Source organism: Pseudorca crassidens, chromosome 8 (assembly GCF_039906515.1).
Source record: "Pseudorca crassidens isolate mPseCra1 chromosome 8, mPseCra1.hap1, whole genome shotgun sequence".
In the NCBI taxonomy this organism is placed as follows: domain Eukaryota; kingdom Metazoa; phylum Chordata; class Mammalia; order Artiodactyla; family Delphinidae; genus Pseudorca; species Pseudorca crassidens.
Genome location: NC_090303.1, coordinates 13465164 through 13537252, shown reverse-complemented (window position 1 = coordinate 13537252; position 72089 = coordinate 13465164). Strand labels below are relative to the sequence as shown.

The following is a 72089-nucleotide window of genomic DNA, read 5'->3' as shown; positions in this document are numbered from 1 at the left end:
TTAGGTAGCTGCTGCCAGCAGGATTTTGAACATCCATCCCCAAGAGTTTTCATGAGGCAGTATTCAGAATTCAAGATTTAAATACTTATTTCTTAATCAAAACATGTCGGCAGAATATAGATTTATTCAATGACCTTACAATAGAGTATTAACAACACAGTTCTTCCTTTTAAATAGAATGGTATCAAAGCACATTAAAATTTCATGGCTCCAGCTGCCTCCAGGGAACGAATGTGATACTCACAATTTCAAAAGAAATGCAAAAGAAGAATCCCAAATTCATTAGTGCTGTATTTAGCCTCATACCATAACATAATACTCACTATATGTTATACATAATCTGCATTATATATGAATTATAGATTCAGCCAGGTCAGTCTTCCTCTGTTGCAATGATGTCACCTTTATTTGACCCAAAACAAAAGAGTTAGCATGACCTGTTGATTAAGAGCATGAACTCTGGACCCGATCTGTTGCCATTCAGTTCCCAACTTTGACCTTTCCTACTCTACTCGTAGGAACCCATCAAGTTACTCAATGTCTCTGTCCCTCCTCCTTGTTGTTCTTAAAGATGATGGTGGTGATAAGGCGGCTGCTGCTGCTGATACCTACCTTATAAGGTTGTTATATGATAGATGTTAAGATGGAACAATCATTAAATTACACAAGGGAACAAGGGACACCTAACCCACTGGAGGTTTTCTAGAGAAGCCTCCCTATGCAAGCAATGTAGGAACTAGATCTTGAAGGAAATGTAGCTGAGGGCAAGGGTGATCCAAGTACCAAAGCAGCAGCTCTTGGGGAAACTGCTAGGAAAAAAGTGTGAGAAGGTGAGTACTGACAGGTCATGTGCTGAAGGAGATTGCCCCAGCAAGGTCTTAACAACCCTGGTCAGTCATATTATGAACTGTTCATAGTTTTCCAAAGACAGTGGATTCATTGGAGTGTGCTAAGCCACACACACCACCATGGTAACCTGTTTGTAATCCATGACTGTGAACCTCAAGTGGGAAGCCTTAATTCTCTATGACTATCGTACCCTGTTCCCAAGTACACTTACTCTCCCACTTACTGGATTATTACTTTGTATTTTCTCCTCACTCCAAAGTGCCACGCCCTCCTCCTCCATCCTCACTCTCTACTGACAACCTTGCTTTCTGCTTTACTGGGAAAATGGAAGCAACGGGAAGAGGACTTTTACAAACCCCTCTGCATCCACTCCCCTCCGCTATTTGTATTCCGGTTCTCCATTTCCACTTCCCTTCTGTTTCCAGAGATGAACTGTCCACACTCCATCCATGTGTAACCTCTCCATATGTGCACTAGATACTACCCTCTCTCATTCACTCAGAGACATTCCTCCAGCCTTTTCTCCTGTCTCTCCTCCATCAGCAATCTTTCCCTCGGATACAAGCAAGCTGCTATTCCTTTATATCTTAAAGAAAACGCTCTCTTGGCTCTGCCTCACACTCCATCTGCTGCCGATTTCTTTCCTTCCTTTCACAGAGACATTCCTGTGATAGTTGTCTCTTGCTGGGTCCAATTTCTCTCCCATTTTGTTTTGAACCTGGTCCACTTGGGCTCTCACCATAGCCACTCCTCTGAAACATCTCTTGTCTGGGCGACCAATAAGTTCCACTTTGTTAAATTCAATCACTTGTCCTCTACCATCCTTATCTTAGGTGACCTATAAGCAGAATTTGACACAGTTGATGGCTGTCTCATCCTTAAAGCTCTGTCTCTGCTTGGCTTCCAGGACGCTCTGTTTGCCTGGTTTTCTTCTTCCCTCTCCAGCCCCTTCTTCCCATTCTCTTTTGTCGGTTCCTCCTTATCTTCTGACATCTTCATGTTGAGTTCCCAGAGTTTTGAACTTCTCTGTGTATGACTCCACTCTGTGGCGAGTACTCGAAACTTGATATCTTCAGTCCACACTTCTGTCCTGAATTCTGGACTCATATATGCAACCACCTCCTTGATATCTTCTTTGGTTATTTAATGACATTTCAAATTCACCATGCCCCAAAGGGCACTCCTGACCCATTCCCAAACCCGTTTTTTTCTGAGACCTCTCCAACTCAAGAAAAGACAACTCCATTCTTCAGCAGCTTAGTCCAAAAAGTTTAGTCATCTCTCATGCCTCTCTTCTTTCACACCCTACATCAGAAGCATCAGCACATCCCTTTGATTCTACTTTTAAAAGAATTCCCAGAATCTGACCTCTTTGGACCCTGCCCTTTCTTTTATTCCTTTCCCTTTCCTTGCTTTATTTTTCTGCTAAGGACTAATTACCTTATCATAGACCTTACAACCTACAGGTGGCCCTCCGTATCCACGGGTTCCACATCCGCAGATTCAACAAACCAACGATCGAAAATATTTGAAAAAAGAAATCCAGAAAGTTCCAAGAGCAAAACTTGAATTTGCCACCCACTGGCAACTTTATACTAGCATTTGCATTGTATTAGGTTTTTTTTTTTTTTTTAGGATTTTAGTGGAGGTATTTATTCCTTCTTTTCTTTTTTTAAAAAAATTAATTTAATTTTTGAAATTGGAGTATAGTTGCTTTACAATGTTGTGTTAGTTTCCGATGTACAGCAAAGTGAATCAGTTATATGTATACATATATCCACTCATTTTAGATTTCCTTCCCATTTAGGTCACCACAGATCATTGAGTAGTTCCCTGTGCTATACCGTAGGCTCTCAGCAGTTGTCTATTTTATACATAGTAGTGTATATATGTCGATCTCAGTCTCCCAATTCATCCCAACCCCTCTTTCCTCCCTTGGTAACCATAAGTTTGTTCTCTACATCTGTCTAGAGATGAGTTAAGGTATACAAGAGGATGTGCATAGGTTACATGCAAATGCTCTGCCATTTCATATAAGGGACTTGAGCATCCTTGGATTTTGCTACCTGTGGAGGTCCCACACTGAGGAACCACTGTACTTGTTTTATGTACTGACTTTCTCCCTAACTAGTCCTAACTTGTTACAGTCTCTCCTCGTATCCAAGGGTGTTCTTTTGCCTCTTTTATTACACTTGTTACTCCAGTGACCTGCCCTTATTGAGGGCCACCTTGCACACTATAGTCAGTCACTAGATGTTTGCTGAATGCCCATGTGGCAAATGTGGAACTTCCACTGATTTTCTCGTGCCCTTCCCAGCGAAGCCCACAATCATGCTGACCTGTGTGTGTGGCTTCAATACACAAGTCAGTGAATTTAGGAAAAATTCCATTTTTCTTAACATTCTTTCTCCAGTTTATAGCCGATACTTTGGTATTCATTATCTTATGAGTCAAGTTTAGATGACTTTTCCCTAAATTCATTTCTTTCCATTTGCCCACAGTGAAGTATATCTAGCTCTCTCCTTACCACCCACATAGTTTTCTGGTGTGGCCCTTGCTGGCTTGGAACAATGAGTGAGCTTAATATTACTTTCAGAACTGGAAATTCCATTGTGCGTTCCATCATCAAGATCTCATACCAAAAAGACAATGATTTCAACTCTGGAGAACACACATATTGTGGTGTTCAGAAAATCTTCGTATTTTCTTACCATTTGTTTTCTCCAAATAAGAGAGTTCCCTGTACATACTAAAACATGTCTCTCTTTATTTACTAAAGTTTCAAACATATGTGTCCTTCATATATCTTAAGTTTAGGCCTTGGTGTTCTGTATGCTTTGTTACAATTGCAAACAACTGTGTCTTCACTACATTGTTGACTGGTCAAGGAATTGGGGAGAAACTTATAGACTGGCCAGCAACCTATGAGGAGGCAACCATTGGAAGAGCCATTGAGTCACTAGAGTGGCTTTTGAACCACTAAACTATTGTTGTAGCTACTAAACAAAGTGACCATTGTGGTTAGGACTGACTAATCTTCAGTATACACCAATAGAGCTTCACAAAAAACCCTAGAGTTGACGTACACTGAGGCTGTTTCTTTTCCTCAAAGAACCTACCAGATAAAATGACTGGCCTTTTCATCTACCTATCTTATTCATGCTAATGGTTTGTTTGTTTTTCACATTATTCTATTAGATTTCCTGCGTAGACAACCATACCATCTGTGATAAATAATACATTTATCTTCTTTCTAGGACTTATAATTTTATTTGGGTATGTTGTCAGATCAAAGTGTGGTGAATTATATTTTCTCCCCTGACTTTGATGGTAGCATCTTGAAAATTTCATCACTAATTTTTTAAATTGGATATAGGTTTGAGGTATATATTCTTTTTAAAAAAATTTTTATACAATTTTTAAAGGTTAAGCTCCATTTACAGTTATTACAAAATATTGGCAATATTGCCCGTGCTGTACACTACATCCTTGTAGCCTATCTTACACCCAGTAGTTTGTACCTCCCACTCTCCTACCTCTATATTGCCCCTCCCCCCTTCCAGCTCTCCACTGGTAACCAGTAGTTTGTTCTCTATATCTGTGAGTCTGTTTCTTTTTTGTTATTTAACTAGTTTTGTTTAGTTTGTTGTGTTTGTAGATTCTACATATAAGTGATATCATACAGTATTTGTCCTTCTCTGTCTGACTTATTTCACTTAGCATAATGCCCTCCAAGTCCATCCATGTTGCTGCTGATGGCAAAATTTCATTATTTTTTATCTTTTATCATGCTATAGATGTATTCTTTTTTTTTTTTTTTTCTTTTTTTTTTGCGGTACACGGGCCTCTCACTGCTGTGGCCTCTCCCGTTGCGGAGCACAGGCTCCAACGCGCAGGCTCAGCGGCCATGGCTCAGGGGCCCAGCCGCTCCGCGGCACGTGGGATCCTCCCGGACTGGGGCACGAACCCACGTCCCCCGCATTGGCAGGCAGACTCTCAACCACTGCGCCACCAGGGAAGCCCTATAGATGTATTCTTATATTCCTAGTTGACAATTTACAAAAAAATTGATGTTAAGTTTAACCAAGTGCCTACTCAGTATCAACTAAGATAGTCCTATGGTTTTTCTCCATTGACTAATATGATTAACTAAATTAATCAAGTTCTCATTATTAAATTCTCTTGCCTTCTTGCTTAAATCCTACTTGATTTGGGGGTATTATTCTTTTAATAAATTAATGGGTTTTGATTTTTAATAATAAAGTTAATATCTGTTCATAAGTGAGATTATCTTCAGTTTTCTTTCTTTGTTCATGTTACATCTTGCAGGTATTTGTATCATGTCTCTGCTACTATAGAGCATGAGTTGTGGTGTGACTTCTGCCTCAAATTTTGTGCTCTTACACAATTGATACAGCATTAGAATAATTTTTCCCTTGAACATTGAAAAGAACTTGCTTATGGCTCTGTCCAGTATGGGTAAACAGAGTACTTTTTGAGAGCAGAAGGGAAAATGGAGTAGTTTAAAGAATTTTAAACTTGTATTTATGTGGTTGGTCTCTTAGGCTTTCTACTTCTTTTTGCATGACATCTGTTCTCATATATATTGTGATTTTCAACTTCACTAATGATAAATGAATTGGAAATTATAGCACACATCTACAAACTTAGCAAATTTTTAATATGATAATGCCTTTTGTAGATGAAGAATATATTCAAGGGATACCTATGAAAGGTTGTATGCAGTGCTGTGGCAGTGTTAATTTTTACAATTTTTCTGGAAAAAATTGTTTTGCAATTTAGTCAAAAACCTTACAACGTATTCTCTGACCAAGTAATTTTATCTTTAAAAAAATACCAAGGAAATTATTCACAAATAGCAGACGAAGATCAACGTATGATTATTTTCATCACAGTGTCATTACATTAATGACTGAAAACAACTCAAATGCCTAATGCAGGAATAATGAAGTGAATTATCCACATAACACAATATTACGGTGGTTTTAAATTATGTTTATGAAGAGTATTCAATGACATGAGGAAAGGAGAACAATATATTGTTAAGTATCAAAATAGGACAGAAAATTGCATACACAATATGATCTTAACTTAAAAAAAATATGCATAGCATGAAAGTGGAATTTCCACTGATCTTGTGCCCTTCCCGGCGAAGCCCATAATCATGATGACCTTTGTGTGTGGCTTCAATACACAAGTCAGTGAATTTAGGAAAAATTTCATTTTTCTTAACATAAGTCCCTTCCAGAAATCCTCTATGATTGGTCAAATGGACTCCAGTATCTCACTCACTTTACTCATTACCCATGGGCCAGGCTGTGCATGCCCCCCACTTTTGGCCATCATTAGATAGATGCAATTCTGGTCCTTTCCTTGGGCCTCAGACAGCTCATTTGCAAAATAAGCATGCTGACCTCTAAAGTGTTCTCCTGCTACTTATAACTTTCCCTGAGGCTCTCACGTTGCTTCTGACACCCACACCCTCCATTTCCCTGGATACGCCTGGGGCATCACATCAGCCTCTAGATTCATCTTTCCTTCCAGTCTGTGTGATCTCTGCTGCTTCCATGGAGGAGACCATTATTCTACTGGTGCAAGCTTTATTCCTGGTGACTTCAGAGAGCAGAACTGGGATTTGTCATTTTTCACATTAACAGAAGGGAGAACTTTCTAGAAATTAAAGCTGTGGAAAATGAAAAGAAGGATTCAGCACACAGGAGTTGGAAGGGAGGGGCAGGAGAGGAGAGCATTTCTGAGACGGATGGGAAAATGGAATCCACACACCCTGAAGGTCATTCTCCAAGTGGACTCCCTCCCCTGCCTACCTCAGAGACTCAAAGGGGATCAGGTTAGGTGATCTATAAGGAAAGGGCTTTGTCAGCATGTGGCCAATCGTTGTTGTTACCAAGTAGGGGGGGAAAGCCTGAGGGGATCCTGCAGAGATGGAGGAGGTGGGGAGAGTGAATTCTTATTTTCATGGTCAATCCAGAAGGACAGGATGAACAATGAGGTTCTGAGGAGAGAGGATTTGCAAAGGGAATCCAGTGACCAGAAGCACAGATGTTAATCAGACTTTCTAAGGTTACAAAGAAGAGAGTCAGGCTTTTCTAATTAGCAGGATCCTATTGTAAGAAGTGGAGAGAAATGAGGAAGATCAGAATCCACCAAACAAGGGATTTTCAGTGGTAAAACCGGGAATACCCTGGGGAACTAGGATGGTTGATCATGTACTCAGGACTTGGGTAGGTATAGTAGCTACTACCCAGACTATGAGATATGACTGAGGAACCTGCAGAGTGTTCTGGATCTACTGACTGAGATAATCTGGTCACTTAATCTCCAGCCAGTTTCCACTGACGGCACATCAATATCAACATATGCATATACATTCACACACATATACATACATACATATGCATGTATTCCATTGCAGGGCAGTGGGGTGTAATGGTAAGAGCTTGGACTTTAAAACCAGACTCTCTGCGCTTATAGCTCAGCTATGCCACTTTCCATCAGCGTCACCTTGGGCAAGTCAATTCACCTCTCTCTTCCTCCATTGCCTCATCTGGAAAATAGAGAAAATAATTCTACCCCTGAGAGATACTGTGAGTTTTAAGCGAGCTAATTGATGTGAAGTGCACTTAGCAGAGTGCCTGACATATAATACTCAGTACATTTCAGCTACCATTATGCTTAGTCTTGATTCCTTTCTCATGTTCTCCCATCTTACCGACCCAGCTAATCTCTGCCTTCTGCTTCTCCCTTTCTGTCAACAGACAGCCCTCTCTACAGGTTAAATTCCTCTCTAGATAATCATCACCATCTCTGCTGGCCAGAGCTTGGACGCCAGACCACCTTACCGGGCTACTGCCTAGTCCATAGATGGGGCACACTTTCTGCCCAATCATCACTGTTAATAATAATTGATAAGACTTATAAAGCATGCTCACAAGAGTAGCAGGGTCAGGCAGTACCAGCTGGGTGACCTCAAGTTTCCTACAGTGAACCTGTATGTCATTCCGTTTGTCATTAAGGGAAAAGTTGTTTTAAAAATAGGTTATTTTAAAAATAGTGTGAGTATACCATGACCCTGCCTATTCTGAAAGCTCTGGGTTCCGGAGCTTCACAAGTCATGTCCTCTGTCCCTAGAAAAGGCCGGTGATCAGAAGGGAGTCTGTTGTTGGAGGACCACCCCCTTGTGGCTGAACTGCTCGGTGCTGAGCTGGGGCCTTGGGAGCTGCTCTGGAGCTCTGTCTCTCTCTTCCATTATGGCCCCCAACATCCAGCATTAGAGCCACCGATGTGTCTTTTGCCCTCCAGTGGTAGTTAGCATCTCAGTGAGTTAGATGAATCAAAGACAGCTCCTGTATTTATATCCACAGTGCTCAGAACAGAGCCTGGCATGCAGGAGGTATGGTGATAGGAGATACCCACGTGCTCAGTAAAGAGACAAATGCAAGGTCCCAGGAGGCTTTCCTCAAGGTGGGCTTTCCAATCCTTTGACTCATCCATTCTTTGTTATTCATTCAAATGCCATTGCTTGGTGCCCATTCCTGGGCGTGCAAAAGAGTCCTGGACTTTGTTCTCAAGGGGTTTATTGTCTATATGCCTGGAAATGTAATGCAGAAGGAAAACAAAAAGATCAAAATCCAACGAACTGCCCTCACCAACCAACCACCCCCAAGTACTCACGTCTAAATAACCATCACAAGTTGTAGACTTGATAGCAAATTTACAATGCTGAGACCTCAAAGTAAAATAAGCAAAATGAGTCTGCTTATCCTTCCTTAACTGAAACCTAGAAAAAAATTACTGACTGAAACTCAGAGGCGGCTGGAGAAAGGAGCTGGAGTGAGTGGGCGATGGGCAGTGTCAGGACCCAGATTCTCCATTAGAGTTTTAGCCTAGTAAATAACCTTTAGCGCATCAGAACCCAGTAGGAGTTTCACCAGTGCTAACATCTGATTGGCTAAGGCAAAGTCTCAACTCTACCATTTAATTAGAGCAGAGTCTCCCTAATAAGTTTTAGAGTAATTGTCACTTTCTCTGGTAACTGCTTGGCCATTGAAACAACTGTGCTAAGAAGAGCAAGAAACTATTAATAAAAAAAGTGGGGGGGAGTGTCACTGCCCTTATCAAGGCTTTGACACAAATATTTACACTACATTTTACACTTTTTTTTACTTCCATTATCCTGAAAGGGATTTTATAGTTTTTCTGACATATGCCAAAGCAGGTTTTTACATTTTGCAAGTATGCAAATAGCAAATGGAATAAGAAATTCATGCAGATACTTTCCCAGATTTTCAAATGCAGAACATCGTGTTATGCTGGTTCCAGAAGTTATAATTGCACTTAAAAGTCCTGCCTTGGTGTGGCATTTAGGACTTGGGGGACTCTGTACACTTAATTCATGTCTGGCTTTTACGGCTTTGTAATCAGCCCTATTCACGAGAACTGGCTTATGGAAAACACATTTCCACTTCGGAAAGAGAAGCCATGATTAATGATGATTTCGACAGTGCCTTCTGGGTCCTGGAGAAGCCCAGCAAATAGATGACACTTTAGCCATTCTCTGGAATCTTTACCTCAGTCCCCAGTTCCCCCTCTTTCTGAGAACTCTGTCCTGTGTTGATGTGCAGAAGACAACATCCCCTCTGGACCAGCATCTATTGTCCTTGCCTCTGTGCCTCCTCTCCCTGGAATCTCTTAGTAATCTATCCGAAGTGGCAAACTTTCAGGAATGCCCCCTTTAGGAGTCTGACAAAATGTGTAAGTTTGTATCATTCCTTTCTTCTTAGGAATAAAGGCAAGCTCTTTATAGAACTGGAAACATTTCCTTTCAAACAAAGGCAATCAAGTACTCCCCCGGGCTGGCCCAGAGAGATTCATTCCTCATCCTCCTGGGACCAAAATGGTGAAAGGCATGAGTGTCTCCCCTTCAAACAGTTCCAAGATCCTTGCTCTGAAGGACACTCCCTCCTGAATGTCTGCACACAACCGGGCAGACAGTAGCTCCGGCTCCTGTGTCATTCTGGTTAATCCAGGACATCTGGTCACCCATGTGGGAACTGGATTCTGCGTGTTAGCAGGAGGGCATGTCCTGTGCGTGGTAGATCTGGCTGCCGTGGAAAGAACGCCAATTAGAAAATACCAGGGTGATAAATCTCCTTCACGGGCTGTGTTCGCCTTAGAAAAGAATGGCCGGCAAACAATCTTCAGTCTCTATACAATAATTTTCAAGACAGAAGAGCATTCAACCTGAACTTTTAGATGTTTCTTGCTCGCTTTCTTATTATGAATTTAATGTAGCAGTTTTTCATCTAGCCATTCTGGACAACGTGCTGTGCTGATTTACAGTTACTGTAGCAATAGTTTGGAGAGGCAAGACATGTTCCCTTGAAGCCCCAGAGAGAGCAGTGGGCTCCCGGAATCATCACTGGGGCTGTGGCCCAAGGGCAGTGAGGGTGTTGTCAACCCATAGCCTCATGTGGTAGTTTTTAAGCGTCTGTAACCTTAACCCTAGAGACAGGAGACCTGGATTTTCATTCTTCTTCACACTAACTGGCTCTAAAAGTTTAAGTCAGCTACCTACCTTCTCCATTTTCTTACCCTTAACATAAAATCATAGAATTTTAGAAGCTAGAAGGAACCTTTTTGGGGGGTCCAGGTGGTAACCTAGCTCAGCTTCTGCGACTTCATTTCACAGATGAAAAAGCGAATACCCACATTACCTAACTCCAAAACTGGCTGAGAAGTTCAACCGAAATTCCAGCATGCTTTGAAACTATTGAGGTTGTACAGACTGTTCTGCAACTGAAAGAAATCATAATGATGACTCACAATTTCAATGAGAAAATCCTTCAAGCTTCAGTCCGAATACTATTATATTATTATTGTTCATAATACCCATGGTTAGCTACAGGTGGATATTCCTATTGCTCCCAAATTGCCAAAGGTTCGGCAAAAAAAAAGAGAAAAAAACGATTTTCTTTTCTCTCTGCCCAGTAAATCTGTTACATGTCTTCTCAAATCAACAGTGGATTTCATAACCAGTGCTCTAAACTTGTACACAGAATTACTTGTAAAGTTTTCAAACCACTTCAGTAAGAGGATACCAACCATGTAGTTAAGGGACAAGCAGTCATATCTACCTCTATCCACATGTCTCTATAGTTTGGCTTTGCAACGCACATGGGTCTTCCAGACCTATGGAAGCAAAACCCTCACCTCTCAATACCACTGTATGCCTTGAGCTATAACTTAACCTGGATTCCCCCGAAAGCTGAGACAAGTAGTTTATTTAATGGTATTTGATTTGAGAATGTGATCACAGGGAGCGAGAGTGAGGGTCCAGAGATTGTGATGGAGGAAGAGAAATCCAACTCAGGGACGCACGATCAAGTCAGCCTCCAGAGGCTGGCGCTCAGGTCCAGGGAATGTTCTGAGGAGTCTTACAAAGGCGTGCCCAAGGACGAGAGGAGGCAGCATTGATCTGTTGGTCTCTGAACTTCAGAGTAGTAAAGGCATGAGTACAGAATGAGATCTTGCAGGTCCCCCTTCCATGGTGTCAGCAAAGCACCAGGGCAAGGGGGACCTGGTCTGGTCGGATTGGACCTAAAAAGCTGGCTGAAGCTTGCACCAAATTGGTTACTGCAGCAGTGGCTGGATTAAGAAGTGGGCCCGAGAGGCTTTAAGGTGCATCCGCCGTGAGGTATCTGATACAGGTTCATTCCCATGCAAAGCTGTGCACACACTCATTTATTCACTGAGACTAGTCTTCGGGTGTCTCAGGTTCATATGTTGACCCAGCTCCAACTCAAGTAACACATAGTTAGCACTGGGTACCTCTTAGCACAACCTGAGAGGTAGGGAAAGTATGTGTTTAATCAGGCTTGGCCAAAGGAGTGTTTCAATGCCATTTGACATGCAGGAGGTTTAGGGAGCTTTTGCATAAAGTAGGTGACTGTCACTTAGGCGTATATCTTAGGCAAGAGAAGAGCCTCGTCATATGGGTATCCGGTGTCACACTGTAGGGTCAAGCCACCTTTGCACAGCTTCATTTAGTTCGAATCTGAAGCATCTCCAAGCTTTAGGGCTGACTTAATATGCATAAGGCCGAGGTGAATGGAGAATGAGAATGATTTACCAAAGAAGGTTCCTAGGGCAACGGGTACTCCTTGGACCAGCAGCCTCAGCACTACCTGAGAAGTTGTTAAAAATGCAGGTTCTTAGTTCTCACCCTTGACCGACTGAATCAGAAACTCTAGGGGTGAAGTACAGCTTTCTGCCTTTTAACAGGCCTTCCAGGTAACTCTGATGCATGCTAACATTTGAGAACCGTAGGATCCTCAACATGGGACCAGTTGAATCTCTTCCAGAACATTTGATGGCTTCAGGGAAACAAACCAAAAACCAATGGTCAGATATGCACCGTACTGGAGCACGTTTTTCAAACACTTACTAGGAGCTAGTTACCGTCATGGATCCTGGGGATACAAAGGTGAACAAGTCAGAGCCCCTGATCCCAAAGATTGTTTACAATCCAGACAGGTAGACTGACAATAATAACACATTGGCCAGAGGAACACCTAAGTGGGACCCAATCCAAACCTGGGGAGGGAGTCAGAAAAAGGAGTGACTTCCAACTTAACCTGTGAAAAAACCAAGGGTGTCCTGGAGTGGAATGGAAGGACATGTACAACAGACCAGACAGGTCAGTCAGAGTCCTAGGGGAAAACTGAGCCAACCTAGTCAAGGGCTTGCAGGGGGTCAAAGTGTCTAGAATTCAAGTTCCAGGAAGGAAGGAAGAGAAGAGAGGTTGGAAAGACACCAGGGACAGATCGTGAATTGTTTAATACGTAAAGAAGCTTGGATTTTATTCTGAGAGCCAGGCGGCACCGTTAAAGTATTTCAGAAGGAACCACATCTTGATCTGTCTGTCGGATCCTCCTTCACACCCTGGACACAAATGTGGGTGAGCATTGAGAACTCAGCCTAGCTATCTCATCCAACTATCCGACTCAGAGGCTTGAAATGCTGACCTAGTACTGATGAGCTCCAAATCCATCTATTCAAACCTGCCTCTTCCCCGGATTTCCAAATTGGCATCTCCACTGGAACGTCTAAAAGACGTTTCTAACTTAACTTGACAAGAGCAGAACACTTGATTTCCCCCCAACCACTTGATCTTGTGTCTCTTTCAATCTTTCCTCAGTTCAGTAAATGGCAACACCATTTACCCAGTTTTTCAGCAGAAAATCTAACATTCAGGAGTATTGCCTTCTCTCATCACCTACATCCAAGTCATAAGAATACCCTGTCAACTCAGCAAGTTTTGTTGGCTCTGCCTCTGAAAAATACCCAGAAACTTTCTGCTTCTTTCGAGTTCTTCTACTTTCTTCTTGATGGCAAGATGGTTTCTTGGCAGCTCAAAGCCCATAATATGGTCGACGCTCTCAACATCTCTTAGTCTTTCCCACAGAAGCCCTGTGCTGGGTTTGATTTGCTTGGACTGGGTTTCGTGTTCATCCATGAACCAATGGCTATGGCCAGTGAGATAAACACTGTTTTTGCTCAATGCTGGGTCACAAGCTCATCTTGGCAGGCAGAGCTGTAGACAGTTTCCCTCAAACCACATGGTGGCGAGGGGTGGAAGGAGCTCTAGGGAGAGCAGTGAGGCAGGGATCATGGTGGTAGAGTCCCCTAAGGAGGTTGTGAGGTGTTACGAAAAGAAGGGTAATGGATGCTGGGCAGGAGGACAAGAGATTTCCACTCGAGTGGCAAACCAAGAAACCACTGAATGATGAAAAGTAGAGGAGTTTCTTCTTGAAATGTACTTGAATATCGCTTTTTCTTTAAGTACTGGCATTTCATTTCTAAGAGTTTAAATTTAAGTCAAAATTATTTTACATGCCCTCGGAAGTCATTCACCAGCATTATAATTAGTGCCCGGCCGCTTGTGACATTGGGTTTGCTAGTGCTACACCAATGGCTGCAATTTCCATCTTCTAGTAAAATCTAAGGCTCATACAAAGTGTGTAAATATCTGAACTCATACTGATCCAGTTCATACACTAAAGGATTTCTTTGCTCTTCCACATAGGACCATACACGGCATATAATGACTGTACAGGGCATATATAATGATAATAATTAGAAGCAGTTTTGGAGGGTTGTGTCCATGGCACAAAGGCAAAGCCAGAGACTTAAAAGTATAGTCCAGACAGAGGTGGCCATAAACAGTATAGAAAAACAGAATTCCATTTTTTTCTCTTTAATGTTTTTGAAGGTCCTCAGGGAAAGACAAATATAGTGCTGACATGGAGTAAGAATGTCAGTGGGCCATTTGTGTTGTCCTGTAGTATATGCAGCCACATGGACTGTCTACGTGGAAGAATCTGGCATATCTCCCTTTCTTAGAAGCAGAAAAAAAGTTCTTTCCCTGAAGGACTCCCTTCTTTCTTCATAACCCTCAACCTTGTCCCCAAATAAGAACTTTTGATTTGGAGGTTTCTCCTTAACCCTAGTTGTTGGTGTCATGGGATTTGATCCCTGCTGTTCTGAGCTGGCATCTTGCTCTATTTTGGTGTGCCCGCGGCAACTGGTTGCTGTGTTCCCAACTTGAAATACTTTTGGGGGCAAATTAAAAAGATACAGACTGAGGAGACAGTTAAAGGAAGATAATAGGTATTCTCTTCCTTGCTGATCTTATCTGTTGAAATGTGTAGAAACTATAACTGTTTCCTTTGCTTAAATAATGGGGAAATGGCTATATTTATGGGAAAAAAGCTAGAGTCCCACAGCTAAAAAGGGCACCTTAAAAACTGAAGGTACAAATTAATCTAAAAGCAAACAAATTGACATCTCGTCAACCACAAAGCACTTCATACGGAAGCTTTTGACAGCTTTATTGGATTTTCCTACAAAGATCACAATAGTTACCCTTGCAGTTAGCTTTTGAAATTAACTTGGAGGGCCCTACAGTTAGAAGTTGGCTTAGTAAGCAAGTATCATGTTTTTCTTTTTGTTACCCCACTCTCTTTGCCTCTCCCTTGTTTGGATTTCTACTTTTTTCTTCTTTTTTTCTTTTTGAAGATTTCAAACGCACTGCTTTATCATATCTCAGGGCCTCAGAATCCAAAACACTGTGGAAGATTCTACTGACAACGGAGCTCACTAATGTGACAGAGGCACCAATAGAAGTATGTTGTCGAGGATTGGAAAGAATTCCACTAGATAAATGCTTAAGCTCCTTTTGTTCTGTTTTGTTACTTTTCCAAGGCAAGATGCCTGGGCTCTTCTTTCACAAAAAGTGCAAGGAAAGCAGACTTGACCTTTGCAGACTGTCTTAAATTTTAGGCTGTTTGTCAGCTGCTAGAGACCTCACCAAAGCAGTGAACTGAGAAACAAAGAGAGTGAAACTACTCATGCCGCCGGAGAAGGAAGCATTTATCCTATCACAATAGTTCTTTGTCTTTCCCAAATTTGGATTGGGTATCTGGGTTAGTGTCCAGATACACTAACCATGGACACCTGATTTTCTCAAGGACAAAATGGGGGGAAAAATGCAAAGGTGTTTTAGCCTCCAAGCATGGTCGGATGGAATTGCTATGATGAATTTTTGCCATAGAAATCTGGGCAAGCAAGGACTGCAATTCTTCATCCAGAAAGCTTCAGTCTTCCACTCACAGGATGACTTGATCTCCCCTTTCAATTCCACACAAATGATTCTTTAACCTACATACATACAGCAATAGGTATTCCAAAGGAGACTTATAAAATGATGTATTGTTTTGGGCAAGGGACTTGAAAAAAAATGTTTGCATTCAAGATTTATGGTAAAAGCCATAGGAGTTGTTCTCATGTTTCTTTTTCATTTACGACCCCCTGAAACTACAGAATTGGAACAATTGAAACAATGAGCTGCCTCCTGTTTATCATTAGACAAGCATCATCAGAATCCTTTGGCCACGCCATGACTGTTTTCTAGAGCAGTCTATCCCTGAGTGAGGACCAACTATTGTACAGAAGGACTGAAATCTGAAAACGACTTAGAATAACATTTCAGGGCTTCACTGCTGCTTGATCTGTTTCTTTTTAGCTTGTCCTAGAAACAGCGAGGCTCTGCCACATTTTTAAGGTGGGGTGGGATGGAGGATAACATCTAAATTCCTCGTGTATCTCAGAAATCTAAATTAAAACATTGAGGAAGCAGTTACTAGGTTGTTCTGACAAAGATAACAAGGCTGTGAGGATTGGATTTAGAAATGAACATTGCAGGGCTCTCTCGGTTGTATCCAATCTGGAATGTCACACTCAGACTTACAAGTAGTTAGGACGAACTTAAATAGCCCGACCCCATAAAAGAAAAAAGTAGCGTTGCACATGATTATGAGCTGTAGGGCTTGGGACCATTATTATAGAATGCTGTACCATTTTGTTTCAATTAAGGAACACAAATAAATCACAATAAAAAAATTGTTCAGTAGGCTTGGCATCACTCTGTATAGTCATAACAAAGCTACCACACTGCTTAAATCGCCCGTTGAGAACCATTTGGTAATGACTAACAGAGCAAGGGGACTGAGGGCCTCTTTCCCACTGTTCTGAAAATCACTGGGAGTCCCATTCTCCTCTGATCCACCCGCCCCCCAACAGTTATGAGGATGGATGAGAAGAAACAGAAAGATCCCAGGGTCACAGAGAGAGACTTGCAGCAGATAGCAGGAGACCAAGGCCATGGAATCCGTCCCATTGCTACTTGGGAGAACCAGTGTCAAGATAAGCCAGGCTCAGTCCCCCTGTCCTTGTGGCTCGAGCCCACCTCCCTATCTTACTGTGATATCCCTCTTTCACTGTCTGACCAGGGGGAGAGTGTCTACAGGGCCCTGTCATCCCAGCAGGTGGATTAGCACAAGGAGACCTTGAGGGTTGAAAGATCCCTTGGTTTGGGAAACACTACTCAGGGTGTCCCCCACCAAAGCCATCCGACTCTGTTTGGGCAGCGCTGATCAGGCCTATCCTGAAATTTCCATTACATCAATATTGCAGTTGTCAGAACAAAGCATGGAGCTCTCATCTGCTTTACAGAATTTATTTGCACTGCTCATTCTGACTTTGTTAAGCCGCTGCATGGAACTGGTGAGCATATTCCCAGGAAATAGTTCCCTGATAACTCCGGAGCCTGCAAGTCTGCAGGGTGTTGTTCTAGTTTCCTTAACAAAGAAGTGAGTGTTGGTGCTTCAAATAAAAGTTATTTTTTGCCCTTCTATGGTTGAGGTTGGGTGAGTTTCCAATATCTATCTCCCCCCTTTTTTAAAAAGAAGGTGTTTATTCATCTTCTTCTCTCGATTTTGCCTGTAGATCATTTCTTGTGGGATTCCTCTTGTTCGCTTTTCTTTCTGCCTTCCCAGGCTCAGGATTATACCATCCCTCAAATTTGTTTTACTACTGTGAGCATAAAAAGCAGCACGTTTGCATTTTGAACAGAGCAGAGATTAAGGCACTGGCAGCCTTGAAATAGTTCTTTTCTCAACTTCCATTCCCATGAGGTTATCCACAGCAAGTCGCTGTTAGTACAGGGTCAGTGTGATGAAATGTATTTGTTGAGTGTCTTTGGTGCCAGAGTTTTTGCCAACAATCTGATCTACCTGATAGTGGTACTATTTCAGAAATGTCCAGTCAGTAGAGCAAATACAGTGCCTGTAGACCTTCAAGCACAGCAGTGATAACTGAAACTCCAGCAAGCAAGAACTTTAATGTTCTCTTTAGTGATAGGCAGGCAGGAATGGGGAAATAAACAGAGTTTATAAAGTGAGAATTTTAATTTTAGTACAAAGCTCTAGTGAAACCTCAATTGAAGGTCCCACTAGGGTTATGATATTCCTTTAGGGTTATGACAGTCCTTTAGCCTTCTCTCAGCTCCATATATCAGGGCTTGCTTGAAGGAACCTTTAACATGAATATAATATGCAAAAAGGTATCAAAAGGGGCTGCTTTAGGAAATGGGTCTTTGGTATATTTTGAATTTATATGTGAATCTTTTAATCAGCGAGTTTTAAGCTGGGGACAGAAAAGGTAAAAAAAAAAAAAAACCAATTTCTCTGTTTCCTAAAGCAGCAAAGAGTATTCAGGTAAATTATGATTACCTCCCTCACGTTTGCACTTTGGCCACTTTATTATTGCTGTTTTTCTTTTTTTTTCCATGCTCTAACATGGTACATTTTTTCTGAAGCCCTGTTTTAAAAAAAAACTTTAAAAATACAATAACCGCTTTTTATCCCTTTCTGCATATTGTAATTATATATATTATATCGTGTTAGAGGCCCCTCAAGCAAGCCCTGACACACGGAACTTGTGGGGTTGAAAAGCTGACGATGGTACTTCTTGACCTTAGAGATTCGAAGTGAGAAAGCAGAAAATATAGGGTCCTGAAGGTGTGTGTGTAAGGGAGTGGGGGCAAGAGGAGGGGACTGGAATACGGAGGGGAGGACAAGTGGACCAGGTCTTTTTTTTTTTTTGCGGGCCTCTCACTGTTGTGGCCCCTCCCATTGCGGAGCACAGGCTCTGGACGCGCAGGCTCAGCGGCCATGGCTCACGGGCCCAGCCGCTCCGCGGCATGTGGGATCTTCCCGGACCGGGGCATGAACCCGTGTCCCCTGCATCGGCAGGCGGACTCCCAACCACTGCGCCACCAGGGAAGCCCCTGGACCAGGTCTTAATATTGGCTACATCACCTTGCCCAGCTAGAAACTATGAATTCCAATGTAAAGCCTTAAAAGAATTCATAAATGCCGATACAAACCATGTCCCTCTACGATTTTTCCTCCTGTCTCAAATATAAAATCAGTCTTAAAATAATTCACACAAGCCTCTAGATTCTGGAACAAAGGAAAGTCTTGGCCTTGATCATGACTTCTGCTTACCAGTCTGAAATCTGGGGCAAACAAATTACCGAGCGCAGAATTCCACCCAACTGCATGGAACCCTGGGGGAGTCCCACGGTGTTTTGGTCTGTCAGCTCATCTCCCATCCTACTGAGCGTGGGGGAAAATATCAATGGGTTAAAAGAAAGGCTTGCTAAGAAGGATAATGTAGAGAAACAGGTGTAGAAGATGGAAAAAGCCATTCAGGTCACAGAGGAAATAAGAAGTCAGTTACCAGGTAGCTCTGAAGAGGGAAATAATAATAACAATGTCTACAGAACATGTTTTTTTTTAATTTATTTATTTTATTTATTTATTTCTGGCTGCATTGGGTCTTCGTTGCTGCGCACGGGCTTTTCTCTGATCGTGGCGAGCGGTGGATACTCTTCATTGACGGTGCACGAGCTTCTCATTGCAGTGGCTTCTCTTGTTGCGGAGCACGGGCTGTAGGTGTGTGGGCTCAGTAGTTGTGGCTCATGGGCTCTAGAGCGCAGGCTTAGTAGTTGTGGCTCACGGGCTTAGTTGTTCCGTGGCATGTGACATCTTCCCCGACCAGGGCTCGAACCGGTGTCCCCAGCATTGGCAAGCGGATTCCCAACCACTGAGCCAGCAGAGTAGCCCCTACAGAACATGTTTATTTGCCAGGCACTGTTGAGAGTTTTACATGGAGTCTTAATTCTATTTTTAAGACTGGAAAGTGAGGCTAAGAGAGCAAATTGCTTAAGTCCACACACTTGTAGGTAAAAACTATGGAACTCGGAACTTAAATTAGGTCTGAATGCAATTCCGCCTGTCATATTACCTACCGCGGTAATATGAGAGCGACCCCGACGGGCAGTGCTGGTTTACACGATCTCGTGGCTGGTGGTAAAGGGAAAAAGAACTCTCAGGTATTGAATAGCCATGTCTTTCTGGTCGCTTTACCGACCATCTCATTTTATTTCCAGTGCAACTCTACGGACCTAGGACTATCATCTGTATTCTAGACATTGATTATTTGGGACTTCAAAAAGTTTCACTAAGAAGTGTAAGTGATCCAAGTAGTGTATACAATAAGAAATAAAGTCCTGAATTTTAAAAAAAGTTTCATTAATATGTGTATTCATTCACTGAACAAAATGTTATTGAATACCTACGATTTTACACTGCCAGGTGGTAGACAGAGAATAAAGGGCAAAGAAGTTAATGTCTTAATTCTCAAGGAGTTTGTATTTTGTAGGCAAATGAGGAACATTAATCTAATACTCTCACCGATGAGTGTTCAATTGCAAATTCAGAGGACTTTCTAAAGGAAAGAACACATTCCTGGAAGAGCAGTTAACAGATGAAGGTGACCTCAGTGGACAGGGTTAGGGCTGGGTGGGTGGTAGTCAGGGGAGTCCTCGCTGAATCTAAGAGATGGGAAGGGCCTAAGGGATTTGCGTGTGTGCGTTTGTGCGTGCGTACGTGTGTGGTACGGGGTGTTACAAAGAGGGTTTCAAGCAGAAGAAAACACAGATGCAAAGGCCCATATGCTCCCGGGTAGCTGGAATGTAGAAGTCAGAAGTCTTGGGGGATGACACTGGAAACATGGTGGCTTTGTGGACACCTTACAGATGTGTCTTGGTTGTGGTTTCTGTGCTGTATTTCATCATCTTCCCAGTCCAGGTTTCATATCTCTTTCTGAGAGTGGGTTTCTAAACCCGCTCCCCCTCTCACCCAGCCCTATACACATTCTTCTTGCTTCTCTGATGATGTAATCCAGGTAGAACACCACTTTCCCCAAGCGCACGTCGGTGGAGTACAGTGGCTAGTTGGTTTTGGAGTCAGACAACTTGAGAATGAAATCGTGGCTTGGCTGTTTAATAGGTCTGTGAATTTGAGTATGTCTCTTGACCTTTTAAAGCTTTGGTTACTGGTATATAAAAGGTTTGATGTGAAGAATGGAGATGATTTCTGTAAAAGACTGAGCCCACTGCCTTGCACGTATTGGGGTGCTCAAGAAATGCCACCCTTACTGTGTGTGTCAATGGGCAGTCAGCACGTCCTGACCCAAGACCTGGGCTGGGGCTTCGTAGACCTCTGCCCCCCCAAGAATGAGGCCCCTCACAGTTTTCCCTCTGATTCAACTATAAAAGCAGCCTCCTTCCTCTCCTCGGCTTGCTAAGATATGTACTTGTTTTATACAAAATCCATTCATCCAGAAATGTAGTTGTTATATCCAAAATGCGTTAATCCAGAAACATACTTGTTTTGTCCAAAATCCTCTGGGATGAAGGCATTGGCAAACTCGCTAGGATTTAGCAATACTGAATCAATGAACCAATCAATTTACAAAAAAACAAACCGAGTTTCCAGCCCTGTGCCCAAAGGCCCGAAATGCAATACAAAAGGAACACAAACTTTGCTTGTGCCTCAGGGGATTCCCAGTCTCGATGAAGAGTTTTAAAAACCTGGAAATTTTGGAACATAAGGGAAATATTCAAGAAAATTCCAAACAGGTTATTTTCGATGATCAAAATGTGTAAGTAAAACATGCTATAAAATTTCTGAGAGTCTAATATAGAGATGGCCCCTTGGAAAAGATGAGGTTTCCAGAGATGGTTAAGAGCCAATATAGGGAACAAATACGTAGCATTATAATCAAGGCAGAGCTGGGTTGTCTTAACTCTGCCACGCACTAGTGGTTTGACCTCACGTAAATTACTTAAATGATCTGAGTTTCCTTATTCGTAGAATGGAGGAAAGTAACGATTTAATAAAAAGAATGTAGGAATATCTGGCACATTAATAAGTGGATACTATTATTTTATTTTATGAGACGCACAGTTTCAACATCTAGATTAAGATGAACTAGGGCAGCAAATCTATGTTCAGATCCTAACTCACCCACCAGCCACTGCATGACGTCAGCAAGTTACTTAGCCAACCTGAGCTTCAGATTCTTCACCTCCAAATCTGATAGAATCACACCCACCTCTCTTGGCTGTTAAGAGATAATGTATGTTAAGTGCATAGTAAACACCCAGTCATGGTAGCTGTTCTATTGTTTTTATTATTATTGTTGTTGTTGTTATTACCATTATTATTTGTTACTTTTGAATGGGTGGAAGGAAAGCAAAGAGAGAGAGCAGAAGACAAATACAAGCAAAAGCCAAAACCCTAGAATGCAATTAATGAAGAGGCAGCTTTCATCCAAAGAGTTTGGATCTGAAAACTGAAAAAAGTCGAAGAGATAGGAAGAAGTCAGATAAAAAATTGAACTCAGGGAGCCATCCTAGCCCCAACACGTCCATATAATCTTAGAACCTTCCTAGAGATTTTTAGGAAAGAGAAATCTACCGCCTTTCCTAGTAACTCATCTCATTTCTTATAACACCTGGGATTTTTCAATTTCCTTGTCTTGTTGTCATAGTCTCTTTTTTCCTCCAGTTTCACTGAGATAAACTGACACATAACCTTGGATAAGTTTAAGGTATACAACATATGATTTTATATACATACATACTGTGAAATAATTACTGCACTAATTGGATGGATGTTTAGTTAACATCTATCACCTCATAGAGTCCAATTCTTCATTCTGCTTCAGTGCACGTGGAGAAGAGTCAATAAACACTCCTTGGGGAATACATTGTATATTTTCAAATATCATATTTATTTATATTATTGTCCGTATTTAATAGCTATTTTACTGCTCCACTGGGCAAGGTGAACTGACCTTGTTGAATAATGTTGCTTCAATGATAATCACCACGGCACTGAGCACCACTAGGTGTTGGGCTCTCCGCAAACAGTAAGGCTGATTTTGGTGTTTTCATTTGCATATGAGAACCTGATTTTTAAAAGGTGAAATGTGGGCTTCCCTGGTGGCGCAGTGGTTGAGAGTCCGCCTGCCGATGCAGGGGACGCGGGTTTGTGTCCCGGTCCGGGAGGATCCCACATGCCGCGGAGCGGCTGGGCCCGTGAGCCATGGCCGCTGAGCCTGCGCGTCCGGAGCCTGTGCTCCGCAACGGGAGAGGCCACAGCAGTGAGAGGCCCGCGTACCACAAAAAAAAAAAAAAAAAAGAAAAAGAAAAAGGTGAAATGTCTTCTCACTATACATGGCCATGAGGGGGGCAAAGCCAATGAGTGACCCCAGTTTATCTGTATCACCAGCAAAGTTCTGGAATTTTCTGTTGGGCTCCTGTGGTTGTCCGTCAACCTCTCCTTTGAAGAGGGCTGCTGAAGGTGTGTACACAGGGATATAAACTCATTTACTTCGGATCTTTCTTCATCTGGTCATTTTCGTTTCTCACTCTCCCTGATTATTAGTATTTCCTAGATGCTTACCACATACTGGTCTCAATCAGACCCAACTAGACTTGAAGAAAAAAAGAAATCAGGATATTAATGGAACACAGACTGAAATAATGAAATCAGTCCCATTCCCAAATGCAATGTATGCCATAGACTGTTAATTTGTAAGAAAATCTATCAACCATTTACACATATGTTCACATCAAAGTCCATTTTCAGGTTATCATTAAGAAGAAATAAAACAAGTAGTTTTCAGTCTCCAAGAAGCTCTCCCATAAGGAGCAAAGTTTCTGCAAAATGATAGGCAACTCTGCGCATCTAAGGGAAAGTCTGCATTGGGGCTGGAAGATGAAAAAGCCTGCAAAGACAGGTCACCAAAAGCAATGAGCAAAGCAGAAGGCATGATGCTTCAGACACCAGCAAACTCAGCTCCACACATGGAACATACACTTCCTCTTCATTTCCACACAGAAATGTGTTCTCACCTTTTTTTCTTGAAACATATTCTTGAATCAGTTTTGGTTTCCTTTTTGACTTTCGCTAAAGACACAGCTACAGAGAATTCTCTCTTGCCGTGAGGTAAACAGTTGAGCAGAGAGTAGTGTGAGCTGGAACGAATGGGTGCACACATGATCCCCTGACTCCACCAAGAAGCTGCATCTGAGATTTCTATTTGTACAAACCCAGAATAAAAGCGCTAGAGCAGAGGAAGGGTTGTAACTATGCTTTTCGTGTTCCTCCAACGCATCTTCTCTCTGTCCCGAACACCCTGACAAACATAATCCCAGCTCCAATCACACAGTTTTCATTACGATCTTTCATCTAAAATATTCTCCTCCTTCCAGGAGAAGGCACTAGGGATACGTTGAAAAGAAGACCCAAGATGGCAGATAGAATGATCCTTGGAACCTAAAGCTTCCAATACAAACAAACACAAATAATTGACTATGTTTTAAAAGAAATCCTATGGACCAGGACCAGAGATCAAACCCACAGAAGGAAGCAGGGAAACCAGAGCATTGCTCTCGGTGCTGGGTCTTCCATGGGAACCTGGCCTGAACAGCTCTATGTCATGGGCACTCTGCATGAAGCCAAGAGCTGGGACCAAGCTGCCTCTTATGAATGAGGGCTGGAGGAGTTCCCATAGCCAGGAATAGAAGCAGACTTACCACTTGAAGCTAAGACCCACCATGCATAATAAGACGCCTGAATTTTGGTCATCTTTGTGGCAGGAGAGTGTAACATCCAGTTTAGAGCCAAAGACCTTAAAGGGCTAGGGTGAAAGCAGAATTAAAGCCTTCTTACAAGCTGGGGAAAATTCCCACAGATAAACAAGAATTACCAAGCAAGTGAAAAAGTCTAGCAACAAAGTTCAACAGATCCATTAAACAAAAATTCCCACATAAACATAAATATCATAGAACAATTTTCATTCATAAAATGAATATAATATTCTCAAAGAAATGAAAGATGGACTACTGTCCATGGAAAAAACAAGAGGTTATAAAAACAAGACAGGTGCATATACCAAAAAAAAAAAGTATCATTAGTTGAGTTAAACTGATCACTGGACAGAGGTGAAGATAGAATCTTTAAGACAGAAGACAAAACTAAGAAGATATCACAGAAAGCATGATAGAATGATAAACTATTAGCAAACATAGAAAAAAGGCAAGAGACAGAGAATAGATCAAGCAATTCCAACTTAACATCAGATTCAGAAAGAAAGAATAGAAAGAATGGTTGAGAGACAGTGTTCAAATAAATGGTGGCTCAGAATTTTCCAGAACTGAAAACAAGCCCTGATGTTTTCCATTGATGGATAATTGGGAAGATTTAAAAAGAAAACAAACCCAAACTAGAGTCATTTTAGTGAAAATACATCATCTTGAGGTAAAGAGAAAATCTTAAAAGCTAGTAGAAAAACAGAAGACAGATTACTTACAAAAGAATGGCAATCATTTGATGATTCTCAAAAGTAATAACATGTAACCTAAGGCACTAGGGGCTTCAAGGTATTAAGTGAACATATAATTGTAAACCCATATTATGTAACACACAAACAAATCGTCATTCATAAAAAAGTAAAAATTAAAAATAGTTTAGACTTTAAAAGTTTACTATTGACAAGGAACAATGAATTTAGAAGGAAAGTGATAAATGGTAAAATCATAACTTCCAAACTGGGAGTGGTGAAGTGGAAGGAATGAGGTAAAAAAAAAAAAAAAAAAAAAATCAATCTATCAGAATTTAGACAAATAGAAAAAATAAAGCAAGGGGAAAACCACACACACATATATATAGCATAAAATATGATCAAAACAATAACTTAATAATAAATAAGCATAGTAAGGATAAGTGGGTTCTCTCAGTTAAAAGAAAGAGACCTCAAATTAGATTTTTTAAATATCCAGTTGTAAGTATTTACAAGATATAAACTTAAAACAACAATATTAAAACTTTGAATGTAAATACAGGGAGAATATTTCTAAGATAAATGCCTGTTCCCCTAAAAGGTGCTATAGCAGTATTAATATAAGTCAAAAGAGAATTTAAGCTAAAATATAGGGCAGGTTAGATTTCAAATATTCAAGTGTTTTCTTTTCAACCTTCCATTAACCATTCCACTTTAGAGGAAACATCAGTAAGGAAGGAGCCAACAGTCATGCTTCACTTTCTGGATAACCACCTATTTTTTGGACAGGAATAGATGAGATGCATCTTGAATTGAAAGCTGATCTCTTTCTAACGTATTTATTTTCTCTAAAAAAGGGATAACCCAGGATTTCTTTTTGTGATGGAAATGATGAGTAAATGATAGGCTGGTTTTTGAAGTACTGAATCTTCTGGGTTTTGTTTCTGGAAACCAAAGAAATAAAAACCTATAATAAATCACAAAAGCCATATAATATTAATAATTAATAGTCCCAGAATGCAGGCTGTGTGCCCATCACTGCAGTGGGCACCTTAGAGGCATGACCTCATTTAATCCACTGTGAGACAGGCTTTCTTTCAATTCCACATCGCAGAGGAAAGCGGTGGGCTAGAAAAAGCAGAGCCGGGCTAGGAACCCAGATGAGGCTGACCTCTCAGTCGGGTACCTGCTTCCTGATCCACATTCACGTCACCGACCCACACTTCTCCCTCTGGGATGGAGCTGAGAAGCAACTTAAAGCTTCTTCACATTGGAGAGCTACTCTCGTCCTCTGTGTCTTGAGATGCAACCTAGGGAATCAGAGAATGACTTTTTTAAAAAATCCAGAAAGCCTAAGTAAGCTTAAGGTTCTTCTCTTCTGAAAAGCCACAAGAAGAAAAACAAATCTGGGATCAGAGCATCTCTATGGCTTCAGGGAGGATACTGGCTGTGCCCATGGTAGGTCCAGGCTCCTGGCCAAGAAGTAACCAGTTGCAGCTGCAGGGGCCCTTGGGAGTGGGCAGAGCGGGGCAGACACTCAGACCCACAGCTGCTCAGCAAGGGGTGAGAGGGAGCTCCCACCCTGCCAGGGGACCCGCCTGGCCAGAGGCAGCCAGAGCCCTGTGTGGTTCCTAAGAGGCCAGGTGCCCTGCCCAGCCTCCAGAGAGGAGTGGTGACAGAAGTGCCTTAAAATAAAGCAGGGACAAAAGGATGAGTCTCCAGGAGAATGTCACAGCTTTATTCTCTGCCTGCCTCCTTTTCTGAAGAGCATTGTCCTGCTAGCTGGTTCTCAGGCACAGAATTGAAAGCTCAGTGAATGGTGATGAAACAGGAGGCTTGGGACCACAAAAGAAAACTCCACACACCACGTGTGAGCTGGTCCTCATTCCACATTCCTCCCAGCCTTGTTCGTTCTCACACATGGGCCTCCTGGAAGGAAAGGGGAAGCAGGTTCCCCGTTGATGTTTGAAGAAACACCAATCAAGTGACTTCCCTCTAACAGATGGTCTCCAATGTACAGGGATCAAGGCCATTTAGATGAGGGAAGTCTTGTGACTTTCAGAAAATGGGATTGGTTTTCCTCAATAGCCAATGGAAAATTGGGAGCAGCAGAGCCAAGGATAATGGCCAAAGAGTACATGAAAAGGTGTTCAACATCACTAATCATCAGGGAAATGCAAATCAAAACCACAATGTGATATCACCTCACATCTGTGAGAATGGGTCTCATCAATATGACAAGAGATAACAAGTGTTGGCAAGGATATGGAGAAACTGGAACCCTTGTGCCGTTGGTGGGAAGGTAAATTGGGCAGCCACCATGGAAAACAGTATGGAAGTTCCTCAAAAAATTAAAAATAGAATTACCATATGATCCAGGAATGCAGCTTCTGGGTATATAACTGAAAGAAATGAAGTCCTTATCTCAACAAGATATCTGCACCCCTGTGTTCATTGCAAAATTACTCACAAGAGCCAAGACATGGAAACAATCTAAGTATCTATTGATGGATATATGGATAAAGAATATATATACATATATATATATATATATGTGTGTGTGTGTGTATATATATATATATCAGCCTCAAAAGAAAAGGAAATCTTGACCTGTATGACAATGTGGACGAACCCAGAGGACATTATGCTAAATGAAATAAACCAGTCACCAAAGGACAAATACTGCATGATTCCATTTACATGAGGTAGTCAGATGCATAGAAACAGAGAGTAGAATGGTGGTTTCCCGGGACTGGGGGGAGGGGAAAATGGGGGGGGGTTGCCTTTCAACTGGTATAAAGTTCCAGTTATACAAGATGAATAAGTTCTAGAGATCTTCTGTATAACATGGTACCCATAGTTAACACTACTGTATTGTACATCTAAAAATTTCTTTAAAGGGTAGATCTCACTTTAAGTGTTCTTACTGCAATTAAGAAAAAAAGAGAGAGAGACAGCTAGGTGGGAAGTGTACAGGTCATCACTCTATGCTATTATATACCATGAGATACAAGATTGTAGAAAAATGTGCATTTTCAAGTTTTAAATCTTGGGATAGCTTCAAATTGAAGAGGTCTCTCACCAAAAAGCTGATAGTTAAGAGTGGCCCCGTATCTGTGTTTAGCATCTGATGGACTCACTCTGTTTTGTACTAATGCTTTATATGTGTTTATAAATTAATATATCCATTGTGGCAGGAGGTCGTATAATATTGCATTATGGAGGCCATGTGATTTCATTAATTTATTCAATAAATATGGATTGAATACTCACTGGGTTCCATGCACCGGGCACACATACAGGAGATGGGGACATGGCGATGGATAGGCCACATCACAAGGCATGGTTCTAGCAGGGGAGACAGACAGACAGAATGCCTGTGTGAAGGAGGGCCCTGGAGCACAGCCCTGAGGAAGTCAAATAGTGGATGTCATGAAGCTCTGGGGGAAAATTATTCTGGGCAGAAGGTCTGACACCCACAAAGATTCTGAAATGGGAATGTACTTGGCCTATGACAAAGGGCAGGTAAGGATCCCAAAGGTAGGCTGTGGTAAAGCATTTTCATTTTATACCAAGAAAAATGAGAAGCCGTTGAACGGTTGTGATCAGAAGGAGATGTTTCCTGGTTTATATTTCAGAATGTAGTCGAGGCAGGCAGTGGTCAGCCAGGGGTTTATCATCCATCTATTCATTCACTTACTCATTCACTTAATATGTATTGAGCATTTACTATGTACTCAGCTATCACCCAGCTAATGATGGTGCAAATTAATGGCTTCTGTGGCTCTGTTTCCTTACCTATAAAATGGGCTCCCCTTTATAGGCCCTTCCTACTGTGAAATTTCTGTCTCTGGGAAGGGGCAGGCTCTCTGGCCTTAGTTATCTACGTCTGAGATGGGTCCACCCTGGACGTCTACCAGAGCAACACAATTTCTGGAAACCTGCCCATTGTTCATTTGGAGGTACATGAAACACATTGGGTCCTGGGTTTGTATTTGAAGAATAAAGTATAAACGCAGAAAACCATAATTCAAGAAGAGTCATGTACCATAATGTTCATTGCAGCTCTATTTACAATAGCCAGGACATAGAAGCAACCTAAGTGTCAGACAGATAAATGGATAAAGAAGATGTGGCACATAGATACAATGGAATATTATTCAGACATAAAAAGAAATGAAATTGAGTTATTTGTAGTGAGGTGGATGGACCTAGAGTCTGCCATACAGAGTGAAGTAAGTCAGAAAGAGAAAAACAAATACCGTATGCTAACACATATATATGGAATCTAAAAACAAAAAATGGTTCTGAAGAGCCCAGGGGCAGGACAGGAATAAAGACGCATATGTAGAGAGTGGACTTGAGGACACAGGGAGGGGGAAGGGTAAGCTGGGATGAAGTGAGAGAGAGGCATGGACATATATACACTACCAAATGTAAAATAGATAGCTAGTGGGAAGCAGCCACATAGCACAGGGAGATCAGCTCGGTGCTTTGTGACCACCTGGAGGGGTGGGATAGAGAGGGTGGGAGGGAGATGCAAGAGGGAAGAGATATGGGGACATATGTATAGCTGATTCACTTTGTTATAAAGCAGAAACTAACACACCACTGTAAAGCAGTTATACTTCAATAAAGATGTTAAAAACATTTTTAAAAATTAAAAAAAATAAAAAAGTATAAACGCAAAGGTCTAGGCCAACACGGCTCTCTAAAAAAGAACGTAGCAGAGTTTTGAGGCATATGAAGATGGGATTGACTGTCTCTAAGGGCAGTAGAGTAGAGTTGGGGAGAATTTTAAGTGAAGATACATTTAACCTCTGTGAAAAATAACGGGCAGCAAAGTCAGAAATTCCACAGGGGAACAGTTAGGTTCAAAGTAGAGGTAAAAACTTCCGATGGCAATGAAATTATGGGCTAAAACTGAGGTCAAAATGGCAGACATGTGGCCCCTCATATAAAGTGATAGTACTGTTTGCCTTCTACCCCGCATGTAAAGTGTACATCAATCATGGCAGCCGTGTTCGGTTTTTTGTGTTTTTCTTTGTTATTTTTGGGTTTTTTTTTTTTTGCGGTATGTGGGCCTCTCACTGTTGTGGCCTCTCCCGTTGCGGAGCACAGGCTCCGGACACGCAAGCTCAGCAGCCATGGCTCACGGGCCTAGCCGCCCCGCGGCTTGTGGGATCTTCCCGGACTGGGGCACGAACCCGTGTCCCCCGCGTCGGCAAGCGGACTCTCAACCACTGCGCCACCAGGGAAGCCCCGTGTTCTGTTTTATAGGCACATCCTCTCAGCCCCAGCGAGCCGCAACGGGCACTGGGAGCTAAAATGCAGCTACAGCCAGCGATCGCGAGCAGTGTCCCTCTGGTGTGGAGGGGTTTAGCCAGTTAGGTTGACCACAAGCCACTGAGTTCAATGGTACCATTCTGTAACAAAAGACATTTTTTACGAAGAAACCAGTCATTGGAACAAGGGAGTCAGTCAGCACATCGGCTCTGGAGAAAGACAATCTGGCTGCACCATTGTGGGACTGAGGGAAATCCCTCAACATATCTGGGTCCCGGTGTCCTCATCTATCAAATGGGGCCATGCCACAACCTTCCCTCATAGTTGTTATGAGGAATAGATGAAATTACATACATGAAGACTTTCGTGCTGTGTTTGGCACGTGACAAATGCTCTTAGGTATAAGCCACCAACATATATAATTAGTCATAATAGAAGCTTTTCTCCTGAGCCCAAGGACTGTGCCTATATGGTGTCCCAGACACTTATGGGAGTCAGGTTCCTTCATGGAGTTACAGGAAAGTACTTTAGCTCTTCTGCAGGCACAGTTTAACTCTCTGCTTTCAGTTTGAGATGTCATCAGCCGGTGTCCAAAGAAATCTAGCAGGGAGAACTTTATTATCTCAGGGACTTTTCCATGTTTCCAGGTGTAGCTCAAACCTTCTTGGCAGACACACTGATTTTGTAAATACTGTGATGAGGTATCCACTTCTCCTAGGCAGAATCACCTGAAACAAGATGACAAGACTGACCTATATATCAGAATGTCACAGACAGAGGTATTCTTAGAATCTGTCAGACTCCATACATGTATTATTTATCTCACTGTAATAACATAGCAATACGAAGAGAATGCCAACACAGTGATCTGTAATGCAGATGACTCCACAAACATTTCCATGTTCAAAGTCTGTACGGTCAGTGCACAGTGACTCTGTGGGCTGAGTTTCACAGGAAGGAAGGGTGTAATCAGAGAGAGATTTGGGGTGAACATGGAACTAAACAAAGAAGAGTAATTTGAATGGAATGTTTGAAAGGATCAGCTAATCCATTTCACCACCGGGTTGGGCTTGCCCAAGGCATAGCGATTTTTGAACTCCATAGCTTACGGTACTTTGCTTCTATCTCCATATGAAGGGTCATTTTGCCAGTGGGTCTGAAGTCTTTGAAGTCCTTTGGTTACTATTCCATGTCCCCATTCATTCCTCCCATGGGCACTGGATATGTTTTCTAGTAACTCATTCTTTCTTTGCTAGTCTATTCCCTCATCGCCCCCTCTGGATGGACTTGTGTTCTCTTTAGTCACGTTAATAGCATGAGTCAGTAAAGAGTTAGTGAGGATGACAGCAAGGCAACATCTTTTTCTTGAAGATGCTCATATAATCTTGGAATCATTCTATGTTCTTTTATTTTCTGATGACAATTTAATTCCAGTGATTTCCAAGTTATTACAAGAAGATGTATAGAACCCTTCCAGTACTGACAATAAAAACTCATCCCTCTGGGGTCTTCCTACATTTTATTTTGCCTGGTTCATTCTCTTCTCATATCCTGTTGATATCCTCCTTATTCTTTTTCCACATCTCATGTGGCACAAGGTCACATTTCTCAACAGGGCAACTTTGGGCTAGAAATGGGAAAGAAATCTTTGCCCCTCTCCAGCCCTTTCTCACATATGAGCTGCAATGACCTCCCCAAGGGGATCTGACATAGAAAAGAGCAAATGATGTTCCTCAAAGCAGCAAGTATCATTTAGAGTTTTGTTTTAGACAAAAAAAAAGTTAATTTAGGATTGAGACTCCAGCCTTATGCTGACAAACTTTGCATTTTATCAAGTTAATAAATGAATTAGTCATGCAAGAATGGAGGAGTGTAACAAAGATATCTGTCCATGCCAGTAAAGGTTCTGCTGATCCCAAAGAGAATGAGGTTCGTGTCAGAGGACATGCAAAGTCATCACAAATATACTTCGCATTTGTGTTTCCAGCTTAATTGCTCATGGCTAAACGGAAAATAATAGAAATGGGGTTTTGTTTACATAAAGCGTGAAACTTTGTCCTGGGAACTTTTGTCCTCCAAATAATTCCCAGCAATGTAGTCTTTGGAAGGTGCCCGACCATGTGGAGTTTTAACAGGAAGAGCAAAGAGAACCAATGTAGAGGTTAAGAAAATGTCACAATGCCAGTGGATATGAGTGATTTCCTCTTTATAGTATCAAAGCGGGAGGAGATGTAACTGCTCCAGTGAAGAAATAGATGCTCTTTTCACGTTGTTAGTATCTTTCCTTTTGAAGGAAAGACTTTATTGTCCAGGTAAATCCAGTCAAAAACTCCATGGCTCAACACTAGAGTACCAGGGAATACTGTCTACTGAAAAATAGTGTCTTCTGGAAAACTCCATTTCACAGCACTGTACTGTACTGTTGGTTTTGGAAATGATGTAATAAATCTACTGAAGAAAACACCCTCTGCCAATGCAATTGTGTATACAAAATCATCTAGCTGCTCTGTTCTGACTAATGAACATAAGCTTTGGGCCATGCTCATTAAGGGTAAGGTTACCAGGTGGATATTTGGAGCTGTCTTCAGGTCAAACCCATGGCTGCCCGTTCTCCTCATTTTCCTCTGATGCACTGGATCACTTTCTCTCCCACACACCCTTAATTTTCTTGGCTGTCTTTAGGTTCTGCTTCCAACTTGCTTGGGACATTTTCATTTCCTCTCCTTCTCCTGTCGATTTCTTAGTAAGCCATTCCCAAGCTCCTTTCCCCCATTGCTTCTCTCTCGGTTAACCCTTTGCCCACTTTCCTCTTCCATCAATAACCACAAACATTTCTGCCCTCCAAGTAACCCAGATCAACTATCTACTAATCATCAGGGCACAAAAGTGCTTTCCTCATGTCGCCAGAGATTTAGCTTCCCAGGCAATCCCACCCTCCCTCACGTACCTCGAGTTCACAAAAAAAGATTTCAAAATGAGGCTTTCGGAAACCAGGTGCAGTAAGATGTGCAGGGGGCTTGGGATCAGTCAGAGATGAGTCTTGTAAAAGACAAACACAATATTGTAAATCAGCTATACTCCAATAAACTTCTAAAAAGTCTATTATATCAAAAAAAGACAAATGGAGACATATTAAACATTTTAGAAGTTTATTTGAGCAAAAATTGATTCAAATCGGGTGGCACCAGGTTAGAAGGGGTTATGTGCTCCATCAGCAGGAGCTGGGGAAGATTTCTATAGAGAAAAGGTAGAAGCAAAGCAAGGAAACTGTGTGACTGGCTGTAGCTTAAGCAGTTGCATTCTTTCGGAAAGGCTAGTTGGATGTTTGTGACTGGTTGTCCTAAGGTTTTGATTTCTTAATCTTGAGGCATTCACACTTAGATCTGGGTTTGCTTAGGAAGGCAGGCTGCTGAGGCATTAGAGCCACCTGAGTCTCATGGCCTCCTTGTTTCATTTATTTAACAATTCCCTTCATTTGGTGATCCTTTCATATGTGAGGGACCAGTCAAAAAGTTAGGTCACTCTCAGTCACCATTGGGGTTAAGCAGTCTTGTCTCATCATGAAAATCAGAGGTTACGATGTCAGGTTTGTGGAAGAATTGTTTTTGCTGTTCATCTTGTTTGTTTCTCCAAGTGAAGTGAGACCATCTGATGTACAGCTGATGGCTACAAACATGTATCCTTGAGAGCATACAGTGCACCAGCGAGACTACAATGGTGACTGTCGCGAGAATGATATCAAGAGATTGAAGTATGTTCCGTAGTCAGGGCCCCCAGGAAGCAAACCAGTTGGTTTCAGATACACCAACGAATTTATCAAAAGGAACATCAACCTGTTTTAGCCATGTGAATCATTTGCTAATGCCTTGTATTTGCTACAGTACAAGAGGCATTGATCCAGGTACAGCAGGAGGTATTTGCTGTGGCACAGTCTTTTCCTTCTTGAGCCGATAAGTGACCTAAAGCAGCTCTATTATCTAAACCCCCCTTAACAAGAAAGCCTAGGGACCTTGGTTGCGCAGCCTATGACCTTAGCAGTTCATTCAGTGGTAGTTGCCAGAGTTAAGGAGCATTATCTTCTCAGGCATTAGTAGAGAGAAAAGGCAAGTAGTGAAAAGGCAAAAGAAATAAAGGTTTCGTATTGGAGATGAAGATCTTGGTCTGTGATCTTGGGAGAGCTGTCCACCTCAAGGCGTCATCTGCTTCTGGGGAGGAACCTCATGTGATTGTATTATTTTATAGCATTCTTTGTTTTTTTTTTTTTTTTGCGGTATGCGGGCCTCTCACTGCTGTGGCCTCTCCCGTTGCGGAGCACAGGCTCCGGACGCGCAGGCTCAGCGGCCATGGCTCACGGGACCAGCTGCTCCGCGGCATGTGGGATCTTCCCGGACCGGAGCACGAACCCGTGTCCCCTGCATCGGCAGGCGGACTCTCAACCACTGCACCACCAGGGAAGCCCCCTTATGGGCTTTTAAAGGCCTCTCTAGGCTACGGAGCCAAGCTAAAGACTTATCATCAGACTTTGCTGGGAATCTCTATAGATTTGGGTGAATTGGTGAATTCCTCCCTTTTTGTGGGCCCCTAATTTGCTCTTACTCTTGGGGCTGCCAGGAAGTGACCTTATTGCTCACCTGGCAGGGCTTGGAATCTTGTCAACAAGATACCAGATGATTTTTCCAAGGGGCTTTATTGGTTCTATAAAGTCAACCTTAGTTCCTTTAAAACTGTCTGATCAGATTTGATTTCATGCACATCACTCTCAAAGATGACATTCTAGTCAAAGCCTTGGTAATATAACCAGTGTTTCCAATTGTGTCCTGTTATAAGGAGAACAGGACACAATATTGAACTTATTGAACTTAGGCCAATAACTATATTGCCATGAAAATAAGAACACTCAATATTTTTTCAAATTCTGGAGGGATCAGATAGGGAGAAAAAGTAAATGTTTCAATTCTGTTTACAAATATGTAATTTACCAAATTGCTGTTAAGTCATAGATAGTTTCAGAGAAAAGATTTTCTTAAACCTGGAAAACCAAAACATTAAAGAGTCAGCAATGTTTCAAACAAAAAGTCATTAAAAATTATAATCATCCACATCAGTTTATTCAGTCTCATGTTATTAATTCTTATTTTGCTTGAATCCAGTTTTTCCATCAGAGTTTTGGAAATTCTTACCCAATTCAGTGGTCTGATCTTAAAGTTATCAGCAACCTGTATTCTAGAGTACTTGTCAGAGTCTTTTCCATGAATCTCTCTGAAGACAAAGCACTTTTGCAAGCATCAGAGTAAAACAATAACTGTCTGTGAATAACAAAACAACTTTAAAAAATGACCTGTTGGGACTTCCCTTCTGGTGCAGTGGTTAAGAATGCAGGGGACACGGGTTAGAGCCCTGATCCGGGAAGACCCCACGTGCCGCAGAGCAACTAAGCCCACATGTCACAACTACTGAGCCTGCGTGCCTAGAGCCTGTGCTCCGCAACAAGAGAAGCCACCTCAGTGAGAAGCCCGCGCACTGCAACGAAGAGTAGCCCCCGGAGAGCAGCCCCTGCTTGCCAAAACTAGAGAAAGCCTGCGCGCAGCAACGAAGAGCCAACACAGCCAAAATTAAATAAATAAACAAATTTTTAAAATGGCCTGTGGTTAAAGACCTGATGAGAGTTTATTTGATAAGAAAATTTAGTTCTTTCTGTGGCATACAACAGTTTAAGATAATAATTGGACAATAAAGAAACTGGAAAATTTCTATTAACTTCTATTTCTGGAATACCTGTATTAGTAACATATATCCATATATAGTTAACCTAAGACGGTTTATCATCACTTCTTATTTGATAATGCTTCCCATGTAATTTAGCATGAATATCTATCATGTAACTTAATTTAGTACAACTTTAAGTTTTCAAGTTACCAGAAAGATTTCAGTAACTATTTTTATGGTGACATACCATAAAACATAATTATTGTTGAAAAATTTATCTTATTTACACCGATTTAATTTATATAAATTTTTAAATTTATTTGTTCTTAACAATTATGTTTAGCTAATTCTTGAAAATTTCACTATACATTAAATAGCTAACCATCATCTTGAGTTATTTTTTTGCTGACAGATTTTGAAATAGAGATAACATGAGCTTATGTGACTTTTAGTAAACCCAGTAGAATAAAGTTTGTATGTCTGCATTATATTTAATATTGATAACTCTGAAGTGCTTATTTTAACTAAACCAACAAAACTTAAACTAGCTTTTATTTACTGAATATTATCCTAGATCATGTGAACTTGAAAAATATTTGGGTTAGTTTCTATATTTCTGAGAAAACTTTACAAGCATTTATTTTTCTTTAAACCAATTAAATAGAACTCTTTTAAAAATTAAGTTTGGGGCTTCCCTGGTGGCGCAGTGGTTGAGAGTCCGCCTGCCGATGCAGGGGACACAGGTTCGTGCCCCGGTCCGGGAGGATCCCACATGCCGCGGAGCGGCTGGGCCCGTGAGCCATGGCCGCTGGGCCTGCGCGTCCGGAGCCTGTGCTCCGCAGCGGGAGAGGCCACAGCAGTGAGAGGCCCGCGTACGGCAAAAAAAAAAATTAAGTTTGGCAATACCATTTGGCGGTAGAAAGTCACATGTGTATAACACACATATATAGATATACATAAACATACAGACAGATGTAAACAGAAATATTATAGCTTTCATTTTTAAACTTTAGCCATGAGATAGACAAGATAGTACAAAACTTACTAGGTTACTTACTGCTCATTACTTGCTCCCCCAGGGCTGTCAGGGTCTCCTTCAGATCCCTCTTGACACCAGAACTATTATGTGATAAATGGAGACATATTAAAATTTTTAAGTTTTTTTTGAACAAATTGATTTGAATTGGAAGCGCCAAACCAGAAGTAATTAGCAACACTCCACCAGCAGGAGTTGGAGGAAGGACTTTACAGAGAAGAGGAGGCAGTAAAGCAAATACATGATTTGATTGGATTTAGCTTAAGTGGTTGACTTATTTAGGAAAGCCCAGTTGGCTATTGGTGATGGATGGCCCTTAGGTTTTGATTTCTTGACCTTGAGACCATTCAGGCTTAGACTTTAGTTTGCTTATGTAGGCAGATAAGGTATTACAACCACCTCAGTCTAATGGCTTTTTTTTAAATTAACAGTCTGAATCTTCGGTAAACCTGTTCCCTCGTAAAAACAAAACCAAAGGTGAACGGGGAAAATGGGTTCGGCAACATGACCTCAGAATTGTGAGGGTTGATGCTACATATATAAACTTGTCTAGTCCGTGCCGAGCATACAGCAAATGCTCGGCAGTTATTTGTTTTCTCGCCTTTAATGTCAATCACTAAACTTTGAAGCAGAACTTTGCTACTTCTCATTTATTATAACTTTTCCACCGCCTGCTACTGTGTGTCTACACGGCTTATACAAAGACGTGTAGATTTTTCCTTATTTTAATAAGAGTTTTGTACCCTCTCCCAAGTAACCACTCATTGTGCAGTGCATTCAACAAATACCTTACATTTCTAAACTGCCTAGTGTATGACTCGAGTCCTATTTTGTGTGTCTTGGTCCAACACAGGCACAAAATTAGTCATGTTTCAAAGAAAGCTGTAACTTCGTAGGAGAAAGCAGTGAGGACCCCGGGCCTGGGCTGGGTGGAAACACACCTGGCATCCCCGCCGTTGTGCTCATTCCCGCCCCCAGTTCACACTGCATCTTGCTGTGTTTGCAGGGGAGGGGAATGGGGCACGCGGGATTAGGAGTTTCTTGGGAAATAATTTAAACCTTGTCCATAAGTAGACTTCAGACCATTCATGGTCCTTTATAATTTATCACGTTCTTACTCCCACCCGTCCCCCTTCCACGGTCCTTAGGGTCCATTCCATCCTGTTATCACCACCACCTGGGAGGCAGGTACTCCAAGACTATCAGGTAGAAAATGGAGGCAAGTCAGACAATGTGCCCCCGCTGGGACTTGAACTCAGGCAGTTACAGTTGAGAGCGTCTGCCTTACTCTCTTGAACTGTGGAGTCATATAGAGGTCCACAGAAGCTAAATGATAATGGGACCCTGAAGGAATCTGGAGATCAATTCTATCCTGGGGGGGAAGGAATGAGGGGTGATTAGCTATGACCAGCAGGGCCTAAGGTTGGGAGGAGAACAGGTGTCCCCGTTGGTATTGGGGTGTTTGGTACCTGCTTCCAGGCCGATCCAGGCTCACTGCTCCCCACCACAACCCCCCAGTGCAAAAGCCCCAGCCTGGCAGCGGACGTGGACTTGGAAGGCCCTGACTCTGCAGCCAGTGGGCTTCCTAGGCCCCTGGGTGTCCTATTGAAAATGCAGCCGGTTGTCCAGCTGTGCTCCCACCAGCAGGGTTTGAAAAAACCCAATTCCTCCTAACCAGACTGGAGACCATCAGGTGTTTTCTTTTCTGACAAGGTAGCGTAGGAAAGATATTCTCTTACAGTTTGACTTTGTATTTACCTGTTTGCTGGGAAGGAAAAATATTTTTCTATATGTTTATTGACCATTTTTTCTCTCCTCTGAATTTCCTGTTTATAACCTCTGCCCCCTTTTTTTTTTTTTTCATTTATTCTCCTGTCCTTTTTGCCTTTTCCTTGTCGATCTGGAAGAGTTCTTTATATAATTCTTGATCATAATCCGGAAACTTAATATATGTTGCACCTTGTTATATACGTTGCAAGGATTTTCTCCCTGATGATCATTTATATTTCAATTTAGTTCAGGGTGTCCTGTGTGGATGGGGGGAGTTCAAACAAGCTAAACTTCCTTCAGCAGGGGAGAATCCAGTTAAATTACATGACCTCCTTTCTGTGGCCTGCTCAACCGTGGATTAAAGGCATGAAGTGAATCTATTCTTAATTAATATGGAAGCATACCCCCAATATATTGTTGTTGAAAAGGCAGGTTACAGAATGAGAGCTCAGTATTTACTGTTGACTAAAAATACACATATACAAATAACAATACTACACACTTCCTGTGACTGTGTAAATAGAGAGAGAGAGAGAAACAGAGACAGAGAGTCAGAAAGAGACACACAGAGAGAGAGATTAGGAACAGAGCCTGGAATAGACGTCTATCTATCTACCTATATCTATATCTATATCTATAGATAGGCATCATATACTATTAATTAATTTATTTATTTATAAGAGTATAAATATATTCCTATGAGTATTCCATGAGTATATTTTCTGGAAATATATACAAAAATTGAAAATCATGGTTGCTTCTGTGGAGAAGGTTGAGACCTGGGGTTTTCAGGGCTTCTGCCTTATCTATGATATTTAAAAATTTTATAAGAATATTTTTCATGAACTTCAGGTAATTTAAATTAACTTTAAAATGAAACAGGAAAGGAGTGAACTAAGTCATACAGAGAAAGACAAATACTGTATGATCTCACATATATGTGGAATCTAAAAAAGTCGAAGTCATGGGAACAGAGACTGGGATGGCGGCTGCCAGGGCAGGGGAGGGGGCGTCAGGGTGGAGGGAAAGGCGTAGATGTCAGTCAGAAAGTACAGACTTCTGGTATAGGACGAATGAGTTCGGTGGACGTAGTGTACAGCAGGGTGACTACAGTTAACACTACTGTATCTTATACTTGAACATTTCTAAGAGAGTAGATCTTAAATGTTCTCACACACACACACACACACACAAGGTAACTGTGAGGAATACTTATTGTAATCATTTTACAATATATATGTGTATCAAATCATCACATTGGGGTTTCCCTGGTGGCACAGTGGTTAAGAATCCGCCTGCCAATGCAGGGGACACAGGCTCGAGCCCTGGTCCGGGAAGATCCCACATGCCGCGTAGCAACTAAGCCCGCGCACCACAACTACTGAGCCTGTGCTCTACAGCCCGCAAGCCATAACTACTGGGCCCATGTGCCACAACTACTGAAGCCCACGCACCTAGAGCCCGTGCTCCGCAACAAGAGACGCCACTGCAGTGAGAAGCCCACGCACCACAACGAAGAGTAGCCCCCGCTCGCCGCAACTAGAGAAAGCCCACACGCAGCAACAAAGACCCAACACAGCCAAAAATATATAAATTTATTACAAAAAAATCATCAGTTTGTACACCTTAAACTTACACAGTGTTGTATGTCAAGTTATATCTCAATAAAGCTGGGGTGGGGGAAGGAAACAGAAGGGGAAGTCATTTCCATATTAGCAGTAGAAAAGTTGGAAAAGGAAACTTACAAAACTATGCACACCAGAGAGCCGCTAAGGGTGATAATAATAACAATAATGTAAACAACAGCAACATTAAATAGCAAACGCTTATATAGCCCTCACTGTAGCGCCCAGCACTGTTCTAATCGCTTTACACTTACTATCTCAGTTAACCCTCAAAAAAGTTTTATTCTTTCTCTTAATTTTTTTTTTTTTTTTTTTTGCGGTACGCGGGCCTCTCACTGTTGTGGCCTCTCCCGCTGCGGAGCACAGGCTCCGAACGCGCAGGCTCAGCGGCCATGGCTCACGGGCCCAGCCGCTCCGCGGCATGTGGGATCCTCCAGGACTGGGGCACGAACCCGTGTCCCCTGCATTGGCAGGCGGACTCTCAACCACTGCGCCACCAGGGAAGCCCTCTCTTAATTTTTTAAATTAATTAATTTATTTATTTTTGGCTGCGTTGGGTCTTCCTTGTGGTGTGCGCTCTTCTCACTGCAGTGGCTTCTCGTTGCAGAACACAGGCTCTAGGTGCAAAGGCTTCAGTAGTTGTGGCATGTGGGCTCAGTAGTTGTGGCTCCCGGGCTCTAGAGCACAGGCTCAGTAGTTGTGACGCATGGGCTCAGTTACTCCGTGGCATGTGGGATCTTCCCGGACCAGGGCTCGAACCGGTGTCCCCTGCACTGGCAGGCGGATTCTTAACCTCTGCGCCGCCAGGGAAGCCCCAGTGTTATTATTTCTGGCACACACTCAGGCTCCCCCATCCTGCCTTCGATCACAAACTCTCATCAAAGAGTTTTCCCTTAACAAGATAAAACCTCCTTAGAGGAATTCTAGCAGATGAAATTTTCTCCATCTCTTAAGTCTAGCTGTGGTTTGCAACTTCCGTAAGCCTCTAAGGCACTGCAGGGGCCACGTGACCATGGGGGCAGCTGATGGGACTGCAAAAAGCACTGAAGATCCACTCCTCCTTTTGTCTGACGGGGGCTGCCTCCCTCCTGCTGCAGACTTCTACCCAGGCTCTGTTCTGCTCTGTCACCTCTACTGCCCAGCCCACAGATGGAGAAATTCAGCCCAATGTACATACACTTTCTCCCGAGTCTCTGTGCAACCTTGAGAAAAGGAAAGAGCTTCTCATAAGCCCTGAACTAGGCGACTGGCACCCTCTAGGTTCCTTTCCTTTACCTCCACAGGCTCGGTGGAAAGTGTGTTTTCTGTGGGGCAACGACAGTGTCAGTGTGGTCAGACATAGAGCATGGTCACTGCTGTTATGACAGAAATATAGTAGACCCTTCTCCCTGCATTGGACACTGCAGGCCTCACCTGATGGGATGCAGGACCCAGGGAACCCCCTGCTGTATCCCACAGGGATGCTGTGTCCATACTTGAGTAGACATCATCTTTCTAGGGTTTGAAGGGGTTGAATAAAGATCTTGGGGCACAGATTTTCGGCATGAGGCCAAGAGCTATTTTCTTTAACTGGAAAAATATATTTTCCTAATTTTGTTTGCAAATTCCACAACTCGGATTTCTTTCTTTCTTTTTAACAAAATCTCTCAAGACAGATGGAAATGCGGTAACAAGCATGTAGAGGGAGGGTGGAGAAGCAATCAGCCGTTCATAAGTCCCTCCTTTGCACCAGACACTGCACGGGACGCATTGTATGTTACAGCTCTTTCAGCTAATACAGTCTTTACTCTTGGTTTCCAGATGACGAAGTTAGGGCAAAATGACTTAAATTACATTCCCATTCTTCATGGTGTTTCACCTGTTATGGGCCTTTGCCCACCTCTGTTGACATTGCCAAGGGTCTGTGTTTCAGGATTCTCTTTGTAGACCTTCCTTAGTTCTGAGAGCAGGCTGCTGGGGGCTGGATGGCAACCTTGTTTCCAACTAAGGGTTCCCTGAGCAACTTTAGATCTTCTTTGGCAGATGGAACTCTATCTGCATCACTATGTTTTACACACCACAGGTTACAGAAATGAAGGGAAGAAAACGAATACTTCCAAGGTTGTCTTCAAGGGTTGGAGGAACAGCAGAAGTGAGAGTAACAAAAGAAAACAATAGGTTGCAATAGTGAAAGGACAAGTCTGGCTGTGGGTCCCTGACGACTAGGATGACAGTGGGGCTGGAGACCTGTGGAAGGAACAGTCTGTGAATTCAAAAGGCTTAGTTCCAGGTAACCAGCCCTACTAGGAGCTGAGTGTCCTTAGGTGAGATACTTCACCTCTCTGAGCTTTCGCGTCCTCATTAGAAAAATAGAGATCACATTAACCTGAATGTAAGAATTTTATATGAGGTGCTTGCATTTGAAACCTTGTTCTGTTCTGCCCGGAAGCAGGATCTCAATAAGTACCTCCCACTGCTCCCTCCCCACTGAGGTTTGAAAGCTGAAAAGAAGCCTTATGGATAAAATGATCATATAATCTATCATCCAAACCAATATTTTTGAGACTGCAAGGGGCCACTGTTAATAATCACATCGAGACAATAGAGATAAACTGAAATTGTCTCAGGAGAACAAGTCACTCTTCTTACAGAAGCAGTAAGGGAAACGTCTGGTCCAGGAAAACGTAGGGCCTTGACGCCAAAGACCTCCAGAAGCTTCTAAGAGTAGATTTGGAAGGGAAATGAAGTCCACAGACTCAGAAAAACAGACAGGCTTCCTTAGAGGTAAATAGGGGCTAAGCAAGAAAATAATTGAGTTTGGGCCTGGGAAATAATTGAGTTCATATTAGGAAGAGAAACTGGAGACAGGGAGAAGGAAAGAAAGGCCTGAAAGGACAAAGTTCTGAAATGAAACTACATACCTACCATTTGCCTCTCTGCATCTTGGAGTTCATTATAACATTCCAAACAGCTGGTTATACTTTATACTCTCGATGACTCATTTTGAAAGGGGGGTATGAAGCAGAAACATTATGAGATCAAGGTTTAGGGACCCAGGATGATAAATTCAAGAAGCCCTACTTACACAGCAGCAGGTAGGAGCCTCTGCTGAGATCTGCTAGGATTTCGTCCTACAGATTCCTGCTGTGTGGCATAAAGATGGTGGGCAGCCGGGGGCTGGGGTGCTTCTCTTGAAATTATAATATGGCAGTCCTCCACCAACAGTGGTTTTCCGTGGCAGTCTGCGGTCTAGCAGTTTTATATTTGAGCGCTCTGTGCATGATGCAGTCCAGTCTTCTTAACCAAAAGGAACACTCAGTACCATCCCCCCTACAGTGTCCATGTGGGCAGATGGAGGGCTTAGAACAGGGAGAAGAAAGCAGAGCACGTTCCACGCTCTCAGCAAAGTGGGCCCTGAAGGATGAAGATACTTTTTGAAAAGGTCAGAGAGAGAGAACTTACTTTATATGCAACCACTTTTCCAAGACAAACGGCAATGAAGCAAGGGAAAATACAAGTCTAAAACATTCAGTTTCAAGTAGTTGGGGCTAGTCAAAAAGTTACAATGATGTACCAGCTAAATGAAGAAAAATTATGGGGGAGAATCCTCCCCAGCCAACTTTGGTGTCAATGCAGTCAGATTTTCTAAAAATAGAAGAGTTAAGGACTGTCTGTTGGGGCAACATTTCAACATCAACATATTTGGTTTGCTTTAAGAGTCAATTCCTTCTAAAAGTTTTGTTTAATATCTTTTTAAAATGTGTGTGTGTATGACTGTATATTTGTACACACACACACACACACACACACACACACGCGCGCGCGCGCACACACATCTACACACAAGGTGTCCATAAAGTCTGGAAACATGATTTTTGTTCCACAAATTAAATACATCTCTGACAACATTATGCATATTCATTTATCCTTCCAAACTTTATGGACATCCTGTATATCCATTGCCATAGTTATTTTTATTCCAACTTTCCGAATAGAAAGTTGGAATAAAAATAATAACCTCAGTCTTGGCATTTGTGACTTTGTCAAGCATGGTGCTTTTCTGGAAAGAAACTCCTTCCATATAGTCAAGAGCTGACATCAGTATAGTTAAGATAAATCTTCTAGAGTTTTAACGCCAAATCCTTTGTACTATGTTTCATTGATATACACATGTGCACTCACCCAGAAGTGTTCTTCTTTCTAATAATTCTTATTCACTGTTTGGTTTCTTTCTTTGTCTTTACCTATAGCTACAGTTCACTGTGTCCCTGCCATGCCCGGCAGTGTGCTAGGGCTCTCGTACATACTCTCTACTTTTTATGAGAACTCTGAAAGTTATTAAAAATCATTTTCCGGTTGGAGAAACCAAAATTTGGAGATTTTTTCTTTATGTTCACACTCTCTTCCATACTTCTGACCCGCCCAATCACCAAATTCTATTGGTTCTTCCAAATCATTTTGTAAATCCATGCCATCCTCTCCATCATTGCCACTGCCATTGTTGGAAGCCCCACATGGGCTGCCACCACGTTGCACTTGAACTTCTATCTGGTCTGGGCCTCTGGTCTTAGCTTCCTCAGGAGCTTTACCTACCTGAGGAACCATTAACCTAAATCTATAGACAACTACCGCTTTCTGCATGAGCCATCTGATTATATCCTAGTGGTAGAAGCACAACAACAGATACCATTTCAGAAGAAGAACATTTAAAGAAGAAATCAATGTCTTATAAATGTAGCTGCCAGAGGCAGGGTGAAGTAAGGTCAAGAGTGCAGATTTTGGCGGCCAGGGCTCAAACTTCAGCACTTACTCATCGTGTGACTGTGAATAACACCTTCCATCTCTGCTGCCTTGTCTATAACTTGGGGATAAAGAGTGAGCACTGACGCTTTCACAGAGGAGGAATCTGTGTCATTGAGGGGTGAAGTAATATCCCCAGTTCACACATCTCATTCCTGGTGGTCCTGTTCTAGAACTTGTGGACTTATCCACTAAACTACACTAGGCTGTCTTTCAGTAACCACATCATGCACATCATGGAGTTGTGATGAGCATTAGAAAAGCTAATGCATGTGAAAACTTAAACCAGAATCTTCAGTATAATCATTGCTCAACCATTGTCTATGTTTTATCTATTTATTGAATCCAAAAGCTAATTCCCAGCCCTGAAAGCCATGTGGTTCTCAGCTACCTCCTAGGATCACGGTGGTTGGCTGCCCTGCTCTAGGACTGTTCGGGAAAGGTAAGGGTTAAGTAAGGCATGGTGATGAGTAGAGGCAAGGTGGTACCCTCCTCTCCAGACTTCTTTTCCACTTCAAAAGTTCGAGTTCTCTATCTTTGGAAGTGTCCCTGGGTCCCTACTGCTTCAGAATCCTTTCTACCAAGACATTTTTGGTTTCTTTTTTTCCCCTGGGTACCAGTTCACCCAGAAGGGGGAGCCACCTGTGTTGGCTCCCAGTGGAGGAAGCCTGAGGATGGGATGAAAGAATTGATTTTATGAAAAGCAAAACTAGAAAGCAGAATACAGGGCCATCTATGCTGGACACAAATACAGGAAATAGTAATGTTTTATGCAAGTTTGGCTTTGGCTAGGTTACGCAATGCAGGCAGCCGATGTTGATACCCAACCAAGTGGAAAACTTTTCACCATAACTTCAGAAAACTTTTCAATATTTTTACCCCTGCCAAATTTGTTTCTCACTAATTTTTTTTTCTTCTGATTTACTGTGATGCCATGGTGAAAAGTTCTGGTCTCCACATACTGAAAACTACATGTGCATTTTAAATGTTCACATTGTGTTACTCATTATAGATGAAACATTGTGTCCCTTTGTCACAAAGTAACTTCCTCTTCAATGGGATGGTTCCTGGACTGGCAGGAAGGAGGGGGGATGGAGGGGGATGTCTGGATCAACAAGAAGATGACTCTGGAATTAGCCGAGCTTGCGGATGGCCATTCCCTTCTTGGATTTCATTATTTGGGGACGTGTCATCTAGCTCTGCCACTCATGGGATTGTTGACGTAGAATTGTGAAAAGATGGGCAGCTGAAGGGGCTATGGAAGACTTAGAGGGATTACAGGATGACTTCAAACGATGGCAGCGATTTCCATTCAGAGGCTTTAGAATTACCGCATGGTGTGATCCAGGAAATAAGAGACAATTGCAAAAGTGAGATGGTTTCATCGCTGTTTCACTCACTAAAGGTTCTCAGTAAAAGACTTCAGTTGTCACCCTAGGGGAAAATATGGTCCCAGAAGAGCTGGCTTTTGACATGCTGTAGAAACTGTTTACTTCTCTTTTCTTTCTTTTGTGTCTCAAAACGCACAAATTCCGCAGAGACTCAAGAAAGAATGCTCGAAATGAAAGTAAATATTTTCACACATGTGGACCTTTGGAAAAAGAGGAGTAATACACTGTTCAGCTGCTACTATACTCATGATCTTCAAAACTGTTTAATGTAATTCCAGTGTTGGATTAGTTCAAAATAGCCCCATCTGGGGTGCTAAAAGGACATTGAATGGTTTTATTGTGAAAGGCAAAAATCCCTACTTTGAAAATTCTAAAATATACTGATTTATTTATTTTTGATGGAGCTCGTAACTGTGAAGATGAAATGTCTTTAAACAGGCTCAAGACTTTTCCACAGTGCTGGCTTGATGACCGAGTGTTTGGGTCCAGGCAAGCCCCATTGGTCAGTGAAAATTTTCATGATAAAACCTAGCCCCGATACGATTTCCAAGGGTGAAGGCTGCCAACATTTAGTAAGGTTAATGGGCCACCTTGATCATCATTAGGGGAGGAAATAGGCAGTTCAGGAGGAATGAAGATAGAAAGAATGAAAAGAGTAAAGAAAACGCAGGGGGGAGAAAAGCAAAGAGCAGGTAAGAATTTTTATAGCATCATCCCCTGGTAACATGCTGTAACAGTAATAGTAGGCTTCCCATGCTTAGTAACAAGTCATAACCTAGTGTATTGTTTACTGAACCACTTTCAGGATAGAAACTGACTCTAAACTATAGTAATTTGCCTCAGTAGATGATGTAGAAGATTCAATTTGTGGGTAGCACATGTGCTGAGGAGACCAAAACTGGAGTGTTAGGTTCAAGTCCGAGTCCCCAATTTTAGGAAGGATACTGACAAATAACAGTTAATCTCTTGGAAGGTAGCTAGCATAATGAGGAGGTTGGAAAAAATCAAGGCGACTAGAAACGTTTGCAGTGGAGAGGAGATATAGAGGGGCCATGATAGCTGTCCACACGTCGGGGGAAGCTGCCATGGACAAGAGAGGGAAGCCTGGATCTGTGCTGCTCTGAATGAAAAAACTAGAAACTGCAGGGACTGAGTTTTCACCTCCACCCAAAGAGTCATTTTCAGACAACCAGAACTTTAAACATCAGAGAACACTGCCTCTTTAAGGCGTGAGAAGAAACAGTAGACAATAGATAATGGATAGCCAAAGACGCTATGGAAGCGATTCTTGGATTCAATGAAAGAGCGAACTGGTGAACTGGTTCAATAGTTTCTAAATTGCTCCACAGAACCCCTCCCCTCAGGGCTACTAAAAACCGGGTGGTACAGGTGAAATGGACCCAGAACCCCCAGTGCTGCCACAGGGCAAGGACTCCTTTATATTATTATTCTCTGCAAGGCATAGCTTCAACAAGGATCCTTGGCTAAGTAAAGCATTTTGAAGAGCAGTGGTTTCCTAACTGAGTCCTTTCACAGATGCTGAAAAACCCAACAAAGGCTGCTCTGACTCTGTTGCTTCAGGAGAGCTACTCTGATGCTATTTCTTTCAAAAAATGGGCCTCTGAGTAAATTTCACTTGTATAAACTTTTGCAGCTAAAATGTTTAAACCACCGGCCTGGTTCACTTCTCAAATCTGGTTCAATTATTAGATTTCTAGAGTTTGTGTTGCATGACAGACTCTAATGTCATCATTTAACTAACCTTAGGACTTTGCTTTTAGGTATATAATTTTCTATTTCTGAGATTGAAGCAAATTATTTGAGGTAAACTGCCATTTCAAGAAACTGCTGAATTGAGTTCTAGGCCCACAAGCTGAAATTTGTTATATGTCTCAGCATAAATTTGCAGAAGATGCTAAGGCAGTAATAGAAGCAAAGTAAGACTACTCATTTGTGTAGTGTCTTTTAAAATTTACAAAAGATCTTAATCTGCATTATTGTATCTGGAGTCTCAAAACAACCCTGTGAAGAAGATAGGACAAAAATTATTTCATTGTTCAAATGAATAAACTAAGGCATAAAAATATTATGTATTTTGTAAAGTTTCACATAAGTAATAATTTATGAACATCAGCCTCAAAACTAGGTTTTTGGACCCTTGGGGTACTGAATTTTCTATAACCGTATAACCATAGCTAGTCAGTCTTACAATAACAGCTGAAAACTCTAAAAAATTTTTTATACTTTTCTTTAGACTACAGTGTACCTTTTTTACATAGAATATAATATTTTCAGAGTACATTCTCTCTTCTGAAGTTCAGATATTTTGGGACCTTTCAGGAATCTGGATTTTTCACAAAAATGTATCACAATTTTCAAGAGATCTGGTATGCTGGTGGACTTTTGCTATCAGAATTTCAACTTCTGGCCTTGAAGTCAAGCCCTGCTTTTAATTCCTAACAATATTCCATTAACTACAATGGTGTCACTAAAACAAAACAAAGGAAAACTTAGCAGAGCTTTTCAAAGGCGGCCAGAAACATTGTGTAAAATGAAACCGCCATTGACACCTTGGGAATATTTGAAATCCACCATTCCAGATGGGCCAGAGAAAGACAAGAGACCCTTTTTGTAAGCCCAGCATATTGTCCAGGGCTCATCCTTGGCAAAACCTGAGCCAGATAACCAGTGGCCACTTGTCATCATCTAGTAATTCTTCACAAGTGGGCAGTGAGCTGGGCCAAGCCATTGTGAGACTTTGAACTGATCTACTTTCGGATGTCTTGGCTGTGACATTTTCTTCATAATATCAGAGAACTTAAAAGGAAATGTTGTACAAAGATCAAATAGATGCCTGCAAAATTGGATGACGTGAGAGGAGATATTTGACACCTTCCTTCCCAATTCCAAAATAAATCATTTCCAGAAGAACTTTTACAATGAGGGAAAAATAAAATCATCATCATTAACATCATAAACGTTGCTTCAGTGTTGTAAGTTAGGGAAGAGTGCTTCCCAAAATGACAGAAAATTCCAAGAACTTCTGCGAGATATCTTACAGATGCGAAAGGCTATCCAGGGCTGATATGAAACACCTCCCCCAGAATGCCAAGGAAACCATAAGACTTCTAAAGAAGACAACAGAGAAAATCGTGGACCCTAGGACTAGTTTAAAGTTTAAAGACCATGATCTGGTATTGGGGTCGGGTACTGACCCGTATATTTAGAAATATACATATGTGTGTAGCTTAGTAGTAGTAATAGTAGTTGAAGATTTTTACTTGGATTTCTAGACATTGATCTGTGTTCATTCTTTCTGAGAGGCAGTGGATTCTCTACGGACTCAAATTCAGGTCCTTCTCTAGGACAGGAGAGTGTTTTTTGGTACCTCTGTATTCTTTCTGTTCTATTTTATGTGGGTCTTTTTTTCCTGCAAGATCTCTGTTGCCTATCCTTTAAATGGTCAACTTCTCTGTGAATACTGTTCTTTTCCTCAACATTCTGTTTCTCAGCCTGGTCCTCCACATTATTGATTATATTTTTCAATTCCACTGATACTCTAAAGGCCTTCCATATAGATTCACTTGGTCAGGCCTCAAACACCCCAGACCAGTTGCTCCCCGAATCTGGCTAGTTCTTTCTGAGTGATGCTCCCCACTATGCCAAGGAAAGTTACTGGCTTCCTTCCTTCCTCATCCCCTGTCAAAGAAATGCTGCCAAAGCCCTTCTGTTCCATGCAGTGAGTGAATACCAGTTTCTGACACTGTTATCGTCAGATCCTAATAGCTATGTAGAAAATCCAAAAGATTGGCAAAAGAACTCCTACTATTATAAGTGATTATAGCAAAGTTGCAGTATACAAGGTTAATATAAAGAAAAATCTTCTCTTTCCTATACACCAGCAATGAACAAGTGGAATTTGAAATTAAAAGCACAATACAATTTACATTAGAACCTCCCTTCCAAAATGAAATACTTAGTATAGATCTAACAAAATATGTGCCAGACCTAAGAGAAAACCTCAAAATTCTGTTGGTAAAGATAAAAAAACCTAAATGAATAGGAAGATATTCCATGTTCATGGATAGGAAGGCTCAATATTGTCAAAATATTAGTTCTTCCCACATTGATCTATAGAGTCAATGTTCCACTTAAAATCCCAGCAAATTATTCTGTGGGATATTGACAGATTGATTCTAAAATTTATATGGAGACACAAAAGACCCAGAATAGTCAATACCTGTTGAAGGAGAAGAATAAAGTAGTGGGGCTGACACTACCCAGCTTCAAGACTTACTGTGACTACAGTAATCAAGACAGTGTCTGAAACAATGTTTCTTTCTCTTCTTACTCTAAGAGTAAAACTCTAGACTTCTCGTGACTGGAAATGTTCTCATTATGACTACTCGAAGGAGTCCAATCACAATTTTCCAATGTACTTCTTCCTTAGCTTTCTATCCTTTGTTGACATCTGTTATTCCTCTGCTACAGCCCCCAAGCTGATTACTGACTTCCAAGTCAAGGTCAACAGCATCTCTTTTGTTGCTTGTGTGGTCCAGCTCTTTTGTGCCCATGTATTTGGCTGCACAGTGATCTTTAGCCTCACAGTGATGGACTTTGACAGGTATGTGGCTATCTGTAAGTCTTTACACTATACAACCATCATGGACTGAAAGGTCCGTTCCACACTGATAACGACCTGCTGGTTGGAAGGGTTTGTGCATTCTTTTATCCAGACCATCATCACTGTACAACTGCCTTCTCATAGCAGCAACCTGATTTTTTTTTTTTTTTTTTTTTTGCAGTACGCGGGCCTCTCACTGTTGTGGCCTCTCCCGTTGCGGAGCACAGGCTCTGGACGCGCAGGCTCAGCAGCTATGGCTCACGGGCCCAGGCGCTGCACGGCATGTGGGATCTTCCCGGACTGGGGCACGAACCCGTGTCCCCTGCATCGGCAGGCGGACTCTCAACCACTGCGCCACCAGGGAAGCCCCAACCTGATTTTTTTTTAAATTTATTTATTTATTTTTGGCTTTGTTGGGTCTTCATTGCTGCACACAGGCTTTCTCTAGTTGTGGCGAGCGGGGGCTACTCTTCGTTGCTGTGCACAGGCTTCTCGCTGTGGTGGCTTCTCTTGTTGTGGAGCATGGGCTCTAGGCTCACAGGCTTCAGTAGTCATGGTGCATGCATGGGCTCAGTAGCTGTGGCTCGCAGGCTCTAGAGTGTAGGCTCGGTAGTTGTGGCGCATGGGCTTAGTTGCTCCGCGACATGGGGGATCTTCCTGGACCAGGACTCGAACCAGTGTCCCCTGCATTGGCAGGCGGATTCTTAACCACTGTGCCACTAGGGAAGCCCCCAACCTGATTAATTACTACTTCTGTTATGTCCACCCCTTACTCAAGCTGTGAAGCTCACTGTAGTGGCCAACAGTGTCATCATTTTGCTGAGATGCTTTATCATTCTTGTCATTTGTGTGGGCTGTTGAAAGAAAATTACACTGATTTTCTTTCAACTTCTTTGTTTATAACTGGACATTTGGAACCTCTTTTGCTCAGTACTCAAAAGATCTTTGTCCACTAAGCTTTTGAATTTTTTTCATCTTGAAATAAGCTACGTTCTGAATGGGGTCTCCCTCAGACCAGCACACTTTGTCCATGGTTGCCAGTGGCCCACCATGGCAGCAATAACTGTCCTGTTTAGTTGAGTGGATAACATCACCATCACATGTATAATGTGTCAACATTATTCAAATATTAAAGTGGAATAATTAAATCAATAGTTCTTAAATAATCACTTTAGAACAACTTGGTTATTTGAATATTTCTGACGTTTAGAGGCCCAGATACATTAACTCCCAATTTATACATTTTATTTATGCCAAAAATGTTATTTAAGATTGAGAGGGAAAGAACATATTTTTAATAAGTAATGTCCAGTGTATTCATTTTTAATTTTACATAACAAATTACCATAAATGTAGCAGCTTAAAACAAGCCACCTTTATTATCTCTCAGTTTCTATGGATGAGGAGTCTGAGCACAGGTTAGCTGGGTCCTCTGCCAGTGTCACAGAGTTGCCATCAAGGTTTTGGTTGGGTTGTGTTCTCATCTGGAGGCTCCACTAGGGAAGAATCTTCTTCCAAGCTCACGCAAGATGTTGGCAGAATTCATTTCCTTGTAGCTGCGGATCTGAGGAACCCAGCTTCTTGCTGGCTGTCCACCTTTGCTCCTACAGGCCACCCACAGTTCCCAGCCATACGAGCTTTCCCAGGATGGCTACTCACTTCGCCAAGCCAGCAAAGTCTGCAGAGTGAGTCGGCTAGCATGAGAGTCTTATGTAATGTAAGGCAATCATGGGAGTCACATCCCATCACCTCTGCCATATTCTATTGTTAGAAACAAGTCACAGGTCCCACCACAAAGGGACAGGATCGCACAAAGGCATGAACCCCAGGAGGTGGGAATTATGAGGACCACTTTGGAGCCTGTCCACTTCAGGAGTGATTGTTGTATAACCAGTGCCCAACTAAATGCCAAACACATTAACAAGTTTTTGCTGAATTAATGTAAAATATATCCTTGATATACCATTCACCAAAACAAACAAATGACTTAAAAATTTAAACATAAAAATTATTAAAGAACTGATAAATACATAATAAAATATTTATATAACTGTAGGTTTGGAAAGACCAGTAAAAAGGAACACCAAAATTAGGATACATAATGAAAAGACTGATGGATAGATTTAAATAATAATTTTAAATGTCTCTCAAAACAATTTGGGAGCAAAAGTAACATTATTCATTGCTGGTATAAGTGTAAACTGGTTTGGAAAATATTGGAATTACCTAGCAAAACTGAAGATGCAGATATCCTGTAACTAAGCAAATCTATGCCTTGTTATATTACCCTAACTCCTTGTTACCATGCTGTAGGAGACATTTAAAAAATATTTAAAATGGAGTTGTTTACAAAAGTAAAGTAGATGGAAACAACAAAACTGCCAAACTATAGAACAAAAGAGAAATTAATAATGATCTGTTCTTTCCAAGAAAACTGTATATTACTGAAAATAAATGAACTACAATTACACAGATCAGCGTCAAATCAAGACATGTTGGTCAAAGTATCAAATAATGGGAAAAAAAGTTTGACTCCTTTTATACAAAATTTAAATCTTGCAAAACTATGTATTATTTATGAATACATACATACATATAAAAAGGGAGTGAATGAGAAATATAAAGTTGAGAAAGGAGGTGGCCTCTGGGCTAGAGATGGATGATGAAGTGAGTATTGAGGGATTCGAAGGTGGCTTCAAAGGCTTTGGTAATGTTCTATTTTTGAAGGGGGTTTGTGAACACAGTGGGTCTTCATTATTATTTTGCTTTACAACGAATATATAAACTATACATTCTCATGTATGATTTGTATATTTCATAACACAAAACAATACACTCTTAAGAATAACCAAAAAAAAATTTTTTATGTCGCTAAATGCCACCAACATTGCAGCCTATGTGGCAAAGTGTTAATAACTTAAAATATAAAGGACACTTACAAATCAATGAGAAGTAAACAGATGAAAAAAACAAACACAAGCCATGCACCAGAAAATCACGAAAGAAGAAATATAAACAGGATTCACATTCAAATCCACCTGTGTCAAGGCGAGGCAAATTAAATCAAAGAGATGTGCTTTTTTGACTTTATGAGGAACAAAGATTAAAAGGCCAGTAATACTTCATTTTGGCTAAGGATTGGGGCAAGAGTCACTTGTATGTGCTCTCAAAGGAGAGGTCATTGTTACTGCCTTTTGGGGGATCATTTTATCTTTTAACAAATAGCTATGGTTAGCTCTGTCAGGCCATCTCTTAAGGGACAATTTGTCCGTGTAGATATATTAAGAATCTTTAGAACATGCAAGTATTTTTAACCAGAAGTTCTACTTCTAGGAACTACTCTTTTTTTTTTCGGTACGCGGGCCTCTCACTGTTGTGGCCTCTCCCGTTGCGGAGCACAGGCTCCGGACGCACAGGCTCAGCGGCCATGGCTCATGGGCCCAGTCGCTTCGCGGCATGTGGGATCCTCCCAGACCGGGGCACGAACCTGTGTCCCGTGCATCGGCAGGCGGACTCTCAACCACTGCGCCACCAGGGAAGCCCTAGAAACTACTCTTAAGGCAAAAATCAGCATTAGCCATAAAACACATTCATCTCAGTTTGGTTTTTGGTAGCTAAATATTAGAAACCATGTAAAGAATACCTGGCTAAGTAAATCAGAGCATATTTATACATTGGAATTTCATGTTAGAATCAGTGATGTAGTAACAATATGTTTAATGATTTACTGGAAATATGTGTGCAGTATATTAACTGAAAAACTCATAGCACAAAACAATATTTACATTTTGTCTTTGTATAGACATAGACATCATAATGTTGGAAGTTATTTCTTGATGGTAAGATTCCTGATGATTCTTTCCCCAACCATGATGCTTTCTCTGTATTTTCTAATTTTTTTTCTGAATATGTATTACTTTTAATTTAAAAAAATCATATGTTTAAAATAAACCATACATATGATAATATGAATAATAGTGTTCCTCTTTTCCAAGGAGATCCATAAGTATCACCTTGCTTACTTCTGGATTTAGTTATATGACTGGTCAACAGCAGATTGGTATATCTTCAAAATAGGTTATGCTAAGTTTCATTATTTATCACAAGTGATAAAAGCAGGCAAATTTTAAGAGCTACCTAAATTAAAATGACTTAGCATTTATGTGTTTAACTGATCAAATCTATTTGGGGCATGTGTTTCCTGTGATGAGATTCAAATGTAAGTTTCCTACATCAGCAATTTACTGATTAACCAATTAGAAGTTTTTAAAATCCACTATCTATAGCAAATAAGAGGAGTGATTGGAAATGCTGATTAATGTCTGACTTGTCTTCAGAAATAATTATTCTTTATTCCAATGTATCCTTTCTGGCAGTATGGTGGAGAATTTCTGAAGAGCAAATCTCAAGTTACACCCCAGTTACGCAGTCTTTGGTGCGATGCTAATGCCCAAATTTTACTGCGTTGTCAGACAGTAACAGCTATACTGTCTGAGAACATTTTGAACTTGCTCATTTAGCCTTTGGAGAGCTTTCTGTGCTGCAGACACCATTTATAGGGTTTTCCTTGGGTAAGGCTCACTTTAGCTAATTTTCAAACCACAAGGAAGGAGGAATTTTTAGTAAAATGCAATATAAATGGCATGACTTATGTTCCTTATTTCACTACAGTAGGAACTAGGTGTAGGTCAGGCCAGCCTCGTCCTTGGATCCCTCAAATACCTTGAACTGCTTCTCAAATGGGTTGGGTTTAGCACAACCCATAAGACCCTGGTCCAGGCACTGTTTCCTCTTTGATTTTTAAGTCCCTGTGTATTTCAAGGGAAACTTAATCCATATGTTTCTGATTCATTTACACTTAACTCATCAAAATGTTGTCTTGAAGGAGGTATTTGATATCCAACAAATCTTTGGAGCCCTTTTCTAGGGGACTTTGAAAATCTTTATTTTGAGCCCTATAGAACAGAAAGTTAGAGTTACTCTTCTGGTGCGTGTGTGTGCATGTGTGTGCTTCAACAAGCCAATTGAGCCACCCTCAGGCATGAGTTCAAACTAAAACTAACAAATAAGATGTCAGCCTGGAATTTTAACATGGTCTAATGTCCTACCTACTAATTAGAGTCTCTTGTGGGGGGGAGGGAAAGATTCTCACTCTGATCTAAACTGGTCCCAAGTCCATGAAAATGTTCACCATCTGTTAGCAATATAGGACCTAGCTGTGGCTGACAGTCATTGCCCTGTTCTTGGGTTCCAATCCACGCTGAACTAGTTAGAATTATTTTATTGTTATCATGGGTTCTGTTTTAAACCTGTAATGTCTTGGTTAAATTTTTATTGCCTAACCTTAGAGAAGGATGAAGAAATGAAACTGCCAGGGTCTGACAGTTATCTTGCCAATATCCTGGGTTAAGACTGCTTAACTAGCTTAATTTATACCCTTAGAATCGACCAGATTGTTGGTTTTAAATTCTTTCACTAAACCCTTTCGCTGCTCATGGAAGTGGTTCATTTTTCCTTTCTCCAAAAATACACAGTATGACAAGTTGAGATGGTATTTTCTGCCATTCAAATCAGCGAAAGGGAGGCTGATGTCAGAAAGGAAAAAGCACTTATGTTACTGACTATCTCCTAAGTGACAAGCACTTTATGGATTTATTCATTCAATATTCAACAAGATTTTATTAAGGACCCATTAAATCTCAGTGATGTAGGCACTGTGATAGGTGGGGGGGAAATAGATGAATGAGATAAAGGTCTCCATGTGCCAGGGGCCAGTGAGATGGATGGTGGTGTGATAACCACAGTGTGAAAGGGAAATAGAAAGTGTGGTACCACCTGGTAATGACGGCTGCCAGGTACTGGATAGTAACCTCGCATGAGATACTGTAGTACTTTATAAGCATCATCTCAGTGACTCTTGGCAAGAACACTGTTTGTTACTTGCCCCATTTTAAAGATGAGAAAACTGGCCACCCCAGCCTTTGGGGAGAGGCCCTGGGAGCCCAGACCCTGTGCTCTTATCCTCCATAGTATGTGACTGTCATGCCCATGTCACTTATTGAATCGACTCTATTAAGTCAGCCATAGTACCAGCCCAACTTTACTCATCATACTTAAATCTTCTCATCATCGTTACCATTATCTGTGAGTTAATTCCCAATAGGTTAAAAAGGCTGAGATTCAACAGCAAGGAAGCTTGTTCAAAGTCATCTAGCTGGTGGGTAGCAGAGCCAAGATTTTAACCCTCATCTGTCTGGCTGTAAACCTGGGAAACTTTTCCCACTACGTCATGTTGTCTTGCGTCCTGTACTCAAATCACCTTCAAATGTATAAATTTTGCTCCCGAAAGGCATGACTTCAAGCCAGAAAGGGTTGGTAAACATACCCTTCCTTTTGCTAGCCGGTTTCACAATTCACAAAATAAAAGACAAGCTGTTGCAAACATTTCATCTTTTGTTTTCATCTAACTCACTTGCCAAGACCTCAAGAGGGACGCGCACAGTGCTTCTAAGGACCCGTTCTTTCTGTGGCTGTTAGTCATCTGTCTGGTGTCCCTGGTCAGCCGTGTTTGGATTGGGAGGTGTCTTTTTCGGTTCATTTCATTTTGCATTCCTATCACCTGAACACAGAACTTTCCAGAGTCCCTTGAAAAATGCACCATTGGTAAGTCTTGAGACCTCATGAAGGTTATTAAATAGCACAAGCCCAGTTCTGCCTTTGGGGGTATGGGGTATGTCACAGGGGGACGTGGTAAGCTGAGGTACCCGAGCAAGGGTGATGACAAGCTCTGGGGGAAAAGCCCAGTATTTCATCCCATCCAGTCTTGAGTAATACTGGAGTGCCTTGACATATTCCTGGCTACAGCTCAGGGAGCCTTCCCCCCTACCTTGACATGCTTATGTGCAAATAAATGCAAGCTTGCCCAAGTATAACAATCACAGAGTGCTCTGTGTAATGAGGAAAATTGCCTGTAAATATCTGACAGCTGATATAGGCTCCATTTGAAGTGTATGAAAATCAACATGTTCCATGAACTTAGCCTTGCGTCAGAATCTCCTAGAGTAAAAGCTATTCCCTAGGTAGAAGCAAGGCACTTTGGAAAGCTCTGTTAACCACTTCAGGGCCCAGAGGTGAATGAAAAAGTTAGCTGGGGACGTGGCATCCCAAGGGCTACCACCAGGGCATCCTTTTAAGACACCATGCTATCATATTCCCCTTTTCCTCTGGGCCACAGAGTCACTAATAAAAATGGAGGCTTCTCAGTAAAACTCATCTGCCGGTAGGAATGAGTCAAATAGAGCCTTTTTCATTTTCCTCCACAGACATTCAGTCTGTCTAGCTCCGGCCCAAGAGCAAAAAGGAACACTCTTTAAAGAGCAATAATTGCCGCACGTCTTTACTTTTTGAGCCTCGGACGCTACCCTCTTTCCGTAAAACTATCAGAAGAAGGCTAGAGGAAATTGCTCCTTTTCTTGCTTCATCCCTTCTCCCCACCATCCTGCATACTCCTTCCTGCCTCTCTCCTTCTTGCCTTCATGGAAGAGCTGTACTTTCTGTGCAACGCAACTCATCTGCGTGCTTGGGACTCTGAAGTTCAAAACTTCTTAGGGACATTGCTTAAACTCTTCCTTCTTCACCACCTTTCATAGAAAAACGACCACAAAAATCATTGATCTCGGGCTTCCCTGGTGGCGCAGTGGTTGAGAGTCCGCCTGCCGATGCAGGGGACGCGGGTTCGTGCCCCGGTCCGGGAGGATCTCACATGCCGCAGAGTGGCTGGGCCCGTGAGCCATGGCCGCTGAGCCTGCGCGTCCGGAGCTTGTGCTCCGCAACGGGAGAAGCCACACAGTGAGAGGCCCACGTACCGCAAAAAAAAAATCATTGATCTCAACACTTTCCTTCCCTCTAGCTGTTCTTGCTTCTGCCTTATCTCCCCCTTTTTCTTTCAGACATGCTTATTGGAATGGTCGGAACATGAAATGAAATGCTTTCTCTGCTTCCGCTCCTCCACTCTCAGGCCCCGCTACTTAGCTGAACTTGCATGGCCAAAGTCACTGTGAATCTCCCTCTAGCTGAATCCACCAGATTCCTTTTCCCTTTTTTTAGAATTAATTTTTATTGGAGTATAGTTGCTTTACAATGTTGTGTTAGTTTCTGCTGTACAGCAAAGTGAATCAGCTATACGTATATATATAATCTCTCTGTTTTAGACTTCCTTCCCATTTAGGTCACCACAGAGCACTGAGTAGAGTTCCCTGTGCTATATAGTAGGTTCTCATTACTTATCTGTTTTGTACATAGTAGTGTATATATGTCAATCCCAATCTCCCAATTCATCCCACCCCCGCCTTTCCCCCTTGGTATCCATATGTCTTTTCTCTCTGTCTGTGTTTCTATTTCTGCTGTGCAATTAGGTTCATCTGTACTTTTTTCTAGATTCCACATACAAGCGATATTATACGATGTTTGTTTTTCTCTTTCTTACTTCACTCTGTATGAAAGATTCTAGGTCCATCCACATCACTACAAATAACTCAGTTTTGTTTCTTTTTATGGCTGAGTAATATTCCATTGTATATATGTACCACATATTCTTTATCCATTCATCTGTCAATGGGCATTTAGGTTGCTTCCATGTCCTGGCTGTTGTAAATAGTGCTGCAATGAACATTGGGGTGCATGTGTCTTTTTGAATTATGGTTTTCTCAGGGTATATGCCCAGGAGTGGGATTGCTGGATCACATGGTAGTCCTGTTTTTAGTTTTTAAGGAACCTCCATACCATTCTCCATAGTGGCTGCACCCACCTTTCCAGCCTTGACTGCCATCCTGGTGGCACGGCATCCTTCTGCCCACTCCCTTGAAAAGGTCTGGTTCTGTGACGTCTGCCATACATACACTCCCTGTTTTCCCCTCGTCCTTCTACACACACTTTCCAGATTTCCTCTGTGGATCTGAATCCCCTTCTTAAGGAGCTAATTAATTAGCTAGGCTATTAATTAATTAATTAATTAATTAATCCTAGGCTAATTAATTAATTAATCCTAGGCTAATTAATTAGCCTAGGATCACGCAATTAAGAAATGGTGGAGCAAGGGTTCAAAGCCCAGTGGATGAATCTAGAACACATCCACCTAACCATGACCTTAGATCCGTGATCATGTCCTCTAGGGAGTTTCCCCTGTTGTTCTCCTGCCCCTGCCCCATACTGCCCTTCTGCACGCCTCTCTGCTCTTGTGACACTCTGCTGTGAGCTAATTGATAAACCCACCTCCCCTCAATCAGACTCTGATCTCCTTGAAAGCGGAGCCTCTACCATTTATTTCTGTAACCCCAGAGCCTAACAGTGTGTGTGTATAACAGAAGCTTAAGCAACCTAGATGTCCATCGACAGATGAATGGATAAAGATGTGGCACGTATATACAATGGAATATTACTCAGCCGTAAAGAGAAATGAAACTGAGTTATCTGTGGTGAGGTGGATGGACCTAGAGTCTGTCATATAGAGTGAAGCAAGTCAGAAAGAGAAAAACAAATACTGTAGGCTAACGCATATATATGGAATCTAAAAAGAGAAAAAATGGTACTGATGAACCTAGTGGCAGGGCAGGAATAAAGACATAGACATAGAGAATGGACCTGTGGACATGGGGAGGCGGGGAGGGGGGAGCTGGGGCGAGTGAGAGTAGCATCGTAAAATAGATAGCTAGTGGGAAGCAGCCGCATGGCACAGGGAGATCAGCTCGGTGCTTTGCGACGACCTAGAGGAGTGGGATAGGGAGGGTGGGAGGGAGACGCAAGAGGGTGGGGATATGGGGATATATGTATGCATATGGATGATCCATTTTGTTGAACAACAGAAATTAACACAGTGTTGTGAAGCAATTATACTCCAATAATGATGTATAAGAAAAAGCCTATGGGGCAGAGAAGGGATAAATTAGGAGTTAGGGATTAACATATACACATTACTGTATATAAAATAGATAAACAACAAGCACCTACTGCATAGCTCAGGGAAATATATTCAATATCTTGTCATAACCTATAATGATAAAGAATCTGAAAAAGTATATATATATATCTGAATCACTTTGCTGTATACCGGAAACTAACACATTATAAACCATGTATACTTCAATTAAAAATAGATAAAAATTTAAAAAAAAATTTTTAAATAAAAAAATATATTGGGGGAAAAAGCCTATGACTGACCAAAGAAGATGGAGAAAGAAAGAGAGAAGACAGAGAGAACTTTGAGAGAGACTTATCCATCTTCATACCCTCATAGTATTTCCCACAATTCTGTGCACAATGTTGCCTTGCAGAGATGTGTTGAAGGGAGTAGAGACGTACAAAAGTCTCTGAATTCTTGGAATAGGATGATGCTGATAATTTGATTTTGAATCAGTGAGCTGAAATCTAGGTCTTCCCTAAGGAAAGACAGATAGTGGGGAGTGAGGCCCCATGCCTTATTTATCTTTCCACCTTCACAGTATTCCTCATAAAACTGCATACAATATCTCCTCGAACAATAGGAAATCACTGTTATAAAAACATTGTGCTTACATTTAAACAAATTATATTAACTACACACAAATGTTCTTTTTAGTGGGAATTCATTCATTCAAACATGATTTTATGGGAGGTGGCAGATACCTTTACTTAAAACCACTCCTACAGTAGATGTAGGAGTCTAGTCTTAAAGTTCTAAACAGATAAATATCCTTGTTCTCTTCTACCAAAAGCATGATGATTTTTATGCTGAATCTCTATTCTTTCATCATGTGTTTTTGATGACCACTTCCTTTTTGAACATCTCTTCCATTTAGTTAATTAAACCACTCATCTATTTCCTCAACAAATATATACTGAGTGCCCTCTCTGTGCCAAGCATTATGAATACATTGTTGAGCAAACTAGGTTTGATATCCTCAAAGGGTTCCCACTTTATGATCTACTGGGGAAAGACCAAAAAAATTAAGCAGTCAATAAATAAATATATAAATATATAAATTTGTCTTTGTCTGACTTACTTCACTTAATACGCTAATCTCTGGGTCCATCCATGTTGCTACAAATGGTATTACTTCATTCTTTTTTATGGCCGAGTAATATTCGTTTGTGTATATGTACCACACCTTCTTTATACATTCATCTGTCAATGGACATTTAGGTTGTTTCCATGTCCTGGCTATTGTAAGTAGTGCTGCAATGAACATTGGGGTGCACGGATCTTTTCGAATTAGAGTTTTTCTCTTTTCCAGATATATGCCCAGACAAAGGCAAATATCATATGATATAACTTATATGTGAAATCTAAAAAATAATAATAAAAATGAACTTTTTTACAAAACAGAAATAGACTCACAGACATAGAAAATAAATTTATGGTTACCAAAGGGAAGAGGGGAGGAGGGACAAATTAGGAGTATAGGATTAACAGACGCACACCACTATATATAAAATAGATAAACAAGGACATCGTGTATAGCACAGGGAAGAATACTCAATATCTTGTAAGAACCTCTAACAGAAAAGAATCTGAAAAAGAATATATATATATGTATCTATATATGTACATATATATAACTGAATCACTTTGCTGTATACTTGAAACACATTATAAATTAACTATACTTAAAAAAATAAAAATAATAAATAAATATACATAGTTTAAAACCAAGTAAGTGTATGATGGAGACGTCAGAGTTGACACCAGAACGTATTATCTGTGCCATTCATTGGCATTTAGAAAAAACTGTTGCCTTGAATAATCATTTTGTGACCACCTGCTTTTCTCAACCTGATTGCAACGTGTCTTCTGGGCAGAGTGGGGCCTTGGTTTCTCTGTTTCTGGTGGAATAACTACATTAATAAGACTTTATAAAGAAGGTGACCTTTCAGTTTCTGGAAAACAGGTAAATTTGGCTAGTGAAAACGAAGGCTGAAGGCATTCTGTGCTGAGACAATAATGTAAGCAAAGACACAGAGACCTTGCATCCAAGTGGGACAATGTAAGCAAGTTTCGGTCAGTGGAGTACAGGGGAAAAGTGATGTACAGCACTTCCAGGTCTTATCATAGGATGCTCTGTGCAATCTTCCACATTCTCCTGTCCATCATCCTTTACCAGTCAGGTGCAGAGGATCCAGATGAGGACTCTGGGTGTCCCTGGGATCATGGAACCACTAGGGCCTCTAAATGATCACGTGGAAGGTCACTCTTGGGACACACAATAGACTATTGCATGAGCAAAAGCTAAACCTATTACCAGGTGAAGCATTGAGATCTGAAGTTACTAATTCACAATAGCAGTTTTTGTATCCTGACTAATATGAGGAACCTAGACCGCTTTTGGATACCATATTCGTTGATGGAGATGCTCTGTGAAAAAGAGACAGATTTCCTTTAAATAACAGGTTTAATACTATTAGCTGCCGGGCCAGGAGATTGATTTTAACATTGATGACTAAAGATGGCTGCAAAGAATCTGAAAAGCAGAGATATAATATCCACAATGATAATGTGATTCTAGCAGAGCGTTTGTAACACAGTTAGTGCCCAATAAATATCCCTTGACGAAAGAAGTGTGAATGAGCATCTAAACAAAAGTGTTGATGGAATAATGAAGTGTTATAGGGATGGGAACTCAGATGCCAATCGGGGTTGCTCCATAACTTGAGGCATATCATAATCAGCAAGAAAGGCCACCTGGCAGCAGGGCCAGAGTTGACCCCAGCAACTAAAACACACCCCTTTCACCAAAATTCACTCTTAGTCTTTGGCCAACTCATAATTCAGATCCTCACACTCCAATATTTTTCAAAGGGGGCATAATGTTAAGTATGTACAAGAAGCTTCATAACTGAATTTAAATAAGAGTATAACATAGAATAGGCTTGGATATTTTCTCAGATAGAGATTTGGGTTCATCTCTATGGCACAGAAACTTAATGAGGGTTCCTTAATGTAAGGACATAGCACTGATAGGAAGACTATGGTTGGCCTTCCAGGGCTGGTACCTTGGCTCTGTGATGTTATCAGGGTCCCCAGTTTCTTCTATCATCCTGCTACCTCATCCTTAGCACACAGTTATCGTCCACACGCTGGTAGCCCCATGTGTGGGGATATGATGGCAAGCAAAAGAGACATGATCCCTTTCTTCAAGAGGCTTAAACCTCCTGGGGAATAACTAAGCACGTTAACGAATACAGAATAATTTACTGAAATAAATGTCCCAGAGAAAGAATATGGTCCTATAAGTGTGTATAATAAAGCCATCTCATCTAGAATGGATTATTAAAGAATGTTTCTATGGAAGAACAAATAAGTTGAAATCTAAAAAACCAGGAAAGTTTGAATATATGGCAAAGTATAGAGGGTGTATATATATGTATGTGGGAAGAACTTTCCAGACAAAGGGCGGGGTATGTGAAATTTTTCTTATATGAGAGAGAGAGAGAGAGAATGGCAAATCTAAGAAATGGAATATATTTATATAGAGAGCTAGAGGTCAGAGAAGGAGTGGACAGTGATATGAAAAGGCGTTGTAAGACCTTACAGGGGTAACTATCTAGGGATATGAAGCATCATCGTATTTGCACTGTGAAAGATCACTCTGTCTGCAGAGTGAAGGGTCAAGGGGATGGGTCAATGACTTATAATGAGCAGGCATGGGGTCCAGGTGAGAGGAAATGGTGACTTGGGCTAAGGTGCTGGTAGTGGCAATAGAGAAACCATACAGAGCTTTATAAGACATCAGAAGACAAAATGAGTGGAGCGTGTTGATAAATTACAGAAGAAAACTTCAAAAGAAAATAATATCACAGAAGATATTGAATCCATGGAACATGAGGGAGTTTATTTTTTGAAGAGGAGAAAAAGATTCAGAAAACAAAAAAGAGCTCTTGGAACTTGAAAATATGATGACAGATATTAAAACATTCAAAGTATTGAAAGTTGAGAAAATCTTTGAGAAATTAAAACCAAAAGATAGTGATAGAAAGCAGGAGAGCAAAGGAGAAAAGAAATAGAGGTTGTGATGGTTAATTTTAGGTGTCGGCTTGACTGGACCACAGGATGCCCAGACATGGGGTCATATATTATTTTGGGTGTGTCCAAAAGGGTATTTCTTGATGAAATTGACATTTGAATCTGTAGATTGAGGAAAGCAGATTGTCCTCCATATTGTGGGTGGGACCCATCCAAGAAATTAAAGACCTGGAGAGAACCAAAAGGCTGAGTAAGAGGGAACTCCTACTGCCTGACTGCCTTGAGCTGGGACATTGGTATTTTCCTGCCTTCAGATTCCAAATGAAATATCAGCTTTTCTTGGGTTTTGAGCCTACTGGATTTTGGACCAAAACTTAATCCGCTTTCCTGGTTCTCAGACCTTTGGGCTGGGAGTGGAACCACACCATCAACTCTCCTGGGTCTCCTGCTTGCTCCCTGCAAATCCTGGGACTTCTCAGCCTCCATAATCACTTAAGCTAATTCCTTATTATATATGTGCATGTGTGAGTGAGTGTGTGTGTACGTGCACATCAATACACACCCTTATTGTCCTATTAGTTCCGTTTCTCTGGAGAACTCTAATACAGAGGCCACAGTTGCATCATCTGAATAATAAGAGTTCCAAAAAGAGAGAATATAAAAATATTCAGAAGGAAATTGTCAAAGAAATAACATAAGAAAAATTCCCAGAAACCAAACACGAGTTTCTAAATTTAAAGAACCTGAAGGAGACCAACAAAATGAATAGAAACAGAACACACTAAGCCCTTTTGGGAAAGTTCAAAACACCCAGGGATTAAGAGAAGATCTTAAAATTTCCAGAGAGGGGAAAAGAGAAAAAGATAAGAAAAAACAGGTCATGCACAAGGAATCAGGAATCAGAATGATGCCAGACTTGTCAGCAATCACAGCACAAATTAGAAGTCAGTGGATCTGTGCCTTATAAATTCTGAAGGAATGGGTGGTGCTTTGTAGGACAACTTGACATTTAAAGTAGACTCAGGAATTACTTGGAGAAAATATTTTTTTAATAAATAAATTAAAACAATTATATCATTATTTGAATTAGGAACATGGAGGTCATAGATGTCCTCAGAACAGATGCCCACTGTTTTCACCACTGTTTCACCAGTGTTGGGACTACATCCAGATTAGAATGAATTGAGAAATGAGTGGGAGGTAAGGAAATGCAACTCAAAATTACAGACAAGAGAGGGTTAATTACTAAACTAATGAGTAGGGGAAAATCCTGAGCACGTTTCATGCCAATAGAAATAATCCAGTTGAGAAGGGCAGTTGGACATACTGGACAGAGTAGAAGTTATTGGTAGCATCCAAGTACACTCCAGATAGAGTCGATGGCCTTGGCTAAGAGAAAGGATAGCCCCACCTAACTCAGAAGGGAAGACATGGAGTCCAGGGCAGACCTTGATTTGAGTTTGGGCAAAATGCTAAGGGAGTTCCATCAGAGTAAAGACGGTTTGAAATAACTCCTGCAGAATGTGAGGTAGCAAGACTGAGAAGTCACGGATTCACAGGGCAGATGAGCATCTTTCCAAAGGCTTTGCTTCACTCTTGAACTTGGCCTGATTCTCTCTCACTGACCTTTTGTGAACAGGGTTTAAAGCCAGGGCCTTCTCTTAATAAAGGGGAAAAGAACTATCTAAAGAGATGGGCCTTTCCCTGTTTTGATTCATAAGAGAGAACCTGAGCATATAACTTTGAATGAGGGTGAGCTTTTTCAGGGCAAGTGCTGCGTCTTGTATTTCTGTGTATTGAGCGCCTACTCTTCTGAAATGGAACGGCACAATAAGTTTATCCTGAATGAATAAGCAAATGAATGATCAGATGAATAGTTTTTTTCTCTCCTTTTTGGCAAAGTCCCAGGATCTTTCTTACTTTGGATAACCGAACATTTGGCCAGGTATTGCTAAAGGCAGTAGGTAAATGGAGAGCTGGCGATCAATACGTCTAAGAATTTAAGACAGAGATTTCCAGTATGCAGACCTTGCGAAGAGAGACTCCTTGTCTACACTGAACACATAACAGACACACTAACCATGTTGCTGAGTGTCCCAGAGTCACAACTGCTTATGTTTAGTCCTGTTCATTTAGTTTCCAGTTAAACAGGGTAAAAATATTTATTATAGCGGCTAAAGATTTAGTAAGCAGAGTCATTTCCAGGTATTTTTAGGCAACAGAATAGCCTAATGGCACAAATATTTAAATAGATAATTTATTTTTTTTTTAAATCACTTTAATTTCGATTTAGAAAACATTACTGATTATTCTACTGACCTGCTGCCATGTTGAAATTAGCCTGTATTTCCTCCCCCACTGAAAAGTATATTGGGTGTCAAGAACCAGGCTGGAAGTAGATACACATTTTGAAATATATATTGTAGGCTCCCAAACTAATGTCCTTAGCTAAGCAATCCCAAAAGTTCAAAGAATTCAGTTCACTTTTTCTCTCACATCCAATTTTCTGTAGCAAACTGTTGTCAACCATCTGAGCTGAAACAGGTCAGAGTTTGGATTCTTTGTCAAAAGGAAGTATCTTTCAAAAGGGGTCACTGCAACTAAGAAAGTGGTTATGTGGGGCATGGAAGGAGTGAGAGGGAGAACTGATGGGCAGGAAAGAACAAGACTCTGCTCCCTCCAAAACCACACGGATGGGGAGAAGATGCCTGAGGGTGGCCACAAAAGGCCAGTGAAGAGTGAGCAGAAATATGGTCTGGCATGGGGGCTGTTTGCCCAATACAAAAGTACCAGTTAAATCTCATGAAAAATTCTCCTGGGACATTTCAGCTGAGAATGCCATGGTGGAGGGAGAGGGAAAGTGGAGCTCCAGGGCTGGGTGTTGACAGCAGGGTGAGGCCAGTGTTGGGAGAATGTGATGTGAATGGGTGATGCTGAAATGGGAAGGAACCAGCCTAATGGAACATGACTGTCCAATTACTGGCTTTGGGGGCCATCCTGTGGAGTGCAAGGCGAGTGGTCACAAGAAACTCAAGCTAAAGAGACCCTGGAGATTTTCCTCGGAAGGAGAGAACCTGGCAAGCCTGAAACCCACATTGTCACACTCACCCTCTGGCATTAATTACCCTCAAAGCAGGGTGTCTGCAAGAGCTGTACTAGTTTCACACTTACCATATTTACCACATCGCCTGGCCACGGGTCATGGGCTGAGGCTCTGAAGGAGATTCTTCTCTAAACCTCTGAGCTTTCATGTTCTTTGCTTTATTTCTTGCCAGCCTGGGACTGAAGATGACTGTCTCGTTATGGAAAAGTGACTCTGTGAAGAGGAATTCACTGCTCTGGGCCAAACCCAAAAAGCCATTAATTTATACCATAAAACGGACAGCCAGAGAAGGCCAGCAGTGGCACTGCTCTGCCCAGAAGCTTTTCGCAAGGGTAAACAAAACCCTTGGTTGTTGCGGGCGACTGCCTGTTTTTCAGAATCTGACCACGTTTTAGAATGGAAACAATCAAGAAGTGATGTCAGTATCCCCATGGGGTATAAACATCTTTTCTAACCTTGTTTCCACCCATCACTTGGCTCTATCTATATAACGGGGTATAGCTTGAGTCCTGAAAAAACAAGTGAGACAGACTTCAAAGACATTTGCACCCTAATTGATAAAGAATGGATTAATTATTTGTATCTGTGTGTGTGTTAACTCTCTAGTATGCTGCAAAGGCCCACACTTTGGTGGAGACTTTTCATAAATAACCCTTGCCTTGTGTCCCATGACTTCACAAAGGTCCTCCAGAGCCGCCCATATACTCATAAAGCTTAGAGCCCATGGCCCTGTGGTTTACTTCCCGGAGTTCTCTGCCCTTACTTACCATCACTGACTGTGGAGCCTGTATTACAGAAAACTGAAGTTGTGGCTAATTCTCCTGTGTCGTTCGAAAGAAGATGGAAAAATAGTCCTTGACCTTTAAACAGAAAGTTACCCACACAAACCTAAGAAGGATGACAGTAGTGGAATATTTTTTAAAAGGGTAGTATCCTAGAAACAAGTAACCATTTTAAAAGCCATCAAGAAGGGCAACTTGGGACTTCCCTGGCAGTCTAGTGGTTAAGACTTTGCCTTCCAGTGCACTGGGTGCAGGTTCGATCCCTGGTCGGGGAACTAAGATCCCACATGCCTCGTGGTCAAAAAACCAAAAAAAACATAAAACAGAAGCAATACTGTAACAAATTCAATAAAGGCTTTAAAAATGGTCCACATCAAAAAAAAACCTTAAAAAAAAAAAGGGAGCAACTTATTGCAACTGAATTTACTTAAGGTTCAGAGATCACCATTGGCTCATTTCTCCTTCTTTGATTGTGGTACCCTTCAATGTGATGGCTTTCTGTAGGCACCTGCAGGCAGCTTCTAGAAGCAGGGAACATGCCAGACACATGAGCAGATGTACCTCTTTATATTTCATACAGAGAAAACTCGACTTGTCACGGATTGACCAGGCATCTCAGTTTGCCTGGGTCAGTCCCACTTTACAGCTCTTATCCCAGTGTCCCAGGCACCTGGAGCCCCCTTTCACTCTCAAATGTACCCCAATTTAGATTATAAATAACATAGGCACTCTCCTTAGTCAACAAATTGATTTTCTCCCCAATCTTCAAGTCTCCATATTCTGGAGAAGCTTATCACGGTGCAAGACCACATGGGCTGACCATGAATGGTCCCAAAAGCCTGAATACTATAGTATCACTTCAGACACTCACAAGAAATTGATTCCAGCTCATTATCAGGAAAAGAAAAGTGGTATCAATAAGATCTACTCCAAAAAGAAAAGGGCTACCCCGCTAGGCAGTGAGTAAGCATCTCACCCCTGAAAGCATTCAAGCAGGAGGCCATCTGTTGAGGATGCCTTTGAGGGGTACTCGGCAGTGGTTGAGAGTTTGTGTCACATCATTGGCTACCAGACTATTTTAAGTCCATAAGAATCCACTGGAGAGCTTGAAAAACTAGTCTCTGCCTCATTGGGCTGGTTGGGGCCCAGGAATATGCATTTTCCCTATGATAATTACAAAAATACAACCAAATATGGGGGCTTCCCTGGTGGCACAGTGGTTAAGAGTCTGCCTGCAGATGCAGGGGACACGGGTTCGTGCCGGGGTCCGGGAAGATCCCACATGCCGTGGAGCGGCTGGGCCCGTGAGCCATGACCGCTGAGCCTGTGCGTCCGGAGTCTGTGCTCTGCAACGGGAGAGGCCACAACAGTGAGAGACCCGCTTACCACAAAAAAAAAAAAAAAAAAAAAAATATGGAAAATGTGTAAAAACAGAAGGAAATTAAAACGGCCTGAAATCTCATCTGCCATCAATATTCAGGGGCCGCCCTGTCATGTGTTGCTACACATACATCCGTCACATATAAATAGTTTTACATCAACTAAATTACACCAGGGAAGTAGGTTTACTGTCACTGATATTAATATATGTGGGTTTTTTTCACTTACTTCTCCCTGTTCCCCCAGAGAGTAATCAGTAGTATCAACATGATATATATATTCTTTTATAAATCCACATCCATGTAATCATATATAAAAGTACATACATTGTATGTATGTGTATGAATACTGGGTTTGTCTATTTTTCTAAATGGGATCGTATTATACACACTTCCTGCCTTCTTGCTTTTTCCCCACTTACGCATGGAAAGCTGCGAAATCAAGTGGTATTGATCTCATTCATTCTATTTAATGTCTTTAAAAATGTCCTCTGGTATGAATATCCCCAAATTATTTATTTATTCTCCTGTTTTGGAGCACTCTGAAGTTTTCTGTCATTACCCATAATGCCGCAATTAATGTCTTTGTAACTAATATTTTTAATATCTACTTTAGTTTCTATGGAAGAGAGTCCCAAGGTTGGAATTATTGGGTCAAAGACTGCATGTGCTTTTACTCTTAACAGGCATTTCCAGATTTTTATCAACCATCAGTGTATGAATGGACCCCTTTCTCCACATCACGACCAGTACTATGGGTTCCCACTCTTTTTCACGTTTGCCAGTTTGGTAGGTGAGAAGTGGTGTTTTAGTATTACTCTAATTTCCACTTTTCTGACCTGCAAAGAAGTTGAGCGTCTTTTCATGTGTTTATTGGCCTTTAGATCTGCTATTTGTAAAGAGCCTATTAATATTCTTTGCCCACTCTTGGGCCATTTGTAAGAGTACTTTGTATATTATAGGCATAAATCCTTTATCTGCCATATGTGTTGAAAATATTTTTCTCAGTTTACAGTTTATATTTTAACTTTGTTTATGGTTTCTTTTAAAATTTGTTTATATTTAACTATGTTTATCTTTTTAAAAATGGTTTCTTGGTTTGGTCTCTTAGTCATAACTCGACAGGGAGTTTTGTCACTGTGATGGAGAACCATTCGTCTAGATGATCTCAAAGTTCCCTTCACACTCTTAATTTTACAATGGTAAGTCTGAGACACCACAGAGTTTTTCCATCTCTCAAATTCAAGTGCCGTGCAGTGCGATTCTGCTGTCAGATTTTAAGGTAGATAATTAGAGTCTAATGAGAAGGTATGTAACTCATGAATAAGCAGGATATCTGTAAAACTTTCATACAACTTAGGGAGCCTAGTCATGTGCCGTATTATCAGAATTCTATGGGGGATTTGATCTATAGAGTTGGCCCTACATTGTTGGGGGTATTCGTGACCCAGCACTCCATTCTAGAACCTTCTTCAGGCTTGCCAGGGCCATGTTGGCAACCAAAGAGGTAGGATTTCTTTGGCTCATAACGCCCAATACTCAGCAGAGCGGGTGTTTACCTCCAAAGGAAAGTCTGATGTGAATGAAAAAAACCAGCAAATGGAATCCTAGTTCTGGATATTATT

The 72089-nt window shown here is 41.4% G+C and overlaps 1 long non-coding RNA gene across 1 annotated transcript; it reads right to left on the bottom strand.

Annotated features, from left to right (window-relative positions):
• Positions 1–30489: 30489 nt before the first annotated feature.
• On the bottom strand, positions 30490–68616 carry LOC137228547 (uncharacterized). The gene is made up of 3 exons (XR_010945301.1): positions 68372–68616; positions 37040–37101; positions 30490–31004 (listed from the first exon to the last, which is right to left on the bottom strand). It is a non-coding gene; the product is annotated as an uncharacterized lncRNA (long non-coding RNA).
• Between the last annotated feature and the right edge of the window lie 3473 nt (positions 68617–72089).